Here is a 72,089-nt window from a genome sequence, read left to right as displayed (position 1 = left end):
TTAATTTTAAATAAAGTAATGTAACATCCTAAAATTTTAATTATAAATAAAGAAAGTTATGTTCAGTGATTTCACGTTGTTAATTATTTAATGTCGAGTAAGGAGGGAGTTGGGCTTAGATTGCGTAAGATGGGTTAAATGAGAATGGGCCTCGGGTCCGTGGACTTAGAGGGATATAAATATCCCATCCCAAACCCAATCTTTCATTTCCACCTTCTTTCTTCACACACTCAAAACACACACATTCTAACCGATCAAGATTCGAAGCCGAGACCCGAGATTTTGTTGATAGATCTGAGTTGGTAAGGTAAGAACAAATCCACCAAAGCTAATATTACTGAAAATGGTTAGGATTGGATGGGTTAACCGGACCCGAAACCCAAACTGCCCAAATCGGACACCTAAAAACGTCGATTTTAGGCCGATTTGATGGTTGGGATTTGTAGGCGCCGATCATACGATTCCGTGGGTACCAAAATCGAGTTATTTGGCTAAGAAACGAAGGATTTATGGGCAAACAGATCTGCAGCGCGATAACTTCGCCTGCAAGATTAAGTTCGCCTGATGAACTTCGCCTTCAAGTGTAACTTCGCCTTCAAGCGTAACTTCGCCTAAGGTTTAACTTCGCCTGAAGCCAAGTTCGCCTAAGGTTTAACTTCGCCTGAAGCCAAGTTCGCCCAAGGTTTAACTTCGCCTGAAGCCAAATTCGCCTAAGGTTTAACTTCGCCTGAAGCCAAGTTCGCCTAAGGTTTAACTTCGCCTGAAGCCAAGTTCGCCCGAGGTTTAACTTCGCCTGAAGTGAAGTTCGTTTAGAAAATAAAGCCTAAACGAAGTTCGCCCGAGCTTAACCCCAGCCAGGGGCTCTGCCCCTTGGACCCCGCTAGGGGCTGCCGCCCCTAGAACCCCGCTGCCAGGGGCGCTGCCCCCGGACCCCCGTTCGTTGTGGGTCATATATAGATAGAAATACAAAACGAGTAGTAGTAGTTAATTGATATGTGTAAATATTATACAGTTAGCCGAGCCCAGTTAAAGAAAGGAATTACGATCAACGGCGAGCGTAACAGGATCCAGGTGAGTTTCTAGCCCCATTCCTTGTTATGTTTTCGGGGCTGTGTGCATACTTGATGTGTTGTTATTACATTTATCCTAATGATAAGTGTATGCCATATGTGATATATGTGATATGTATGAATGATTGCTTGATGGTACGTGAACGATCTTCGGATATTGCACGTACTGTCAGGTTGTAACGTTATAAATATGGTAAGTATGATATGTATGTTTATGTGTATGAACGTAATAAAGTTAATAAAAGAAGGAAATGACGGTTGTATGGTTGTATGGTTACGAAAAGGGTACCGAGCCCTAATAATACTCGAGGTATGATGTATGGTTGTATGGTAACGAAGAAGGAATCGAACCCTACTAATATTCGAAAACAAGGGACCAGACCCTTATAATATCTGTGATGTTAGGGATCAGACTCTTATAATATCTGTGATGTTAGGGACCAGACCCTTACAATATCTGTGAGGATAGGGACCAGACCCTCATAATATCTGTGATGTTAGGGACCAGACCCTTATAAAATCTGTGATGTTAGGGACCAGACCCTTATAATATCTGTGAGGTTATAGGGCGAAAGGCTCTTTAAAACGTATGATTATGAATGTAAAGAAAGTATGTAAGTAAGAAAGAAAGTATGTAAGTAAGAATGAAGGTATGAGTACTTATGTGTGTATGAAAGAAAGTTATGAGGTTAAGTACGTATGTATGTAATAAGGTATTGTATGGTATTGTATGATTAACTAGAACTCACTCAGCGTAGCTGACTTTTAGTATGCACGCAGGTGAGTAGGATGAGACAGCTGGCTTGAGTGGAGGACACATGGCAGAAGACTAAAGCCTGGCATCTGAAGATCTGATATGTTTTATAAGTTATGTTTTGATTTTGAAAGACAAGAGGAATGTTTTAAGACATGATTATGAATTGATATGTAATGTTTTATGAAAGTTTTATATTCCACGTAAAGTTTTTAATTAACTCTGATATTTAGAACTGTGTTTATGAGTAAATCCAACACGAAAGTAGGGTTACCGGTGACTGGGCCTTACAAGTAATGATGTTAAATAATTTGAAACATAATTTACTGTAGTTTGCAATCACTTTAATAAAATTTTAATTAGGGAATGACTTCTATGTAATAAAATTAAAATTAACCGGTTTAATTTTAATTATCTTTATATTATTTTAATTATACTTAGTTAGTGAAATTAGTAGAATAAAACTTTATTGGTTCAATTTAACTTAATACATTTAACTAAAAGCTCTTTGAATCGAAATAAAACAAAAATTTAGTTACAAAATAATTTATAATAAAATATACCTTTATTTATTATTTATTAATGTTGAAATGAAACTCTTAATAACTTAAGAATTTAGTTGTATATTTACTCAGGTTGCTATGATTTATTTTGTTTTTTATATTGTGAAGCAAAATGACTTTGTTTTTGTGAAATGTCGAAGAAGTTAATGGTACGCTAATATGATGATAACATGTTCATGTCTTCGTTTGATTTTTAAAATTTAGGTGTATAGTATGTTTGTGTAAGTATTAACTTTTTATGTATACAATTTACATTTTTAATATTTTGGTTACAAACTTATGTTAAATATTTGTGTTGGTTTGATATGTTAGTTATGAAATTTTATGGTTGTCTATATTTATATGGTTGTTTCTATGTTTTCAACATATGTGTAACATGGGCTACTATTATAAAAATATATTGGTGGGTTAAATACTTTTACATAAATGAATTTCTGATAATCTATGTCGATTCAAGTTAGTCGATAGTCTTCATATCCAGTTGAGTAAGTCGTGTTATTGTTGTTTCCTGTGTAATATTTATAAATTTCATGTCTTTAATATCTCTGTGAACTCCACATAAAAATAACTAACAATTGTCACTAATGTCAATAGTACTTGGTTTCCCGGTTTTCTAATTTTTCTGTTTTGTCACAAAGGGCTGTCAATTCCTGACACGACCCGAAACCCGACACGAAAAAAATATAGGTTTTGGGTCGGCTGACACGACCCGTTTTCTTACATAGGTCAACCCGAACCAGACCCGTAAAAAATATGGGGTCAACCCGAACCCCACCCGTCAAAAAGTGGGTTGACCTGTTAACCCGTTTAAACTTTTATAAAAGTTAATATTTTGATTTAAGAGATAAGAAGTGTTAATTTTTAAAGTTAAATAATATGATGTATAATTTTTCATACATTATTAACTTTTAAAAATTAAACTAATTACTTATTAAATATTTTTATCCGTTCTTCACTTTCCAGTATTTATATTCTATTAGTCATAGCCGTCTATTCTTTTATTATTTCCATTAGTTTATTCTTATGTTAAGTAAAATATGTGAATCTAAGTTTGTTAAATGGAAATGAGAGACAAACACACAAAAACAATTAGATCTATCACAAAGTTATTAAAATGTTTTATATGAATAAGAGTAATTGATTGTGTAGGTTATTAATAAGCCACTAGATATTAATCATATTCGTAAATGAACGTAAAATGGGTTGACCCGAAACACAACCCGAACACGACACGAATTTAAATGGGTCGACACGACACGACACGAATAAATATATGGGTTGGGTTAGGGTTGAAGAATCTCAACACGCCAACCCGCCAACCCGGAACCTATTAACCCGATAACCCGTCAACCCAACATGATTGACACCCATAAATACATGGGTTGGGTTTGTGTATTACAATCCTTCATTAAGTCAGTAAAATTGAAGTATCATGCTCTATAAAATTCTGTTTTTATATTTATGTTGTTCATCTTTTTCATATACTAACCATATATATTCTATTATAGGTGTCTTTAAAATTAGAGAAAACATAGTTTTTGGCCAATCAACGTCTTCTAATAAGAGGGGTAATTCTAACGGTTAGTTATTTTAATATTTTTTAGTTACCCTTTACATGTTTTTTAAAAATGCATTTTTTTAAACTTGCCGCTTCAACGGCAAGAGAACTATTTACTAGCATTTTGAACGATAACATTTTATTTTAAACATGTACACTATATTGTATTAAAATATAATTTTTTATTATATAGTCAATAAAAATTAATATGTTATTAACTAAAAATTAGGCACTTGTACGATTTTTAATATATTTATTATTGTTAGAACCTGGATCAATCCTTAAACAGATGAGTATGAATACGATTAATCCTAAATACGGATCTAACTCTTAGTTACGTTTGATTGTATGTTACATGTATATATATTATCAATAGTAGGATGTGTATGTATGTATAATATTAAGATGAAGATCAAGAGAGATTTAGACAGAAGTTCGTTAATTAACTCTCAAAACTTAACATTAAACAGTGACCAGGTCACTATATATAGAACATAGACCTAGTTCGTTAACATTCCCTAATGAACTAGGGTCAACTTCGTTACATACATTAAAGATGAAATAACCTTAACGAGTCACCCCTTGATTCGTTAAACATCCTTAACGAATCTGGGGAGACTTAACTTAGATCCAGTTCGCTAAACATCCTTAGCGAACTTGACTCATACATTAACGAACTATAAGATACATTAATTGTTTATTACATTAAACAAAAACGACAAATACATTTAACGATAAATACAAAGACTCAAGACGCAAAACCGTGCACTAACAGACACCCCCTCGTCTTGAGCTCTTTGCCTTTGGTCTTCACTTGAAACGCTTGGACTGCCAGTCTCTGCAACTATGAATTCCGTTTTCATAACAAACACGCACGACGCGTTGGAATTGCATAGCCAGATCGTAGTCTTCATTACGCTCAATCAGAATCTTGTTCTTGTGAAGCACGTCATTATCTGTCTCGATAAATTAACCAACCACATCGGGTCGATAATCTTGATAAGCTCAGTCTTCAGTCCTTTACCAAGCACAATGACGGCCTCGCCAGTACGATTGTCGTAGTACCAGCGGTCAAACGTAAGATGCATGTTTCGGTGCATCGTCTTCACCGGCACCCGCTTCATCTTCTTCGGCGGCTTTACCTTAAGAACAAGCTTCCTCCAGCCAGTCCTTGGATCAATTTCGTCAATACGTTTACGTGTAGGGACTTGGGGCTTGAAGAACTTGAAACCATGATTGACCTCGAACAGTAATGTTGATGAAACCACTCAGCTGTCCGGTCGCCACCACGATTGATAAATGGACGACACGCGAGGGTACGAACATCCCAACGTAGTAGTGTAAGAACGTCCATTATCGTTTCGTAGTACTGGATCCCCTTCTCCCATTTAACTATACATACCTTAAGATCGGAATCATATAGCCAAGAGACGATATCACCATGAACCTTGGATACAGTCTTAAAAGAAGTCACTTGGTTTGCTTTGACCCAAGCTGCAGCAACATCTTTTCTCTCTTGATCAATATACCGATATGCCTTGATAATCTTACTCACCTTTTTATAGCTAAACCACTTAGCAATAACGACATCGGTTGGGTTCTCAATCGAGTTGAAACGAGTGTCCACAACCTTCTTACCCTTGGACGTCTTTTCTAAATCATCCTCAGCTGCTTTAACCGTTTGCTCATTGAAAAATGTAGCACCTTGATCAACATTTGTGTGTTGAAACAAGTCAGGATACTCCTCAGCAGTGACGTCTTCCATCTCAACTTCCTCGTCTTCATAAATAAAATCCGTATTCATTTGAATAGACAGATCATTTGTTATACCTTCCTTATTCACCACCTCAACGTCAGGCTCTGTCTTTAATATGGTCAACTGTTCATCATTCAACCCAAGCAATATGAAAATCTGCTCTCGTGTTAGAGACCTTTCAACAAACTCACCAACCTCGATCTCATCCCTATTCACCACACTCCTAACCATTCCCGATCCATCAACAAATATGACTGTATCAGCTTTAATCATCTCAATAGGTTTGGCAGCTGTATAGTCTTTATGAACAACAATCTACTTATCTGAATCACCACCACCACTAGTACCTGCACCTGCACCTGTAGATGAGTCGTGAGCTTGTTTCGTCTCACCACCAGCACCAGACTCATCAGGATCTTCATCGTCATTCCTGAGTCTTTTCAGTACATCATCCTTACAAGTCAGATGTAAAATAAGTTCATCCTGCTCTTTTAATTTCACCCCATGAGACATAACAATCTCACGTAGGGCTTTTGTTTCTTTCTGGCAGAAGGAGACATATCCCATTAGTCTCTTTTGATTCTCCATGAGACGTTCCTGATTAAGACGGTCAGCAGACATCTGATTCTCATACAAGTGTAGCAAGTTCAATAGCATGTCTGTCTGACGATTCTGTGGCATGTTGTACAAGGATGGATGGACAGGTTGGATCGGTCCCTGAGGCCTTGTAATTCTCATAAATGAGACATCACTAGGTGGAGGAGGCCTCATTGACGGTGTTGGAGGAGCACTGGAAGGTGTAGTAGAAGGCAGTGGTATTTCAGCCAGTGCCACCTGTGGAATCATACCCAGCTGCTCATGATGGACCATCGTTGTTGTTAATGTAAGTGCCGGAGTGCTAGTAGTAGGCGGCAATATCGGGCGTTGAGGCATTGTTTGACGGTGTAATTATTGCACACCAATAATTACACCAGCTCCAGCTAAAACTCGTCTCTTAGCTGGAACTTCAGAAGCTGGTGCTTTACCCTTCCGTTTTCGTTCACGTTGAGCTGCAATGGTAGCAGCTAACACAACATTTACTGCATCTTGTTGCTCTTGAAGAGCTGCATCACCAGCTCCACCACTACCACCATCTCCATCATCATTACCATCGTCATCGTTCCCACCTTCTCCTCCCTCACGCTCGGAATCTGAGTCATCATGGATCCAGCTTTCATTGGGAGGACATACATAATTAGGGTTAATGATATGACCAATCATACGTTTTTCCCGAGGCCTCTCCTTATGGTAAATCATCATTCGATGTACAGTGTCGGCCTTCATGTATTCCAAAGGAAGCACATCGTCCACCAATGTTCGATCAATAACCAGGTTTGGTATCAAATCTTGAATTATCAATTGCAGAAATCAGGGATACATTAAAAACTTCTTTGTCTGAATCGTTTGCTGGACTTGCTCTTTCAAATGATCAAAGACCATTTCTGAGAAGTTGAATGGTTTGTTGAGAAAGAGAGCCACAAATGCCGATTGCAGAATTATACGAATTGTGGAAACCTACCACGGATCTAGCCGCTATGATACATCGATTATACAATACGAACACGAATACTTTAAATACGGTTTTATTGATAAATAAGGATAATTACATAATAAGTTATGGAGAGGATAAATAATAGATCTAGGACCTCACACCCCTCATTTGTGTGAACTCATAATTAAGAGCATGGAACCACCTATTTATAGGCCACATGCTCCATTCGTTAAGTTAACTCTAATTCAATTCGTAAACATCCATGACGAATGGTAATAACTTAACGAACTAGCCCTCATTCGTTATGCTTCCATAACGAATGGACTGATACATTAACGAACTGGCCTAGATTACTAACGAATGGACCTCATTCGCTATACAAACCATAGCGAATGGGCCATTTACAATAAATAAACAATCTAGACTATGTATAACTTATTCGAATGCTACGGACAACAATTTCGTGCACTAACAATTATTAACTAAATTTTCCTTTTAATAAACAAACTTTTAATAACATTGAATGTATGTTTACACATTTCTTTTATCTAATTGTCTTTTTTAAAAATGATACGAAACATAATTTTCAGTTATCCAATACTATTTTATTTTCTTAAATCCAATTAAAATATATGTTTTAATGAAGATATGTATACGAATCATTTTTTGTTAATAAGAGGCGCAAATATATTTTTCAATGATTTTTTACTTATATTTGGCTAACTCAATTTATGTTGTTTCCATACTTTGAAATAAAATTCACAAATTTAGTTGTGGTCCATATAATTTTTGGTTTTTAAGTAAGATCATACCAATTATTTTTTTATATTTTAATTTGAACTAAAATTTTCATAAAATACATTATGCTAAATAAAATCAAAAAGACGGAAATTATTTTGACTCATAGATTGGTTCTAAATGTCGGTGTGCCAATAATGTTACTAACGAATATGGATCAGAAGAACAAATTGTGTGATGGAACTAGATTGCGAGTAATTAATTTGGGTAGGCGTTTTGTTGTAGTAAACGTTATTTTAGGTACTAATACTGGTTATCGCACTTATATAATTCGTTGTGGTCTAACACCTTCAGATAATAAACTTTTTTTTAAATTGAAGAGAAAGTAGTTTTTTCAAGTTGTATTATGATTTGCAATGACCATTAACAAAAGTGAAGGTCAATCTCTAGCAAGAGTTGACATATATCTCAGAGGCCGGTGTTTACACATAGACAACTCTATGTAGTTTTATCAAGAGCGAAGAGTGGTGTTAAAATTCTTATATTAAACAAGGAAGACAAACTTACAAATAAAGAATAAACATAGTTTATAAGGAAGTCTTTTTAGTAGCTTATAAATTTTACATTTTTAACTTTTGGTTATGTTTTCAAAGATTGTAATTTGAATGTTGTTGGGTTCATCTTTGTATTTCACAATCATCGGTTTTCATACCAATATTATTTGCAACTTAAATTATGTTGTCGTCCCAAATAACATATAACAACTTATGTTGTCCTTTCAAATGACATGTGTTTGTTAGAAAATTTAATTATTTCCACCCGTGTTGTACACGGGTTAATAACCTAGTGTGTGTGTGTGTGTGTATATATATATATATATATATATATCTAACAATACTATTAAAGCAATAGGCTTTAAGTCCATTTCTCCTCTTCCTATTGGTTTTTTATTATACTTTTCATGTATATCAATGACTTCTCTAATTTTCATCTTAATAAAATAAATCAATAATATATTTAAATAAGATTCATCAATGCCCTTAAAGTATTATCTTTCATCTTTCATTTAATATTTGATTTTATATTTTGAATATTTTATAATTATGTTTCAACTTAATAATTATAATTAATAATTAATTATAATTTCTTTATTATGTATACTATAACTATAATTATGTTTTAAAACTAATTTTATTTTATTATTTTTGGTTGATTTCATTCACAAGCTTTGTTTCTTCCCAGCAGGTTTAATGTTTTTTAGATAATATATAATATATAATTAAGATAACTATTGATATTTCATCAATAGAAGAGATTACGGATTTAATATAGAGATACTATAGATAATATATATAATATAGAGAGATTACGGTTTAACTTTTGTATAATTGGTTCTAATATTATATTTATTTAAATTTATCAAATTTACCGGTTTGTACCATTCATGTTAAATTTAGGAAAGAATGCCACTTTGATAAAGGATATTGTTTAATTACGGAATTTCTAAATTTGAATGAATTATTGTATATCATTTGATTTGATTATTTGTTATATTTGTTATGTTTTACTATAATTACGGATTTTGACCCATTGAGTTATTATTGTTTACCAGTTGAGTTACAAATCCAATGGTTAAAATTTGTATCAGTCGATCGGTTAATTAATAATTATTTTACATAAATTTAGAATTAGAACCAATAAATTTTACATAAATATAAAATTGGAACCAATTATATAAATATTAATTACAATATTTAAATCATTAATGGCTCAATTGATTAAATATTTGATTAACCATCCTTAAGATTTACTATAAATACAAATGTTGATCTATTGACTGATTCTAAATTTAGCAATTATTGATTTAAATATATGATGCTGATTTTAAATATTCTAATTGATTATATTGGATTTGATAATTAGTGTTCAATTGTATTCAAATTCTGTTAATGTTAATAAATAAAAAAAAATTAGTAACTTTTTTTTCACACCTTATATGAATTACATAATTAATTAAATGTTGATTAATTATATTATGTTGAGTATTTTTTTTAACTTTCAAGCATATGATTCAGTAGTTTATTATATCAGTATTTATTATAATTTTATATATTATAGACATTGTTATTTTATAAATTACATATAAGTGTTATAATTGATGATTAATTATATTATTGTAAATATGTAAATTAGTAACTTATATTTTTGCATTAATAAGTTTATTTTTGTATGTTTAAATATAGTTAACATTTAAATTAAATAATATTACATTTACAATAATCTAATTTTGGAACAATGCATTTTAGTAAATTCAAAATTTGAAAATCCATTAATTACGATTTCCCTACTTTTCGTTCTTACTTTAAGTTTTTGAAAATTTTTGAAATTTCCTAATTTTTTGTTTCTAATCAATTCCATGTATACCTTCCTTCTATAATTCATTCTCCCATAATTCATTTCGTATAAATACTTAACTTTCATACGGTAATTCTTACACCATCAAACCCTCTTTAGAAAATGCGATTAGCTTTGTGTCTAAGGTTTTTATTTTGTTTTATTTTTATATCGTCCATTTTTGTATTCATTTTTCGGCTTAAAAGTGTTATTGTTCCTAAATGAATTTTTTGTTTTTTTTCAATTTTTCACCACTAGCAAGATGGAGCCGACAAATATCACCATGTTGAACCAATTGGATGTTCTTAACAGTGAGTGTATCCTAAAGGTGCGTATTTTGAAACTTTGGCGGCTGAATGACAATTTAGAGCCCGGCTAAGATGGGTCGATCGAAATGATTGAGACGAAATGGTATTGTTAACACATTCATTAATTTACTATGTTATTCATTCAACTTTGTACTAATCTTAATAATAATGTGGCAGGGCAACGGAAAGCAAGCCTATATAAGGAAGCCTTGCATTCCCAAGCATGATGTTTGGCTTACCGAGAATAAATCTTTGATTGTTCGGAAGGCCTCACTCGGTGCAAATATGTCTACTTACAAATATATCGACTTCCCACACAAGCTTTGTTTCACAGCCGAGACTCATCTCTCAAATTCCTACGAATTTGAAGGTCACTTGTATGGACTGAAATTTGTTAGTTTCAATGACATAAAATCCAAAAACTTTCCACAAAATGGAACTATAGGTTATTTGTATTTCTTATTTACAACATAATTTTGATTCTTATGATATGTATAATTATTGATATATTTTATTTGTAGATGCCATCGTACATGTTACCAAGTTTTTTAATAACAAGAACTCATTCTTAAGGGAAGCTTACCATCAAAACCGAAGAACAATGGAGTTTTCTGATTTGGGGTATAATTATTATATTTATTTATTTTATTTTGTTATTATATATATATATGTGTGTGTGTGTAGTTGTGTTAATTTAATACTTTTTGATGCAGTGATAATACTATCCATCTCACTTTGTGGGATGACTATCTTAAGCAGCTTACCAAATATGTTGCCGAGAACCCGAATGAGGAATATCTCATTATTGTTCTACAATTCGCAAGAGTCAAGTACTATGGAGGTATTATTAAAAACCTTAAAGCGTGTACTTTTGTTTTAATATTTTTCTATGGTTGTTAATATAAACTAATACATATAAATGTTTAATTTCAGAGAATGTTTATGTCAACAACTCTTATGGTAACGCTGTCTCACGATTACTAATTAATGATTACTTATGAGGTGGTGGAATACAAGAGAAGGTAAATTTTTACACCTACATAACTCAATTTATATTACTACATTATTTCCTTAGCTTTTTGGATCATCTTGTCACTACCTGTTTTTAAACATAAGGTTGTTGGAAGTTTCGGTTCAAGTGGACGTGGAGGTAAAGAAACCAGTCAGTTCGTCGATGTTGTTGGCTATGAAAGATGAGTTTCTGAAGAAGGCTCTGTTCTATTCAATAAGTGATCTTTGTACAATTATTGAGGTAACTATGAGTATTTCCAAGTTTTTATCAACTTAATTATGATATCATGTTAACTTTCTTTTTTGTATGTTTTTTATGATTCTTGTGGTTGATTTGCACACCACGTATTTGTTAAAGGTAAGAATCAAGTTTAAATCTGCTTGATCTGTGTTTTGTTTTAACCGCCGATGAACAGTGCTGGGACTTTTGAACAAAATTTGACATGTAATTCGACTTAGATCATAGGGATTTTGGTCATCAAACATCGTTGATGATCATACGAACCTTTATGTCCATGATTCTTTGATTATCATTGTCTGATGTGTCCAGATTGAATTTTACCTAAGTTTGGGGTGTGAACGTGTAAGTGTTTAGACACTTATACGGCACATAATTATCATTTACTTATACATTATATAAGTTCTCATACTAATACGTCTGTGAATCTTATACGTGTAACTTACACGTTGAGATTTGTACTTTGAACTTACACGTTGTTGGACATATCAGTCAATAAACTTACACGTTCTCATGACTTATGCGTTGTTAAAACACTTATCCATTGATATGAATGAGCTTACACGTTTATGTAACTTATACATGTTGATAACCACTTACACGTTAATTTAACTTATACATGGACATACTTACACGTTTAATGAACTTACACGTTATAATAACTATTTGGACTTACACATGGTCATACTTATCTGTTCATACTTACACGTTATAATAACTGTGTGCAGATGGTGAATGATTTTGATATTAATCATAGAATTTGTGTAGCATCCTACTTTTGGTTATTATAATAAAATAAATTTCGTTATTTTATAGTGGGCCGTTATCGGTTTAGATAAATAGAATACGAGTTGGGCTAGTGTTGGGTAAATGAATATGGGTTATGGACTTGGGTTAGGAAAGAAAGAAGGAGAGACCATGGGCTTAAGCCCATGATCCATAAATATATAAACCCTTAATCACCATTTAATTTCATTTCACACATATTCCATACACCACCCAAAACACACACTTAAGATCTCTCTCTAGTTCTTCCCTTTTCTCTAGCCGAAACCAAGAAGGAAACCGAGCACCGACCCGAGGTAATGATAGTTTAATATTGTATGAGCTTAACCCGTTAGATATAGTCACGAAACAACGAGCCGATACCGTTAAACCGTTTAAGTCACGAGATCCGGGTGGAATCGGGTATAAACCGAACCTATGATGATCTTAGGGGTCACCCTAGATCAGATCTGGATCGAACGGGACGAAAAACGGTGAAAAACGAGTTAAAACCCGTTTTTCCGACTTGTTCGTGGTTTTCCGGCAGCTTTCTGGCAATGGCGGCGCCGGAAAGGCGGCGCCGGAAAAGTTAATACGAGGTTAGGGGTATCAGGGAATGTTCTGACATTCCCTGACGTAGCCCTAGTTCGCTAGGGAGTAATTGACGAATTAGAAGCAATTCGCTAGCTGATTCGTCTAAGGGAATATAACGAACTAGCTTTGATTCGTGTACTAATTCATTAAGGAAAGACTGACGAACTAGCTTCAGTTCGTTAAGTCCAATTCGTATGTTGACCAGTTTGTTATAAGGTTTAATTCGTTATGAGGACTGGTTCGCTATAAGGGTTCAATTCGCCAAGAAGACCAATTCCTTAAGCAGACCAAACGAATATGGACCAATTCGCTAAAAACGCCAATTCGTTATGAAGTAACGGATTAGCCAATTCGTTATGGAAGACAGAAGTAACGAATGAACCCCAATTCATTAAAGAGCTTATTAACGGACTAGACTTTGATAAAATGACAGAACAGTCCCTGGACTTAGAAAGAATGAATTAATTTCAATTAGGCCCTTGAACTTTTGAGTTAGCGAATTAATTAATGATTCAAAATTGTAATGGAGAATGTGTTACAACGGTTAATGGAAATAAAATTTCAATCGACCCCAGTCAGGGGCTCTGCCTCTTGGACCCTGCTAGGGGCTGCCGCCCCTAGACCCCGCTGCCAGGGGCGCTGCCCCGGACCGCTGTTCGTAGAGGGTTATAATTAGACTAGAAACGTGAGATGAGTAGTGATAGCAACTGATGCATGTAATTATTATACAGTTAGCCGTGCCCAACTGAAGAAAGGAAAAACAATTAACGGCGAACGTAACCGACTTCAGGTGAGTTTCTAGCCCCATTCCTTGTTATGTTTTTGGAGCTGTGTGCATACTCGATGTGATTAGTTAATACACTTATCCTAAGTGATAAGTGTATGCCATATATGTATTATGTGAAATGTATGAATGGTTTGTTGTCGATTCATGAATGATCTTCGGAATTGTATGTATTGCCAGGAAATGGTTGATGTTATATGTATGTTGTTAGATGAAGAATGAATGATGTATGTATGAAGCTTACGATTATGTTTATGGAAAAGTATGTTAAAAAGTATGGAAGAAAGGGTACCGGACCCTAATAATATCCGAGGATGAAGGGTACCGGACCCTAATAATATCCGATGATGAAGGGTACCAGACCCTAATAATATCCGAGGATGGAGGGCACCGGACCCTAATAATATCCGAGGATGGAGGGTACCGGACCCTAATAATATCCGAGGTATGTAGGGCGAATGCTCTTTATAACGTAAGGTTAGATATGTATGTGTATGAAAGATTGATGGACAAGTTAAGTATGTAATGTTTACCTACGGGCACGTGTATGTGTATGTAAAGTAAGTTATGTGATTAACTAGAACTCACTCAGTGTAGCTGACTTTTAGTATGCACGCAGGCAAATAGATTGAGGCAGCTCGCATGATTGAAGACACATGGCATGGAATCGAAGATACTGGAATCTCGAAGAAATGTTGTGATGTTTTAAAGACTATGTTTTATGTTTAAATAAATTTGAATGTTTGTTAAGACAAGATTTGACAGTTTTGTAAGATATTATGGTTGAAGTTTTATATTCCGCGTAAAGTTTTAATTAACTCTGATATTTAGAACTGTGTTTATGAGTAAATCCAACACCAAAGTAGGGCTACCGGTAACGGGGCCTTAGAATTTGTGCATTTTTGGACGGAATAAGAGACAAGATGGAGTCTTTTAGACCGACATTACCGCCATTTTTCCAACGTTCAAGAATTCTGAAGGCGATTATAGCTAATACAGTGATTATTAAGGAAATAGTTGAGGAGTTCTGGAAGAATGCCAAGATTGAGGAAGAATGTATCAACTTCGTTGTACAGAAGAAGAAGAAGATCATTGTTTATGAGCAAGTGTTACGGGATGTGTTGGAGATAGGTGATGGATCGACTGATCCTACAGCTCTAGATGAGAGGACGGTAAAGGGATGCTTACAGAGGATGGGCTACCAGAACGACGTGAACATGGTTGCTTACCTAAATACTGGTTTATCAAGGTGTTCAAGTTTCTGGTGCATGTGATGGTCACTGTTTGGGACATCAGAAAGAAGGGTACGAGGAGATACTGGACTACCAAATGTGCAAGATGACCGCTTTGTGCTTAAACTTGAAATATAACTTTTCTAAAGTTATATTCAAGCATATGAAGATGTACTTGAGAGCAAATGGTTTATGGCTAACAAACCGGCCAAATTTAACCAAGGCATGAAGACCCTGATAAACGATCTTTGATCCTTTCCTGGACTCCTTCATCAACCCTGTAAGGCCCCGAACCCGGTAGCCCTACTTTAGCGTCGGATTTACTCATAAACACAGTCCTTCAAATCAGAGTTTATTAAAACTTTTCGCGGAATATAAAACATCAATCATTTGTTACAAAACATTAAATCTTTCTTTGATACCATAACACAAAACTTTATATTTAAAACATCTTTACTTCTTTCTTCAGATGCCAGCCGTTCAATCCATGCCGTGTGTCATCCTCATGCTAACTCTATAATCAGCTCACCTGCGTGCATACTAAAAGTCAGCTACGCTGAGTGAGTTCTAGTTAATCAGGCAACATACAATTTTATTCTCATATATTTCTTAACGTATCCGAAGACACATATTTCTACCTTAACCTCGTATAAATATCCATAGGAGGATCATCACGTAATATCTATTAAAAGAACCTTTACCATTACCATACTATATAGAATTTCCATAGGAGGATCATCACGTAATATCTATTAAAAGAACCTTTACCATTACCATACTATATAGAATTTCCATAGGAGGAACACTCTGTATACTTTCCATAGAAGGAACACTTTACTATCCATAGAAGGAACCCTATACTTTCCATAGAAGGAACACTATACTTTCCATGGAAGGAACATTATACTTTCCATAGAAGGAACACTATACTTTCCATAGAAGGAACATTATACTTTCCATAGAAGGAACACTATACTTTCCATAGAAGGAACACTATACTTTCCATAGAAGGAACAATATACTTTCCATAAAAGGAACATTATACTTTCCATAGAAGGAACACTATACTTTCCATAGAAGGAACATTATACTTTCCATAGAAGGAACACTATACTTTCCATAGAAGGAACACTATACTTTCCATAGAAGGAACAATATACTTTCCATAGAAGGAACATTATACTTTCCATAGAAGGAACTCTCTATATATCCATATAAGGAACACTATCTATAAGTTACTATTTAATATCCATGTAAGGAGCTAATCACTTCCCTTGACGATACGTGCAATATCCGAAGATCGTTCACGTACCGACAAGCTTCCATTCATAATGTTTATACATCATCCTCACATTACATACAATATTAATATCTTTATTTACATCATGACAGTACGTGCAATATCCGAAGATCGTTCACGTACCGTCATGCAATCAATCATATCTATCACATATATCATACACGGCATACACTTACCATTTAAGGTAAGTGTATTAACTATCACATTGAGTATGCACACAGCCCCGAAAACATAACACATAAATGGGGCTAGAAACTCACCTGAACACGGTTACGTTCTCCGTTGATCGTAATCCCTTTCTTCAGTTGTGCACGGCTGACTGTATAACAAGTATACATATCAATTTAACTATCACTACTTATAACATCTTTCTAGTCTTAATTACTACCCACAACGAACGGGGGTCCGGGGGCAGCGCCCCTGGCAGCGGGGTCTAGGGGCGGCAGCCCCTAGCGGGGTCCAAGGGGCAGAGCCCCTGGCTGGGGTCGAGCTGCCAGGTCAGCTTGGAAAAATTTTATTTCCATTAACTGTCTTAACACATTTTCCATTAGGTTTTTAATTTATTTTCTAAACGAACTTCACTTCAGGCGAAGTTAAACCTCGGGCGAACTTGGCTTCAGGCGAAGTTAAACCTTAGGCGAACTTGGCTTCAGGCGAAGTTATCCTTAGGTGAACTTGGCTTCAGGCGAAGTTATCCTTAGGCGAACTTGGCTTCAGGCGAAGTTATCCTTAGGCGAACTTGGCTTCAGGCGAAGTTATCCTTAGGCGAACTTGGCTTCAGGCGAAGTTATCCTTAGGCGAACTTGGCTTCAGGCGAAGTTATCCTTAGGCGAACTTGGCCGTAGGCGAAGTTATCCTTAGGCGAAGTTACGCTTGAAGGCGAAGTTACGCTTGAAGGCGAAGTTCATCAGGCGAACTTAATCTTGCAGGCGAAGTTATCGCGCTGCAGATCTGTTTGCCCATAAATCCTTCGTTTCTTAGCCAAATAACTCGATTTTGGTACCCACGGAATCGTATGATCGGCGCCTACAAATCCCAACCATCAAATCGGCCTAAAATCGACGTTTTAGGGGTCCGATTTGGGCAGTTTGGGTTTCGGGTCCGGTTAACCCATCCAATCCTAACCATTTTCAGTAATATTAGCTTTGTTGGATTTGTTCTTACCTTACCAACTCAGATCTATCAACAAAATCTCGGGTCTCGGCTTCGAATCTTGATCGGTTAGAATGTGTGTGTTTTGAGTGTGTGAAGAAATAGATGTAAATGAAAGATATTTTGGGATTTTGGGGGTATTTATATCTCTGAAATCCCATTCTCATTTAACCCATCTCAATTAATCCAAATCCATAACCAACGTCCATTACCCGACACTAGCCCGACCCATACCAACTCCTACTCTTTTATTTATTTCCTGATAACCCGAGTAAACTTTCCCTCTATTATTAAGTAATATAATTAATATTATCTTGAAATTTCAGGATGTTACAAGTCCAAAAGTGTTGGGTTCCATTGACTTCATATCTAATGTTTCAACAGGTTTGACAAGATCAGTGTAATATGAGACAAAAATCATCTGTAAAAAATCGTGGATACATTAGAAACATCTCCTTCTTCTTCCCTTTCAAGTTGCTCATCATCTCATCAAAAACGAACTTGGAATAGTTGAAATTCCAATTCATGATCGCAACTATAGCCGACATCTGCATGTGGCTAATCTCATCGGAACCTCACTTTCGTCCCGACACACATGTAAAGAAAGTGTGTATCGGAAATCTCCAGTACGGATGAAAAAGCTTCTTTATCGCTGGAGGATAGGATCCCTCGTATCCCGTTCTGGTAAGAACCTCGGAGACAGCACAGTCGGGTATTTCGTTTGGTAATCAGGTTGATCCCCAAATAAAAGAATCTCCCGTATGATGGCCTCCATGATGACGACCAGCTTCTTTTTCATTTTGGAGTCAATTGACACAACTCCACCTGGTCCTCGCTGGTTAATCGAGGCGTTGTTCCAAAAATCTATTATCATTTACTTGCAGATGACAGAATTTTCTTGTAAAGCGTGAGAAATTCTGCTGGTGTTGAGGCCAACTATCATAGACTTGAACTCCTTGTATGCTGGAGGGGGATCAAACAAGTGTCCAACTATATTATGAGTGTCAACAAACATTAAGGAAGCCTAATAAGCCATTACTGCACCAAACGAGTCAAGTTAGTAAATACGTAGTTGACTATAAAGCCAGTTAGTAAAGTTTTAAAACATAAGGGGCCAATGATGACAAAATCACATTAGGTGGACCATAAGAGAAGAATAATAATAATATTATAACAGATTTTGGTCCATCAATGAGTTCTCTGTCCAAAAGGTGATATTTCGGCCAAACACAATGGTTTTCTGTCAAGGGCTAACGATCTCTGTCAAGATTAACCTAGAACGTGAGTTCTCGGTCAAAGCCATCGATTTCGGTCAACGAAAGTCAACCGAGAAAGTGAGTTCTCGATCAGATCCATGAGATCTCGGTCAACGAAAGTCAACCGAGAACCCTTTGATTGGTTGACAGCTGGAGATAGAGAACCCTTTCTATTCCCTCTTGGAATATGTGCCGTCTTCTCCGAGAACGCCGAATACCCCATTAAACCTGCAACAACACCCTTGAATCCCTTGTAATTTACCCTAACACTCTCCAATCGAAATCTCAAACAATAATTTAACAACTCATGATTCCACATTCATCTATCAAACAATCCATTAATCCATGTGAACACTAAACAATCATCTGTAAGTCCTTGGGGCTCACAATAAAAATTAGTTTAAAGACCCTGTTCATTACCTGTGAATTAATCAAACGAGCACCAAAAAATAATTAGTGTGGTTAGTTTAGTTTTCGGCTAGATGGCTTAAGAGAGAGAGATAAGATAAAATCAACAGATTTTTTAAATAATAACAATAATTGTGTTTAGTAAACCTTTTATATCTAACCTCTAGCGGGCCGAGAACCCTCATGTCCTAGAATGAACCAACCAACCTAGGCCCAACAAGAGAACCCTCTTACGTTCTCAACAGATGGGCCGAGAACCCCTATTAGACTAGTCTGATGAGCCCAGGTTGCTATTTTGGTCCAAAACGAATTTTAATGTATCCGGTAGACAAAAAATCAGCCTAATAACAATATCCAATCAATCCATTAGATAAATTTTGAGCCCAAAACATAGTTTAATCACATTGAAAAACAGCCCAGTTAAATCACGAGTTTCGAGGAGAGAAGTTTCGAGATAAAACAAAAGAACAAAAATATTTTAAAAAATGAAAATTAGAAAATAATAAAAATTAACACGAAATACCAATCCTTTTGAATTTTTTGCAAATTTGGGATCAAATTTCAGTTTTGATAAAAACGCCGCCTCAACATGAGCAGCATATATATAGGCCATATGCTTTCATTCGTTAAGTTAAGCCTCATTCGTTATGCCTCCATAACGAATGAGACACTATTTGTTAAGTTAGCCTCATTCGTTATGCTTCCATAAAAAATGAGACACCATTCGTTATGATTACATAACGAATGGTAATACCTTAACGAATGAGACACCATTCGTTATGCCTCCATAACGAATGGGTAATAACTTAACTAACACTCTAGTCTATAACGAATTGACCCATTCTCTATACAATCCATAGCGAATGGCCATTTTACATTAAATATACATTAAACATAAAGACTATACAACCTATAACTTATTCGATTGTTACGGACACCAAAACCGTGCACTAACACTTTTACTTCACGTGACGAGGAAGAGAGCGCGTGTTTGAATATTCGGTTATGTTATAGTTTAGAAATTTTTATCCAAAATTTCTAATTCACTCTAACCATTGGCTCTGATACCAACTTATATCACACCCCGAAAACCTTAACTTATACAGTGGAAGACTTTTGAACAAGTTGTTAGGGTTGCGACAGTTGTCGTTAGCCAATCATAATAAAATATAGTATAATAATAATTAGAGTTTGACTTTTCAAACAAACTTTATTATTATTAAAATAAAAGTCTACACGTGTATAGAAACACGGTTATTACATGTCCCAGATTATTTCCCAGATTCAAACACCGCCCGCCTCTTTCCCTTTATCAACGCAAAGCCATCACTTACCTGAAAAGCATATTAAAAATCGTTTGTCAACACATTGTGTTGGTGAGTTTCCCTTTATAATCAACATAGTCCATATATATATATGTATATATATATACATATATAATTTAACCTTTATACTGAAAGAATCAATTTATCATGAAAACATAGAAAACAAACAAACGAACCTTCAATCAATTTATTATGAAAATATAGCAAAAGAACCTTCAATCAATTTATCATGAAAATATAGCAATAAACATTTGTTTACATAAATCTCATAGTATAACGGTTTAGCAACCATTAAACGATCAATTAGTTACCATAAACAACGGAAGTATTTCAAATCCATAATACATACATACATACATACATATATATATATATATATATATAACAAAAACAACATCCGTGTGTGATTTCTCATCATTATGTACCAATATCATTCCGTGTGTAATCGTCACTACACCCTGAATCATATTAAAAACAACCCGTGTACAATGGTCTATTGCCATTATATCACAATTCCGTGTGTAATGATCTACCGTCATTACATTACAAAAACAATAGGCATTTTAGTTCTTAAACAAATCGTGCAGATGTAAATGAGCAAAGAATACAGCATTACATATGACTATCATAGTTGATAACCTGATACATACCCATATTTCTAACCTGATACATACCAGACTCAAAATACGCCCACTTCTAACCCAACAAGATGGAAGTAGGGTGCGTCACCCCGATTGATCTACCCATATTTCTATGCCCCTTTCTATGGTTAATCGTTATCTAGCCAACTAGACTCATCCCGCGTTTGACACAGTTTTAAAATAAATTGTCTTTAAAAATATCAATAAAATTAATATGTAATAAAGAATATGCTTTTTCCCCAACACAATTAGAAAAACATGTAAAAACAATTCCAGTTAAAAACGAGTGGGAGTTCTTAGAGAAATCACGGTTTAAAGTCCTTTCCTCCAAAATATGTGTGTCCTATATTAGTACACATTTTTTTAATAAAAACCTTGTTTGAGTCTTAGTTTATAAAGATCCTTTATTTATTATTCCTATACTAATGTTCACACAAGCATACAAGCAAATAGAGTCCTAACAATTTAACACACATATGGTCGGCTTTGTCGGTTTCGGGTTTAAAAATGAACCGTTCGTAAAAAAATATAATTTTTATGACTTTGAAAACAATCACATATACATTAGTTAAGTTTAAGGAGTTATTTTATAAAAATATGTCATTTCTCATTTTTGTTAATATTTTCTTAAATTAGCAACTTTTGACGTTTTCGTGTCGGTTTTTCCGACACGAACCGTCTAGGACTAAGTCTAATTATTTTGTCCTCTTCTCATATATCAACCTATGTTATATATGAGAGTTATACAACTTTAGGGGCTGTTCTAAAACAGTCCCTAACCGTTGTGTCGGTTCACGTTAAAATTCGGTTTTTCGACCGTTAAAGTTGCCGACAAGCGAACTAGACTTGGAAATTTCAAACCAATCATCCTATGCATTATATATACACATTATAACCTATTATTTATCCTTAATTTCTAGATTTTGACATATAATCTCAAATAGCATGTTTAAGTCGGATTTTAAGTTCCTAATTTGCAATCTATGTTTATTAATAATATGAACAAAAGTTTATCATTTTTCATATGAACACTTATCAAAATATATCTTAACTTTTCAGATTTCAAAAATTTATTCGAATCATCAAGTTCATGAATTTCATAATTTCCTAAATGTTTATTTGACAAAGTTTCTTATTATGGTAACTTTCAACTCTTGTTAACCTTTTTTAACACAATCTTTACAAGTATTATCAAGTAGCAAACTTGTTTATCTCATTCAACTAGTTTGATCTAGATTTCATGAATCTTATTATTCTAATCAAGTTTTAATCTCTTATCATTCACTTTTCTAAAGTTTCCATAATTAGAATTAATCCATATCATTAGCTAGTTTGATTATTTTTCTAGGGTGCTGCTAAACGTACCCCCCTACACCCTTTTTACTAAATATACACCTCCTCCTTAAATTATTAGATAAATTATTATTACCTCTTAACATTATTTATATACATATTAGTCCCTACAACATTTTTTCACTTAATAATCTCTACTATCTATATCAAATTAAAAAACTATCAAGTATTACTATTAATTTATTTTTTTAGTATTAATATTGTATATATTTATCATTTTTTTTAATTTTAATAGTATATATATTTATAATATCCTTATTTTACCTCTTTATCTTTTACAAAATAAACCCAAAACGCGAAAACTGAAAACCCTAAACCCGAAACCCTAAACTCTAAACTCGAAATCATAAACCCTAAAACCTAAACCCGAAACTCGAAAACCTAAGACCCTAAACCCGAACCCTAAACCCTAAACCCGAAACCTTAAACCCTAAACCCGAAACCCATGGTCCCAATAGCCCCTAAACCACTTTAGTTTAAGGTGGGTAGGATTATAAATGAAGCCATTCCAACGCCATAATGGATGCCCAATCAATCTCTTGGGGCATGTCCTTCAAAATCGATTCGTTCGGGTCAGAGACCAAATCCGGTTAATGTTGCTAAGCCGTCAAGTAATGAACAACACGGAATTAATGAAGGGGCTTCAAAGAAGAATTAAAAATTAAAGGTTAGTAATCGGTTTTCGGCTCTTGATGATATTGAATGCACAAATGATAATTATGATGATGAGTATGGGGTTTGGGAATGTGAAAAAAAACCCAAAAATAACTTTGACGCAAAAAAACGGCCTCCTCCAGACGTTTGGAAAAAGTGGTCCAAAGGGGAAAAATATTATTGGAACATTCTACGTTCTATCGTGGGTGATCGGGATAGTGACTATAAAGGGTACGTCAAAGAAGATTCCGAATCAGATGAGGAAGATTATGAAACTTATGATGAAAATTTAAAAGAGAATGAAAGAGAGGCGGACTCTGAAGAGGATGAGCGAGATGTTGAGTCCGAGACAGATGGAATGGCACGCTTCATGAAACCGGGTAGCCTGAAAATTTGATCTCATTAGTTTTGCCTTAGAATGATGTTTGGTTCTAGTTTGGTTCATGTAAACGTTTTATTATTTTGTGGTCTATCCCCTCCATGTGAAATGTCTAGGAGGGGGGAGGCGCACTCGTATGTAATCACATTTGTCTTTTAATTTTATTTACCAAGGGCAATGCCCTTTTACCAGAAAAAAAACCCGAAACCCGAAAACCTAAACCCTAAACTCGAAATCATAAACAAAACGCAACTTGTAAAACAAATAATATGAAATCCTTATTTTTGCGCTAATTTGGTAATTATATGATTTCAAGGAGTAATATGAAAGTTGGTTTTTCCAAGGGGGGTATGACAAGCAACCAGGGGGTACGTTTAGCCCGACCCTTTTTCTAACTTATTAATTCATGAATCTCTAACATCCATCCTATCAATCAATCATTCATTTCAAATATTCAAATCCAAGTTTCATATCACAAAGGATCATTCATCATTATTTTTGCAATTTAACAATTAAAGTTTCCATAATTAGTAACTTTAAAATTTCTAAGTTTTATCTTTCAAATTCATAATTTTGATTGTTTAATCTAGCATGTATCCTATTCAATTTTATCTTAGTGTCACCAATTTCATCAATTCATCCATTATATTTAAAAAAAATCCGAAATTTACAATTATGAACAACTTCTTATTACATTCATGTCTAACATCTAACAATCATTCATGCAAATCATCAAACTCATATTAATCTCAAATCCAAACATCTTTTTATTCAAAGTTCCACCCAAATATCAAATAATCTAACAAAGCTCTTAATCAAATTAATCATTTCAAGACATGAACTTAGAGATGAATATATGTATATACATGTGGGTTTAATGCTTCCACTTACACACACACATACACTTACGAAACACACATGCATACACACACAAATGCACGGTTCACACACACACATTTCCAAACCCATATTTATCAATCCTTTAATCCCAATTCCAACCCAAGATCACCTATTATCATAAAAACTCAAATCATACTTACTTAGATTTTGATTAGAAATTAAGATGAATGTGGGTTGGATTCTACTTGTTTTTCCTTCTCTTTAATCTTTCTTGATCTTTTCCTAGTTCAACCTTCTTGGATTTTCTTATTGTAACTAGTGTGTGTGTGTGTGTATGTAATGTTTTGAATTGTGATGGTGAAGGGGAGTGTGTGTGTGGGCATATATATAGGGATATGAGGACATGGTTTTACAATTAAAACCATGGGTTGGAGACATGATTTAAGTAAAACAATGGATGGGAAGGTGAAGATATTTTATGAGAAAGTGTGGGTATTTAAACAATGTCTTAAGTTTCCAGTTTAACGTCTAACGAATTTTAGCTAATCAAACGAATCCCATTTTTAATAATTTTTCCAGGCTTGAACCGATATTGAATTCTAGATAATACAAGCCTAAGAAACTAATTTTTGGAAATAGTTGACGTTGGGTCCTTACCGGGTCGTCCACCGACACTCGGTTACTTATTTTGCAATTTTTGTGATTCGAGACTTCTAAAATTAAGTTTATACATTGTATCGAATACTTTATTATGTATTTTAATTTTTTGGATCATTTAGCCCCTTTAAGGATCGATTTACTTTTTGGCTCGTTACCCGAGGTTATTCCATGTCAGGTCCGTTACGTGGCGATTTTTGCACTTTTTGTTAACTTTGAAACGTCTAGATCACTAATAAAGAAAATTTTTCTCATAATGGCAAAATTTTATTGCCAATCGAGATTATATTAGTGAAAATTTTTAGCAAATGTTACATGAAGCAGTCTGATACATTAAAGATCCAATTTTTGCTCTGTACTCATGTTCATCAGCAGGCTCCCCCTTTTCATCTGCAATCATCTTTTCATTGGTGTCCATTGGAGTTGAAGCAGTCTTGAGATCTTGACATTTGAACTTATTTAAAATATCTTGCACATACTTAGATTGGAAAATGAATATCTCATCTTTCTTTTGTTGAACTTACAGACCCAGAAAGAAATTCATTTCACCCATTGAGCTCATGCAGTATTTTGATTTCATGACTTTTTCAAATTCCAAGAACATTTGTTCATTGGTAGACCCAAAGATGATATCATCTACATACACTAGTAGAAGGAGTAAATCTCTTCCTCTTCTATTGTAGAAGAGTGTTTTGTCAATTCCTCCCCTTTGAAAGCCAATAACAATAAGGTGGTTTGATAACTCATCATACCAAGCCCTTGGAGCTTTATGTAATCCATTTAGAGCTTTGTTTAATTAATAGACTCTATTTGGGAAATCAGGGTCCTCAAAACCTGGAGGTTGATCCACATACACCTCCTCTTCAATTTTTCCATTTAAGATAGCAGATTTAACATTCATGACACACTTTTATATTCTTTAAAGCAGAATAAGCTAAGAAGATTCTGATTGCTTCTAGCCTTGCTACTGGTGCAAACACTTCCTCAAAGTCAACACCTTCCTCTTGTAAGCATCCTGGTGCAACTAGTCCTGCTTTGTTCTTTATAACTATCCCTCTCTCATCCCTTTTGTTTCTGAAAACCCATTTGGTTCCAATGGCATACATGTTTCTTGGCTTATCTACTAGTTCCCACACTTGCAGATCTCTGAATTGAGCCAACTCCTCTTGCATTTCTTCTTCCCAACTATTATCTTTTAAATCTTGACCAATGTTCTTGGGTTCAACTTGGGATACAATGCAGGAGTGCAAACAAATGTTTTCATATTCAGATGCACTTCTTGTAACTCTTTCATTAATGTCCCCAATGATGTTTTCAGGTGGATGTTCTTTTAACATAAGAAATTTGCATAATTAGATCAGTAGACACATTTGAATCAAGATTTGTATCATTGAGATCAGGTTCATCAATGATCAAATATGTAGTTGCATCATGGAATTCAGGAGCCTCCTTAGTAATCTGTTGTGAAGAAGATGCAACATTATTTCCAATGTTCAAGTTCTGAAACAAAGTTTCAAATCTTGCTTCTCTGTTTGCTTGTTCTTGACTCTGTTCATGTTGGTTGCTAGGATCTACCTCATTTTTCATACTCATCTTGAACCTCTTGATTGTCTTGGATAACATGTTAGTGCACGGTTTTACGTCTTGAGTCTTTGTAATTATCGTTAACGTTTTTGTTTTAAATTTAATGTAATAATTAGTTTAGTTATTGTCTAGTTCGTTATGTGTAAGGTCTAGTTCGCTAAGGGATGTTAGCGAACTAAGACTTAAGCTTATTCCCTCATGATTCGTTAGGGAATGTTAACGAATCAGGGGGTGTTTCGTCTTATTTATGTATGTAACGAAGTAGCGTCTGGTTCGCTAGGGGATGTTAGCGAACCAGACCTATCTTCTATATATAGTGAACACTGTTCACGTTTAATGTTAAGTTTTGAGTTAATTAACGAACCCCTGTCTAGATTCTCTCTCAATTCTTCATTCTAACATTATAACATTACCAATACAAATATACTGATAATACATAAACATATATAACACTGAATCTAAGGTAAGTATGAGCTAGATCTATAGTTAAGTTATTGATCGATTATTCACAGATCTGAGATCTGTTATTGTTATTAGATTGATACTATCCGGGTTCCAACATAACATGTTCTTGATCTTGATCATGGTCTTGAACTTGTTCAGTTTAAGCATTTGAGGCATCCTTAATGAATGAATATTCTGTCCTTTCACCAGCAACCTTGGACCATAACTTGTCCAAATCAATTTTCTTTTCAGAATTTTCTACATGGACACTTGTCTTGTAAAAGGTTTCATCAAAGTCTTCTTGGTAAATCTTGAAAGACATGATTAATTTATCAAGGCCAAACAGCCATGATGCTCCATCCACAGTATTAAACTGATTCTCATTGAATACCACATCAAAAGACTCAATCACACTCAAATGATCTTTAACATAGACTCTATATGATTTTGAGTGTGTTGAATACCCAACAAAGAAACAATCCAAGGATTTTGATTGAAACTTGTTGAAATAGTCCTTGGTATTCAATAGTGAGCACTTTCAACCAAAAGGTTTGAGAAACTTGATGTAGGGCTTTCTTTTGAACAAAATCTCATAAGAAGTTTTGTAATGACTTTTGTTGAGAAGAACCATGTTCTGAACATAGCAGGCTAGCAGAGTGCTAGCATGGATCAAAGAGACGGGGCTTTCTTTCAAGTTTGTTTTGTTGAGAAGTTTTGTAGGGCTTTATTTTGGACCTTAGTTAAATATTGATATGGATCAGTTAACAGTTAGTAGTGGATCAAACAATAACACTTCACTCCATCAAGAACTTGACTCCATCATGGGTACTGCCACTCGTATACCACGTCTCTTGTCTCATGCGGGGTTCAGTGAATGGAAATTTCGTTTTGAACATTACGCCAAGATGAAAGATTCCAAAAATTCAGAAAAGTATTGTTAGGGGACCTCAAAGAATCACCTATCAAAAGGATAACTCTACTGAAGTCCTTGTGAAACTAGTTGCACAGTATGAAGATGATGATTTTGCTAATGTTGAGAAAGATGAGAAAGATCTCTCCACTCTAACCATGGCACTCTCACACGAAATTGCTCTTCAATTTAGAGAACTTCAGTCTGCTAAAGAGTTATGGGAGGCACTGATCGAAGTATATGAGGGGAATGAAGATATGAAGAGAAGTCGCCAAGATCTGTTGTGACAAAAGTTCAATATGTTTAATGTTTTGGGAGAAACGTTGGAAACACAACTTCAAAGATTCATATCACTTTTGACTGACATGAGATCAGCAGGTATTTATATGCAAACTTCAGAAATAAACAAGCTAGTGAACTCATTGCCAAAGAGTTGGGACATGAATGTTGCGGTTATCAAAAAGACTAAAGATCTCAACAGAATGGGTATGAGTGAAATGATAGCCACTATTAAAGCATGTGATATGGATGGCAAGCAACATGTAATAAATCATGCAAGCTCTTACAGTGCGGCTGGATACAACGTTGCCTCCAACAATGCTCTTATTTCTCAAGACAGTTTCTCACTGTTCAAGGCTAATCAACAACCATCTTAGGGTAAATTCCAGATTTTCTCATCCACTCGAGGTCAATCATCATCTATCCTACCCCAACCAGCTCCAGTATTCTTCACTAAGTCTTGACAGTCTTCAAGTGATACTGGAAAAACTACTCACTCAGGGGCCACTCCCGGTTAGAACTTCAGTCAGATCCCTACCGTACCAAAAGAGACTCAAGATAATATAGCTCTAATGGTGGGATTCATGAATTGTTATAATGAATTTTTGGCTAGAGACTTGGTTCAACCTGTGGTTGCTGCTGAACTAGATTAGATCCATCCTGATGATGTTGAAGAAATGGACATCTCGTGGCAAATCGCCATGACAGTATTTCGGGCGAAGAAGTTCACTAAGAGGACGGGTAGAAATAATTAGGACATGCCTAATAATCAAAGGGTAGGTTTTAACAAAGACACTTTAGGTGCTACAACTGTCACGAGCCGGGTCATTTTGCTCGTGAATGTACTAACCCAGCAAAGGATGGAAATACGCAAAGGGCATTGGTTCCAGTTGGGAATTCCAGAGGTGAGGCTGGAGGTAGTTCAGGTAATGGTGAAAGAGGTATGGTCTCAACAGTTCTTTTGGGAAGGTCAGATAGTTGCGCTCAACATTGGAAATCAGACTGCAAACTTAGCCAATGTTGAAGACACTGAAGAAGAAAATGCTACTGAGAAGAAGGTCAAGGAGCTTCAATTTGCATATATGGCGTTCACTTCTCCAAATTCATCTGAGGTAAGTTTCCAACCATGTTCTTTAAATTGTGTTGAAAAAATGAATTGTATAAGCTTCATAACGATAACCTAACTAGAGATATGGAGAGAATAAAATCAGAAAATTTCAAACTTAAGAAAAATAAAAAAGGTTTTCTAGACAAAATAGAGGCACGGAAGAAGGACATTTCCAAGCTTAAGTCTGATTTTTGTATAAAAAGTTGTCAACACCTAGATTCCAAACAAGAAATTGCTGAGTTAACTGCTAAACCGGAAGCCTTCAAGTTAGAGATCTTGAATCTAACGAGTAAGTTTGAAAAGGCTGAACTTGATTTTAAAAATTTCGATGGTTCCAGTAATGTAGTTAACTCAATGATTGAAAACCAATTGTGGTGGAAGAAGAATGAAGGTGAGGGAATAGGATATAGTCAAGTTCCCCCACCTTACAACCAAAATTATGTCCCTACTCCTGTTACCAAAAAACAGGAAGAAAAGATAAAGGACATGAAGTATGGTAAACAAGACAAAGGTGATGGGTCCAGTACTGTGAATGCTGGTCCGTCCACTTCAAATATGAACGATTCTAATGTATCTACTTCATGTGCAGAAAAAGTAATTGTGAAGGAGTGGACTGATGAGGATGACGACCCATGTTTTGAATTTAATAATGACGTTTCTGATGTTTCTTTAAAACTTCCTGTTTTGAATTATGTTATTCCGACTGTGAGTGTGGGCTCTGTTTTAAAGAGAAAGGATTTTTGTGTGGTTGATTCGGTTGAAACATTGAATTTTAATAATGTAGTTCCTAATGAAAATAAAAATAAAAATCCAAAAATCACTAAAAAAGACGTAGCACCTAAATTTGTCAAAGAGGGATTCTCTAATGACAAACAAGGTGATATGTTCAAAGATGCAAAAAGGGGTTCTCGCAGTTTTAGGCAAACTGGTCCACATAACCAGTCCAGACGAGGAGTTGCCCAAAATGATTTTTACATAAAACTTCAAACTTGTTTTAATTCTGGCACTCCCGGTCTTATTGCCAGAAATTTTCCATATGTTCCTTATTATGGATTTTATCACAGGAATATGCCTTATATGCCCCATAACTCGTACAGGCAAAGATTCATGCACCATCAGGCTAGTTCCTTTGACAATGATTGGAACCGGAACAAATCTGGCAGGTTTAGTCCTCATCAGACCAAACCTAACATGTTTCAAAAAGGGATTAGGAAAGTTGTTCCAAATTCAAATTCAAATATGAACACTAAATTTAAACCAAAACAGAAGGAAAAGAGTGATTCGTCTCCTTCCAAATCCAAAACACCGGAGATTACGACAACCATTCGTACTTATAAGCCAAATCATACAGACATAGATGGTTGCCTAAATATCCGGTGAAAGCTTCTACAAAATCTATGTTTGATGATCAGAAGGACATGTCATGGCAACCGTGACAACTGTAGATCAGTCAGGGTCTCCCAGTGTAAGTATGGACTGCTACCGAAAACTAACTAATCCCGCGCTTGGGCTGTTACAGGAACATGACAGGGGACATTACCCAACTACACGACATTCAGACATTCAATGGTGGGTATGTGTCCTTTGCGGGAGGAGAAAAGGGAAAGATCACTCAAAAGGGTACTGTAAGTAACAGTGTTCTAAAATTTGAAAATGTTAATTTTGTTCAAGAATTGAAGCATAGTTTATTGAGTGTGTCACAAATCTTTGACAAAGAATTTTCAACTCATTTTACTAAGAAAGAGTGTCTGATTTTGAAACCTGGTATAATTATACCAGAAGACTGGATTCTTGTTCGATCACAAAGAAAAGATAATGCTTATGTGATCGACATGAACAAAAATGTTCCTGAAGAAATAACTTGTTTGCTTTCAAATTTGTCAGAACATAACGCCATGCTATGGCATCGTCGTCTTGGTCATGCTATACTAAAAACCTGAATCATCTTGCAAAAAATAATTTGGTACGTGGTTTACCAATTAAGGATTTTGTGTCTATAGAAAAGTGTGTGGCTTGTGCTTTGGGTAAACATCATCGAAAAACTCACAAGACAAAGTTGATTAATACCATCTCTTCAGTCTTTCAATTGGTTCATATGGACCTTTTTGGACCAGTTCATGTTTTGAGTCTTTCTTGTAGCTCTTATTGTCTTGTTATTACTGATGATTACTCATATTTTACATGGGTATTTTTCTTGTCAAAGAAGAGTGAAACTGCAGATTTAATAAAGAAGTTTGTAGTACTCATGGAGAACCAACTTAACTTGAAGCTGAAGGGAATTCGCTGTGATAATGGAAGGGAATTCAAGAATGCATCATTCAATCATTTCTGTTCAGAAAAGAGAGTACTACGTCAGTACAGCGCCGTAAGAACACCACAACAAAATGGTGTAGCTGAAAGAAGAAACAGAACTCTTATCGAGGCAGCAAGAACTATGTTGTCTGATTCTAAATTGCCATTGTTCTTCTGGGCAAAAGCCATCAATACGGCATGCTATGTTCAGAATCGGGTGATAATTAACAAGTCCAAGATGAAGACTCCATATGTGATTGTTTATGGTCACAAACCCACTGTTGCATATTTCAGAGCGTTTGGTTGTCCATGCACACTACTGAATCTTGAGTCTACTCCAAAGTTTGTGGCAACAGCATATTAGTGTTATTTTGTTGGTTACGTTCGTTGGTTAGAAGAAAATGAGACTGATGCTCGCGTTGGTCCAGACTGGTTATTTGATTACAATGAACTCTTCAAACCATTCAACATGTTTCCAGTCATAAACACAGAACCTTCAGGTGGTCCCATAGTGGAAGCTGTAAAAGATGATTCACATGCAATGTCTCACATCTCTCCATTACTGGATGATGATGTTGTTGAGTTGAGTAATGATTCACCTGCAACCGACACTCAGCCAAATAAATCTTCAAAAACCGAATGTTCGTCGAACACGTCTGAAGATGCTGCTGCAGTTGAGGGGGAGAGTTCCATCCATCAGATCTTCGGGAGCATATTGTTTCCCGATGCCATTCGAAATGAATATGCTGCCGGTACTTCGTACTCTCACAGTACGGCGCCATCTGGCTGAAAGAATCCCCTTGCTGATTTTAGTGAGAACTTGTCAAATCTGCAACCTAATAGTGATGTTTTCGATCATTTAATTCCATCGAGAATCCAGAAGAATCATCCGATTGAGAATGTCATAGATCCCATTGAAGCGGGAGTGTCCACCAGAAGTCAGACCAGACACAAAAACAGTTGTATGTTTTCCCGCTTCATTTCTCAAATTGAACCAAAGACACTAGAAATGGCTCTTCAAGAACCTAGTTAGGTTGATGCTATGCACGAAGAATTGAATCAGTTTGATATGTTGAAGGTTTGGAGATTGGTTAAGTTACCGGAAGGAAAGAAAGCTCTTGATGCAAGATGGGTTTTCCGAAACAAGCAAGACGACACAGGGGTTATTGTTCGAAATAAGGCACGATTGGTAGTTCGTGGGTTTCTTCAGGTTGAGGGATTAAATTACACTGAAGTCTATGCCCCAGTGGCTAGACTTGAGGCCATTACAATGTTTCTGGCCTATGCATCATATATGGGGTTCACAGTATATTAGATAGATGTTAAGACTGCCTTTCTGTATGGTGAAGTCAAGGAAGAGATTTATGTTGATCAGCTACTGGGTTTTGTTGACTCTAAGAAATAAAATTATGTTTACAGGCTAGACAAGGCATTATATGGGTTACATCAGGCTCCTCGAGCGTGGTATGCTACATTGACCGCACATCTTGTTGATCACGGCTACAAGCGTGGAACCATCGGCCAAACTTTGTTCAGGAAAACTGTCAGAAAATATTTGATTCTCGTTCAGATCTATGTAGATGATATTATTTTTGGATCCACCAGCGCTAAGTTGTGCACGGAATTTAAAGGTGTAATGAAGAAGAGATTTGAGATGAGTTCGTTGGGTGAAATGACAACGTTTCTTGGGCTACATGTTCGCCAAAGCTCGACAGGAATTTTACTGCATCAAGGGAAGTATGTTGAAGATATGCTGGCAAAGTTTGAACCTCAAGATTCCAAGTGTGCCAACACTCCCACGGCAGAAAGGCCACTACTGTCATCTGATCCTGAAGGGAGTCCCGTAGATCAAACGTACTATCGATCGATGATCGGGTCTCTGATGTATCTCACAGCCAGTCGTCCTGACATCATGTTTACAGTCTGCCAATGTGATCGCTTCCAGGCTAATCCTAAACTCTCTCATTTAATTGCTGTTAAACGTATTTTTAGATATCTGAAGGGACAACCAAAGTTAGGTCTTTGGTATCCCAAACAATCAGAATTTGATCTTTATGCTTTTATTGATAGCAATTATGGTGGAGATGTCATTAACAGGAAATCCACGTCTGTTGGTTGCCAGTTCTTAGGAGACCGTCTCATTTCATGGAAGTGTAAGAAACAACAGACGGTGTCTACCTCGACGACCGAAGTAGAATATGTTGACGCATCTGCTTGCTGCTCTCAGGTTATCTAGATGCAAAGCAACTACTGGATTACGGTTTGGAATTTCTTGATACCCCTATTTTTTGTGATAATGATGCGGCCATTGCAATTGTGAAAAATACAGTTCAACACTCTAAAACCAAGCACATCGATATTAATATTCATTTTATTCGTGACTGTTTCGATCGAAAATTGATTCATTTTGAACAAGTCCACACTGACAACAATGTGGCGGACTTATTTACAAAACCGGGCGGGACATCAAAATTTAATGTGCTTGTGGGTTTTCTAAAAATGCTTCGTTTCGAGGATTGATTTTTTTTTGGAATAAATTTGTACATATTCTTCTAATTTGCGCAAATTTAGGGGGACAAAAATCAAAAAGTCAAAAATAGTGTGTGTGCGTTGCTTTCATTATTATAAAAATCAAAAAGTCAAAAATAGCATGTGTGCGTTGGTTTTATGTTTATTAAAAAAAATCTTTTAAGATTCATTTTCGCTTAAATTATGTCAGTTGCTCAAGTTAGAAGGACATATACTTGTATATGGTTGGTCGGTGTTCTACTCATAGATTCACAGGATAGCCATTTAGCTGAAGGCTGAAAGTACCCGAGGCGATAATGATGTGTTTTGTGTTTTGTATTCTTTCACTTAAAATTATGTCGGTAACTCTGAGTTCAAAGGACATGTATCATCATACATGTTTGGTCCGGTTAACCACATGTGGTCATACAGGATAGCCATTTACCTGAAAGCTTAAAGTGACCGGGGTGACTGAATTCTTAACACGTGTGTCTTATGCAACTCCCTGGGAAATGATATTAATATTCAGTTTACAGTTTTTTGAAGCTTCAGAATATTTTCAAATGAAAATTGATCCAACCTTTGGAAAATGATAGGTAAATTGTTTTTGTGTGCCTAACGGGTGAAGTTATTAAGCTTAAAAGGCTCCAGAACAGTCATTGATTTATATGGTAGTTTTCCATGATGCGTAAAAGTTGAAGTGATATAAACTAAATATGCTAAACTTACTGTGGAGAGTCATTTTGAAGAAATGTGCATGTCTTCATATATATCTCTCTGAAGGATAGGAAGAAAAGCAATTACCCAGTCATACACGAGCCCGTTAGTGTCTTGATCACCAAAAATATTATATTATATTATTCGTTAAAAAAATATATATTCTTCAAAAGAGCTCACTTTATCCTATCAAATTCTAAGTTTTTGAAAGCTTAGAGGGTCAAACTAGAACTACAGATATGGGGGCATAAAAGTAAGTCATGTCATGTCTCGAATGAAAGACCTGTAAGTCTAGATGACTTGTAAGTCCAACGTACAACCTTAAAGCTTAAACTATGTTTACTATCTATAAAATCTTTTGATCAAGCACTAGGGGATTGGAGTCAAATTGGGGTGATCTGGGGAAAGCCAAATACGCTTTGAGAAGTGATAGGAGACATCACAGATTCATGAGTGATGTCCATCTAAGCTTTATGTCGAACTGAACCCTAATCATATCACTGATACAATGAAAATCATGCTAAGTATGTTACACCTGCTATCAACCTGTCACTTTATGTCCTAATAACGCTGTACATGAATCCTAGTGACAGCCTCTTAAACGATATGATTCCATGTTTGGATCTTTTCATAAAAAGGGGCGACGTTTTTATAGAAATTGAAATTTGATCCCAATCTTATAATACTTAAGGGATTCCTTTGTATGTTAATGTTTTTTTTTATTTTGTCTAATTTTTTTTATTATTCTATTTTATTTTTATCTCGAATGTACTCTCCTCGGAACGTTTGAATTAACGGAGTTTGTTCTTAATATGGGTTTTTAGAAGGGTGTTGGGCTGCCTATTAATTGTTTTTGGTCATCTTGAATCTGGGCTGACTGATTGTTTTTGAGCCCATTGTGGGTTCTCGGCCCATGTTGGGTGGGGTATAAGTAAAACCCCAAACCTTGTATCTTATACATTTCACTTTTACTACTCCTTCATCTCTCTCAATTTTCTCTGACAACCGAAAGCTTTCTTGCATAAGATTGATTAACCCTATTGACTTGTTGGTACTCATTGATTATTTCATTGGTAAATGGGTAAAAAGGACTCGATCTAATCTTTATGAGGCTTGTGTTCTTCTAGGATTTGACACATGAATAGCCGAATGCTATGGACTACTAGATGAATTAATAGATTAATCGGAATCATGGGTTATTAGGATCTGTGATTAGTTTGTCGGTTGATTTCTTAGGGTTAATAGAGGTTCTCGGTTACAAGTTTAATGGATTTTTGTAGGTTTAATGGAGATCTCGGCCACTTGAAGAATATATCACTCTTTCCAAGAAGGAAACTAATGGGTTTTCTGTCAAAAGCTGTCAAGGTGTTCTCGGTTGACTTTCGTTGACCGAGATCACCTAGACTTGACCAAGAACTCCAGTTCTCGGTTAAATATTGACCGAGAACTCCTGTTCTTGGTTGACTTTCATTGACTATTGACCGAGAACACACTTCGTTGACCGAGATCTTCCCATCTGGGCTTAAAACTGACACTTGGGCTTAACTAGTATTGTTGTTATGTTCTCTTGGGCCATCAAATGAATTTTTGGGCCTGCTTTCAACTTTATGCCCCAAATCCACTTATAAATCTAGGTCTGCTTTTGAACATTAACAAATGAGTTTATATATCCACTAACTTGATAGATTTGGTGCAGGAATGGCTGATCAGGCTTTGTTAAAATTTGTGGATACTCATAATATTGCTGGACATTTATTTGATCCACCCATGGCTCACAAAGAATTCAAATCTATGATTTTCGCCCTCAACACCTGCAGGATTTCTCACGCACTATGAGAAAATCTTGTTATATGCAAGACGATGATCACCGATTTCTGGAAGAATGCAAAAATCAATCAACAAGGACTAGGTGGAGACGTGTCAATAGACTCCAAAGTACAAGAGAAGCCAGTGACCGTCACGGAAGCTATTATCAGAGAAGTTATGCTGTTTGGTGATCAATCAGATTACCCAACTGAATATTCTCATGCAGTTGTTTCTGAGATCCTCACCAGGATGGGCTACGAGGGTACTTATCCTCCGGCGATCAAGAAATTATTTCACCCATACTGGAGATTCTTAATACACACGTTCTTTACTTGTGTGTCTGGGAGAAAGGGAGGATCAGACGAGATTAGCCATACTCAGATGTTTTCTATAGTTGCTCTGATCATGGATTGGAGTTACAACTATTCCAAGTTCGTTTTCAATGAAATGATGAGCAATCTGAAAGGGAAGAAGAAAGAGATGTTCCTCATGTATCCAAGATTCTTATAGATGATCTTCAATTTTCACCACACCGATCTCGTCAAAACCGTTGACACCTTGGATATGAAGTCAATGGGACCCAGCAACTTCGGGTTAATGAAACAGTCCAGAAAAGGATCCAAGATTGTATATCAGGGCCTAAATTCTCTGGTGAAATTTGGACGATTTGCTGAAACATAAGCTGAGCCAGTTATAGCTCAGGTTGTTGATGAGCATGTGGCACCAGTTCAACCACGTGCTGCAGCTTTTGAGAATCCTGATGATGAAGAAGATGAGCCAGAACACCGTCAGACATACACTTCTCCAAGTGCTAAGAAGTTAAGTGCTCTTGAAGCTGCCAAAGCTTTATTACAGTCAACTGCTCTTAAACCTCCTCAGACAGTTGCTAAAAACATTGAAGAAGATTTGAGTGAAGAACCAACCGCTGATCTCATCCCTCGTAAACGAAAAAGGATTGATCCGAGATCTAGCGAGTTGGACAAAGAAGCTGAAGCAACAACCACATATCAACACAAACAACAACCACCAGCCTACAACAAAAAACTCATCAACTTGAGTCACATGCTCCAGAAACACTAGCTGAACAAGATGCATCTACTAAAGAGCCTGTATTTCAAGATCAGATGTTTGATGACTCTGATTTCAAGACAGATATTCCCTCAGTTTCATCTGGCCCAGCTGTTCAGGGTCAGTCAAGTTCTGGCACGTCAGACAAGATTGCCCAAATTCTTGTCATGCAAGAAACTTATCTTCAGAAAAAGGGTTAGGGAGTTGTTCTTGAAGATACTTCGGTTGACATTCACTCGTTAAAACGTCGAGTCTTTGAACTCGAGCAAGATTCAGTAGTCAAGGATGTCCGCATTCAAGAACTGGAAGCGAGCAACTCTGATAAAGATTCCAATATTAAAGAGTTGTAGTCTGGTATGGGAGGTTTAACGGCCATGATCTTGACCTCCAACAAAAACTATTTCAAAAGTTTAGAGATGAATTTAAAATCAATGATGATGTGACCTTTCAAACACCGAAATTTGATCAACGTAAGAGCTCTCCTATTCGCCCAGCGAAAACATTTATGAGTCTGATACCTTAAAACAGTATATGTCTGCACCACCAATCACCAAGGAAAAGTCAGATCGAGTTCAGAGAAAGCTGCTGGTGATGAAAACCTCAAACCAGAATGTTGAATCATCAGACCATCCAGACAGGTTCATCATAACCATCCAGAAAAACTTCTCAGATAAATATGGTGATCATTCGGGGACCGTGTCATGGGGATTTAATGCTGATAAAAGTATGTGGTGGGTTAAAAGAAAGTCTAGGAACACATAGTATTATAAAAAGATGAAGGATTTTGGTTCTTGGACAACAGTGGATCTTAGTGATTTAATCAATTCTCCCGTCCACAACCCAACAAATGACAAACAGGGCGGGAATTTCTGGAACTTCCTAAAGAATCAAGTTGATCGAGGCTTTCCATCGATACAAACTGCGGAGCAATTTTTAAAGAAAGCAAAGGGGGTGATAGATCCAAAAACAGGAAAAACAATGGTCAGTGTCATGTGGCTTGCTACAACAAAATCCACCCACATTCCTGTACCTGATGCAATTCCAGATGGCACTTTGGATAATATGAGATTCCGGATCTATGACAGTGCAACTGCCACCGCTATTGTCAAACTACGAAAGGGCAAAGGGCAGTATTGATTTGTTGATCCAAGGGATCTGCTCAAGTTTGGATAGAATGACATTCACACTCTAAGCACATTCCAGATTATTGCTAAACCGATCTTTGAAACGGCCGCCAAAGAATACACAAGCATGGTTGTATCCATTATCAGGTGCAAGTTCTGGGCAGGTGCGTAAGGATGCGGATGTTGACTACATGGAGCATGACTGAAGACAAAGCTACAAACCAAGGGGGAGATTGTTGGGTCTAGTTTTGTATGGTTTGTACTTAGTCTATATTATGTGGGCTTGGGCTACGGGAAATAATGTAAACTGAGATCCCTTGGGATCTCGGTAGGGATCTCGGTGGGCTTTCGCTTGGTTGTTTGGGCCAGCTTGTTGGTTCCCTATATATAGAATATCTTGTATAGGGTTTTAGGTTGTTCATTAACTTGTAAGTTTTCCGTCTACGTGTTTACTAGAAAAGGTTGTAATAGTGCTTAAGCACCCAATGTATATCAATAATACGTGTGTTTTGAAGCAATCCCCGTGTTACGTACTTGTGCTTATTTGTGTTCTTGAGTCACCAAGTGTTGGTATTCCGCACCAATACTTGTTTGTTGATATCATAATTGTAGTGATCCAGATTCGGGACTTACATTTCTTAAATGTGGTTAGGTGACCTTTATCCCACATCAAGTCTCCAAGTGACTCGAGTGTCGTATAAAAGGATGGTGTTCAACTTGTTATAAAAGGGATTTAAGTTTTCAAAATTCTAGATTGGAAAACTATTTAATGTACCTTCCATTTGCCTGCATTCAAATGTATGGTAATCTTTGAATACCAATTTTCAAATTCCTTTTAATAAAACTTATTTTATTATGAAATCATTAATAGTTAATAAAGCCAATTTTATAACTCAATAATTTCAAAGGAATCACTTTTATGCTAGTTGTCGATTTTAATTGTTAACATCCAAACATGATAAAACAATAAACATAAATCAACCATAGAAGCATAAAATACAATCACATGTCCATAACCTTAGCCACCTAAAATTTGACAACACTTGTTGACCGAAACAAGTGTGTCATAAGGTCTCTCCTAAGGGACGAGCATGACACAAGGTATGAGATGTTGAACTCCCACTTGACTCTGCATCCATATGCTTCAAGTGTTCACTTCTAGTTGTGATCCTTCTTCTTTTTCCGGGCTTCCACTTGGGCTCCAACCAAAATGGTGTTGTAGTTGCATCTTCTTTTACAAAATATATCTTAATACATTTTTGTCTAATAAAAGAAATACAACTATTCTACTTATTATTACAAACCATTTGAAAGAATAAATAGATTACAAACCCGAATAAAGAATATTGCATCCAAATGAATAAATCACAACAAGTCTCTTCAATATACACAAGGTCATGGCTAGGTTATGAACATCCAACACAAGCAGGTCAACCCTTGGCCAAACAGGTCAACCTTTGACCAGAATGGTTCCCCTTTAGACACTTAGTTCTCGGCCTAAAACAGAGAACACATAGTTCTCAGCCAAGACCAAAGCTTCAGAGTTTTTGGCCCGAAAGCTTTGGTTCACCGAGAACCTATTGTTCTCGATCAACACCGAGAACTAGTTTTCGGTCAACCGAGAACTATGGTTCTCAACCATTAGTTCCCGGTCAAACCGACAACATGTTTTCGGTCAACCGAAATCTCATGGTTCCAAACCATGAGTTCTCGGCCAACCGAGAACAGGGTTTCGGATGTCTTCGGCCAGACCGAGAACCATGGTTTCCAACCATTGTGTTCTCGGCTAGAGCTGCAGAACACAGATTCAGTCCAAACAAAATTTGGCAACCAAAAAACCAATTTTTCCAGTTTTACCACATGCATGTATGGTACAAACTTGAAAAACCAAAGGGGCAACCAAAAGACCTAAAGTTCTCGGCCAAAATGGTAAAGAATACCATCAAACCCGAGCACTTTAGAACCCATTGTGAATCATGTAATCGTATACACGGCTCTTAATGCCATTGTTGGGTTTTAACAAGATTATTAAAGTCCAAATAAACCCTTTTATGAGGAAAACGTTGCGGAAATTAAGTTTTAAATATTGTTAACCATTACACATAAAACTCGATTTATGTTAAACCCAATCCAGGATCCATATACGATTCACACGCTATCAAAAAGCAACCATAGGGTGTTAACATGCATACCTTCTAGTCCGAAAATGAAAGAGATGAATGAGTTGAATGGCTAGCTTACAAATGAGGAAACCTCAAGCTTGTATACCCAACGAGCTTCAACAATCGCCTTAGGTTGCTAGGGTCCTTTTCACTATTGCAAGAACAAAACCCCTTTTTTTCTTCCTCTTCTTGTTCTCGGCTGGTTAGAGAGAAAAAGAGAGGATTTGTGTGTGTAAGAGAAGGTGTAATTTTGGTTGTCTCTAGAAAAGTGATCTACCAACCACACACTATGCATGTACTTGGAAGAAACAAAAAGAGAAGAGAGAGAAGAGGGGTCGGCCCCCCATGGGGTTCCCCACCCCCCCCCCCCCCCTCCCAAAAAAAAAACTCTAAACTTCTTTTGTTTATTTTCTTTTAAACATACTTGTTATTTATCCATATAAATAACGTCTCTTATATATAAATTATCCACATAATTTATTTGACACACAAATGCAAATATTAAAAAAATTATTTTCCAAATAATATAAGTGTTGATAATCATTACTTAGATCATATCTAATAATAATTATCATGGCCTTTGTCTAACTTGTTATTGGGTATGACCCCCACTTGGATCATAGCGTACTAGCAACATCAACTCAAATATGTGTCTTGGGCAGATCGATTCCTACAATGAGGGCTTCGCAAATCCTCGGTTAGCTATTAGTCTATTCAATATGTCATAAACTCATTCTAATACCATGGTTTTGCTAGTTGCTATGTTTATTGTCATATTTTTAATCGTCGTATAAAAAAACGCGTTTACATTATTTAGTGTGTTAAGACTTAAGGGGCGTGTTTTTTCGGTTTGGCTAAGGCACGTAAATTCGCAGGGCCAACCAAGATTATTACAATATATTGTATTTATCCGGTATCATAGTTTAGAGAAATCTAGCATTGTTCCCTCTTTATTTTGTTGTTTATTATTATTTCATAGTTTCATCGGTATCAATTATTTGCAATCTCTAGTTACAAAAAGATTGGTATTATCACTTAACATATATGTAAAAACCTATTCATTAACATTTTTTGATTCCATGTTTTAGTCCTATCATCTGCCATCCAACATTGTAATGCTTATTTCGTTGTTAGAACTTATTCCATATGAGCTTGAAGATTGCACAGTATCTTGCATATATTCTCCAGCATAAAAACCGGGTTCTTTGGGTGAAGGCAATGGACCCTCACTCCCCAACATCAGGATCACAGATGTCATGGTAGGTCTGTCTTCTGGGTGACGTTGAACACACAACAAACCGACATGGATAGATCGTAGAACCTGAGCCACATTGATTGACTCACCTAGGCATTTTGCGACCAATTGAAAGGATCTGCCTTCTTTATGAAGCCCCCATGCCTATTAAGATAAACAAAGACAAAGTCTTATCTTTTGGTGTTTCACAAGGGCAAATTGTATTAAAAGAAGCTAATTTTGGGTCATTTTAGATAATTAAATATATTTTCTCAAACGATCGTAAGTTCTCATTTTGGATTTTCTTTGAAGCTATACACTAGTATGGAAAAAGTTAACATGTTCGAAGATGAACTTTTAAAAAAGGTCTGGTAAATTTGATAATTAGTTTTATATATGTATATTTTTTTTTTCTTTTTAAATATTTCTATTCAGATCTCTCCATTTGCGAAATTAATATATAATGTTTCTTTACGATGATAATGTAGTTTTTTTTTCTAGTAATTTATAATATTAAACAAAACCCTAAAAGTTTATTTCATCTTTTTATTCACATTCAAATATAACTTTTATTTAAAATTGAGTCATAAATAAAGTATTTGTTGATATACTATAGCGGAAAATACTTTATTCCGTATACACGTCACTTTTCAAAAAAAAATATTTGAAATGACAAAAATGTATATTAATACTAATATCTTTTTTATATATAAGTGAAAGCAAAGATAATTATATAAAAATATCAATGCCTTCTACCCTTTTATAATATTTGCACTTCTTAAATTACAATGACCTGAACTTACATGTCCAATAAGGTTATTAGAGTGTCTTTTGTAGGCGAATCCTTTGTTTTTCACCCCGCACACAATTTCCAGCACCACTATGCCGAAGCTATATACGTCTGATTTTACCGAAAAGAAACCATCTCCTGCATACTCTGGCGCCATGTAGCCACTATAAGGAATTAAAACTTTATGTAAGTTATTCACAAAATAAAATTGAACTGAAGTTAGGGTAAATAAATCTCACTATGTTCCAACGACTCTGCTTGTGTTAGCTTCAAGCTGCCTTACTCCAAAAATTCTAGCCGTGCCAAAATCTGAAATCTTAGGGTTCATATCCGTATCAAGCAAAATATTGCTAGGTTTGAGATCTCTATGTATGATTCTAAGCCGAGAATCTTGATGAAGATAAAGAAGTCCCCGAGCAATTCCATTAATAATAAGGTAACGTGCAGACCAATCAAGGAGTTCACTTTGAGCTTTATCTGTGAATAGTTTGAATTTTAGTTTTTAATTTGACACTTTCATAAACCTTTTATCATTATTTCATTTACCAAATATGACGGAATCAAGGCCTTTGTTTGGCATGTATTCATAAACTAGCATCTTTTCGAACCCCTCTATGCAACACCCCAAAAGCTTAACAAGATTGCGATGTTGTAATTTAGATATCAAGAGAACTTCATTCTTGAACTCGTGAAGTCCTTGTGTGGATGTCTTTGATAGTCGCTTCACTGCTATTTCCTGTCTATCTTCAAGTACACCCTGAAACATAACGTTAATTAAAATGCGTACATTTTCGAAGATTGCATGTTACATGACTTGTGTCATTTTTCCAATTTCTACTATTAGTGTTTGGGAAAATCGTAGTACCCACTTTTGATCACAAACACGACAATGGTGTTCATATTAAACATGATTTAGCTGACAAATGTAACCGATCTAGTCGACAAACCACCATGTAGCAACACTCATGGGTCATCATGACGAGTTATTGTCAATGTTCATCTTTTTTTCTTCTTTTCAAAATAAAACAAGCTTTACGGAAGAAATGTTATTTACTAATTGAAAGATTGATTTGGTATGTAATAAGGGTGCCATTATATATATTCTTTAATCTCCTTCAATGTCCAACTTATTGCGGAGATATCATGTGTATGTTATTCTTCATATCACTCATACTTATATATGAGAACAGTAGTTTATGTACACTAACCTCTTTACATAAACCAAGAATCATCAACTAATTTTTAACAATAGCCCAAACATATCTTTAAGTTGTGGTTGATTCCTTTCATATTTAGTATATATTTGTGATATTAACTAAATCTTTTAACCGGATAATTCAGACTTAACACAAGAACAAGTATCCTATATAGTATTAAAGCGAGTACCCAAATTCCTATCAAAGAAATTTATAAAACATACCAAATACCTTGTACAAGAAGGGAGCCATCAGAAGGTGTTGTGGAAACATCACAGCGATTCGTGAATAGCATATCTGTTAGAGGTCAACCACAACTTAAATATATGTTTGGGCCCTTGTACCACTGAATTTGTTAATGTGATTAGCAACTTGGGTGTTCTCATTAACTAACTATGAAAGGAATCAACCACAACTTAAAGATATGTTTGGGCTATAGTTCAAAATTATTTGATGATTCTTGGTTTGTGTAAAAAGGTTAATGTACATAGTTACAATTGAAGATGCTAGAAATCACTTGGAAACCCTGATCATCAGAGGTTTTGGGCTCTTGTACCACTGAATTTGTTAATGCTAGAAATCAATTTAGTTTCTAGCAAGTGTATACTCCACACCTAACATGTTTCGATATTTACAGCGATTCCACGATGGCCTTAACGTTGTGTTCCAGAGTTGTAGTTAAAGATAGAAGAGAAATGATTTTCAGTGAAAACAAAAAAACTGGTGTTCCAAAGATTTTTTTTATGGAGAGAAAGGAAGAGAGGAGAAGAGAAAAACATGTATTTTTAGTGTTTATATCTTTCCTCACAAATTGGAATGATTTGAAGAGAAAGGAAAGCCATATACACATTGAAAATTCAATTCTAAGTTTTCCCTTGTCAACATGATTGCAGGATTATCTCCCACTACCTGACATGTCTTCAACAGCCACCTTCCGTCATCTCTCCCAATTTGATTTCACCGTTCTTCCGGTGGTTATGTGCAATTCTGCTTAGCAGAAAAGACAATCACAGGTAACTCATGCTGTTTTTTCCTTACAAAAATTATGAAACTTCAAACAATTGCTACATATTTACCCATTTATCATAATTCTTAAATTAGGATACACAATTTTGCTAGCTAATTCTGAACCATTTGTAATTATATCCATCAGTACCGTGTGTTAATTTGACCTAATTCATCTCAATTAAAACCCTAAATAATCATAATTGTCAACAACAATAAAAGCAAATTTGGTTACTATTTGATTGTTACAAAAGTATGATCAGATTCAATAATTAATACGATTATCATAACTTCAAACATAAAAGACACAATCAAACACTAGTAGGCACCGAGTGTGTAAGGAAGTCGAGCCAAGCCCGAGCCCGAGCTCAGGTTTTCAATTGTTTTTTTCAATCTCCTCGACTCGTTTATTATTCATTAATTAATTCATATACCATTTTAATTATTTTTATATATTTTGATAAAAACATTAAATGAGCCTAACATCTTTTTCTAGCTTTTCTAGTACCTTAAACGAGCCATGCTCGCTCAAGTTTGACTGTTTAGTGTAAAATTAATTTAGGTAATTGGTTCTGTTTTTGCATTTGTTTTACAGAATTGTAGTTTGATTTCTCTTAGGAACTTGGTAGGTTCTCTATTTGTTTTATTTGTTTATTAAGTAAGTGGTAGAAAATCTTGATTGTTTATCTTTGTTTTCCATATGATCAAAAACGATCTTGATTGTATGATAAACAAGAATTTGTTAATGCGTTGATATTCATGGTTATAATCACGTATGAATTTAAATATCTTGGAATATCTCATAGAATAGTAACCAAGTTTCAAAAGTGTTTTAATTAGGTCATTCATGCATATTTTTTCCAAATCGGGTAACTAAACCTTCAATTAAAGTCTCACCGATTTTTTTGTGCGTCAAGAAAGAAATGAAGGATAAGATGTGGAGGTCGTAATTTGCAATATATGTAGTTAAAGTTAGAAAATTTTAAAAAACGTTAATTATATTAAAATTCAAAAAAAAAAAAACAAATTCACTTCGCCACTCAACGTCAACATAAAAAAAAAGATAAAAAAATTTCCTATATGAAACAAAAAAGAGAAAGGCTAAAAAAACATGTTAAAACTTTTAATTTAATAAAATATAAAATTTGAGTAACTTAATTGAAACATTTTTTAAAGTTGAGTGACCTAATTGGACCACATTTGAAACTTGGTTACTATTCTATGAAATTACCCCTTAAATATCTACTTAAATATCTAGATCATTAGTGAATAAAGTCTATACGTGATAATATTTGAGTTTCAATTATTGTTTTGAAGCTTCCTTTCTTTGAGTCACAGATTTTAGAATGTAAGTTGTAGTTAAATCACCTACTTCAACATTAAGATAATACTTTTTTGATATTGGTTAGCTTAGTACATAAAAATGTCAAATTAATGAGCTTCTTGAAGATGATATATGTTTTTTTCTAGTGTGCTCTAATTTGCTACCGTTGGTTTTAGACCAATAAATTACACACATGACAAAACATTCGTATGCATTATGTGTTTATTTTTAAACTATAATTTAATATGCTATTAACAACACTTTTGAGAAAAAAGAAAAATGTTCGTTTCCTAATAATGCATTATTTTAAAGTAGAATTTAATATGCTAGTAACAACACTAAAACTTAATATGCTAGTAACAACACTTGGTGTTAGACAATCTTGTAACTTAATAAATTTGACTATTAGACCATATCTATATTGTGTTTTGTGTGATTAACCGCAGGTCTTATTTGGCCCGTTTATGGTACTAAAAGAGCTTGAGTCGAGCTTAGGCCACTTTAAGGTTTTTCTCAAATTATTTAAAACAATTAATATATATATATATATATATATATATTAAAGAAACACAGATTTAATCCCCAAGGGGTTAGATCAATAAGTCCACATGATACGGGTCAAACAACTACCTAATTAACTATATAGGCTCAATCTCCCAAGTCTAGTGACAAAAACTGGTAAAACAACCACCGTGAGCTCGTTACAGGAAGGACAAGAGGGGGGTCTTCCCGTAACCACCATCCGGGGTGAGAATAAGTATCATTTTAAAGGAGAGAAAAGTACTTAAGTATTTAGGGTTGATCGTTGTGAGTGAATAAATACCTTGTGACGATGGCGAAGGTATTTATAGCCGAATGGATTAGAGAATATTATTGGTCCAGCTGTCCCTCTTCTAGAAGACGTTGTTGTAATAACCTGTACATGTGTCTTCATACGATAGGACGAGCTAAATAGCCATGTGCACGGTTATAACAACCTGGCCAGCTGTCCTCATTTTATTGGTTGTTGCATCACGTGCTTTCCAAGAAAGAATCTTTGCAAATCATCTAGAAGGAAGTTAGTTACCTACATCTATCCCTCTGACGTCACTCTCTGGTCTCCTTTGCGTGTGGGAATAGTACCATGCGGATGACTTCTGAGGCTTCTAGGTTACTCCGCAAACAGTCTTTCTACTTTATTCTTATTCTTCCTCTGACTTAGGATATGCGGGTGATTAATGTGTTCCGCGGGTGACTTCAGAGGGAGTCCTCTTTCACCCACGGATGGTCTTCATGGTATTTGGTTCGTTTTGCTACCCTACCTCTATAAGTTCCCCCAGTCCATTGCTTCTTCCGCGTGAAGTTTTATGCAGGTGAAATTTGGACTTAAGGTCTTTCATGGGGATTTTTTGAATTTCTATGTTTGGTGGAGATATTTTGTGTTGTGACGATAACCATGAAAAAGGATGATGTGACAGCTTGCAGGGGTTGCACAGTCGACGCCTTTTCGCTTTTTCGGTTTCCCCGCGTGACGTGGCGCGAGCCTATTGGACCTTCTATTTCTCTCTCCACTGTCGAAACTCCTATTGCATTAACATCGATGGGTATAAGTAGGGCGGTTATATCCCCTTTGAATCTTTTATCTCCTTCGATTATTCATTTTCTTCTTAGCTTTTCTCTCAATTGGTCGATTCAACCTTTTCCACTTTTCACGATTGCTTAATGTTTTCCATTCTCCACTAATATAATGGCCGGATATAAGAAAGCTTCGTCTTCACCATCTATAGAGACGGTTGAGATAAATTGGAAGCAGTCGGAGTTTGAAAAAACTCATCGCCATAAACGGGAAAGCACCGGAATGGGAACCGGATTTTCCCGTTGCCAGTTCTACCACCGACAAGTCGACGTCCGGTAAGAGGGCCGTATATTCGGAATTCTTCTGTTCTGGGAATCTTCGGTTTCCGATAACCAAGTTCCTGGGCAACGCCTTGACCGGTCATGGGATTAACCTATCCCAGGTGCACCCCTTCGGCCTACTGCGAATTCGCCATTTCAAGTTCGTCTGTAAGGAGAATGATATTGTGCCCACCGTTGAGAAATTTTGCGTCTTCTACAAGATGCGCGGCCACGGTAAGTGGTTTAATTGTGCCACCATGTCCAAGAGGGTAATAGGCACCGAGCCACCACGCAGTGATTATGATTGGAGGACAAAATTTTCTTGGATGCGGGAGGACGTGATTTTGCTCACAACGGTTCATCGACCTGCCAACGAGAAGATTCTGGATATGAACGTCGCGCGTTTTAAGGACCAGGAGTGGTTCAAGACATTGATTTGGAAGCCCACGCCAATGCGAGCAATACCTGAGGAAGCCCACGCCAATGCGAGCAATACCCGAGGAAGCCCTCGTTTGGGCTGGTATGAGCCGTTTGTGGCCATATCCGGATCTCGAACCGTTCTTCCAGAATGCGGACGAAAGTAAGTTATTCATGTTTTCTTCGTTGGCTTTATATTTTTTAATATTTTTTTTTTGTGTTTCTCAAGGAGAGGGGGCGATGCTTGATGTTTTGTCAGAAAAAACTGTTGGATGCCAGCAAAAGCACATCTGTGATGCAAAAGCATTGACCATCCTGGACAAGTCGTGTGATCATTTCCACTTCCCTACTAAAGTATGCGCCGAGACAGTAGTTTCTGAGGCGATATTCCAATTAGGTGTGTTTTCTTTGAACCCGCGACCGTTAAATGTTTTGACTTCAGACGGAGTGATTTTACTTCTATCCTCAAGTGACGAATCATCACCCTGTGAAGAATACTATTCTGATGACACGCCTGAAACTTCGGTTGTTCTGCGTGCATTGGCAGATTTGGAGAAGAAGAGGAAACAACGGGATTCCAAAGCAAGTGATGCGGAAACCAGCCACGCAGATGCTGAGGAAGAGCCTACCAAGAAGAAGAAGAGGGCATCCGGGCTGAAAAGGTCCGCCTTGCGGATTGTGTGAAGGAGCTGATGCAGGCCTCCGCTCGTAAGTTATTTGAAATTACAGAATAACCGTCTTCTTTCTTTGTGTTTTTTTATTCTAACATTGGCGTTCATTATTTTTCAGAAGCGACTGATACACCTGATTCCTACTCCCGCTATCATCATATCCGATGATGCGTCCGTTGGAAAGGGATGGAGCCAGTTAAGGATGCTGAGGACCCGAAGACGCATGATTCTCCTCGTCCCACTCCACTTTCTCCGCCGCAGTCTCCTCCCCACTTATCTTTTTCGTCACCATGGCGTCAAGCAGGTGGTGGGGAGGCAACTCACTCCCAACACTCAAATGCAAATTATTATGGGGTGGCGAACCCCAGGGAGGATGACCATCTGTACATCCCACATTGGACCTTGGTGCAGGAATCCTGTCTTACGTATCAGAATGTATGCGTTGAGTTTGTGAGCCGAAACATCCCACCTGCTGAACGTTTTTTCCAGCATAGACGCCCCCGCCACGATCTCGCTCGTAGCTTTAACCTTGTCTTAGCTAACACTGTAGCCAATGGTCAAGAAATTGTGCGAGAGTGGCAATCTATGAGTGAAATGTCTCGGGCGACCGAGGAAGCCAAGAAGATGGCTGAGGAGCAAAGTTTTAAGGCTAATACTGCTGAGTGGAAGCTAAAAGACGCAGAAATTTCCCTCCAAGCAGAGAAAGATAGACAAGCAGCCGCTGCCCGCCAATGGGAGGATGCGCGCAAAAAACATAATGCTTTACTTATGGCCGCCCGGGAAGAGACGAGACGCAAGGAGGCAGACCTGGCCAAAGCCCTTGAAGCTAACTATGCGCTGGAAACTCAAGTTACCAACCAAGGTAACTTGATTCAAACATATGGGTAAGAGGTTATAAGGCTGCGGAAGGAGCAGACCGAGGAGATGGACAAACGGGCGGAGGATCTAAAAGTCGCATATGTCGCGCTGTGGAGGGTTATGGTAAGCTAGAGGAGCGAGCCAAGACCTTTCATGATGATAATTTGCGGCTAGTGGATGGGTATAAGGAGGTGGAGGAGCGAGCCAAGAAGGCAGAAGAAGTGGCTGATGTCTGACGGCCTTGCACTGGTACATGTTCCTTCCTTATCGTCCCCTCTTTTCTCGTATTCTTATAATTTGTTAACATCTATATATTCCTTATATCTGGTAGGTTAACAAGCATATCAAGGAAGAGCCTGAGCTAACAGATAGTCTCGCTATTTTGGTTGACACCTTGTCTCAAGCCGGTAGCAAGGTTGGCTTTGAGGAAGGTGTGGAGTACACAATGGCACAACGCTCTATTAAGAAGCATCCGCTTCACGGTCTTAATGTCGGGCAAGAGTATAACAGACGCATGAGGGAATATGACGAACTGTGTTCTCCTCTTCATGTTATGCTTCCTGAATTTGCTTCCGCAGAAGATTGCTTCCAGCGCCTAAAAGAATATTTGCAAGAGTCATCAGAAGACGCGCCTTCTACTCCCCCAGCTGCTCCCAAGCCGGACACTCTTTCCTCCCAGATCCGAGGCCCCGAAGATGAGGCTATTCAAGATCCTTAAGATAAATATAGCTATGCTTAGTAATCCCTCTCTTTTTTTTGTAATCCCATTTGACTGAATATGAGAAGCTTTTATCCTTTACACTTTGTCTAATGAATAATATAAGTGTTAGATTTAGGATCTTCTTAGATGTCAATAAAGGATTTCTTAAGGTTTTAATAACATGCGGATCATTTTTGGCACGCGGGCCAGGAATAAAATTTTAATGATACGCCAATCATCTCTCGCGCGCAGGCCAGGAAAAAAGGTTTAAGACACGCGGGTCATCTCTGACACGCGGGCCAGGAATAAAGTTTAATGACATGCGGGTTATCTCCGGCACGCAGGCCAAGAATAAAATTTAATGTGAAAAATAGTACGTTGCGGTTTAGACGATTACTTTAATAAACGTGGCACGCAATCCTAATTACATTATAATCGATGACATAAGACTACGTCTCACTAACTATTAAGGCAAGCAGGCCGAAAATAAAAGAAACGGTAATACAATTCACATATAGCATTTCTTTAGATGATCAATATTCCAAGTTCTTGGAATTACTGTCCCATCCAATTTATCCAACTTGTAAGCGCATTTCGATAATACTTCTTTCACTCAGTAATGCCCTTCCCGAGTTGGGGCAAGTTTGCCTGCTGGTTCTTTCCCTGACACCTCGTTATTACAGAAGACAAAATATCGTGCATCGAAGTTGTATTTCTGGACTCGTGAATTATAATACTTCTGTAGTTGCTGCTTGAAGCTATGTTCACGTATCAGTGCCAATTCGTGCCTTTCTTCAAGGAGATCGAGGTTCAACCGCAGTTCATTCTTGTTGTCTTTATTAGCTAAAATTCTTGCGGATGGAATCCCAATCTCAGCCGGGATCAAAGCCTCGGTACCATACGTCAAACTAAATGGTATTTCCGAATTGCTTGTCTTCTTCATGGTACAGAAAGCCCAAAGCACATGGGGCAATTCGTCCACCCATCCGTCCGTTTGGTACCTAGTCTCGACTTGATTACATCCTTGATGGTTCTGTTGGCTCTTTCGACCTGGCCATTGGCCTGTGGGTTGGCTACTGATGTGAACACTTGAGTGATAGAAGTTCTTTTAACCACGCTTGAAGCCCATCATCTGCAAACTGGGTTCTATTAGCGCTAATCAATTCTTGCGGGAGGCCGAAACGACAGATGATGAACTCCCATAAGAATTTCTTGATGTTGGCTGCAGTAATGGAGGCTACTGGCGTAGCCTCCACTCATTTAGTGAAGTAGTCAATTGCCATAATCAAGAACTTGCATCTCGGGGCTTCTGGGAATGGACCCATGATATCAATGGCCCATTTTTAGAACGGCCATGCGGACGTTACCGGCACTAATTTATTTTTTGTCATAGGGTATTGGGAGCATGGAGTTTACATGAGTCACACTTTCTGACCTCTTTTACTGCGTCCATATGCATTCCCGGCCAATAATACCCTGCATTCATGAGTTTGGGCACTACCATCCTTGGACCCGCATGAAGACCACAAATGTCTTCATGGATTTCTCTAATCAGATAATTTGCATCATCAGCATCCACACATCTCAAGAGTGGACCATGAAATGACATGCGGTACAAAATTGCTTCTTGTACTTGATAATTCAAGGCTTTATGTTTGAGTTTGCGGGCCACTGCTTTTTCGTCCAGGAGGACACAAGAAGTTAAGTACGCCAGGATCGGCGTCATCCAAGATTCAACTCGTGTTTGTATGACCAAAACTTGATGTTGCGGAACTTAAGGTTGTTCAAGGACTTCCACGCAGATGTCTTTGGCAAAATGTTCAAAATTCGTTGAAGCCAATTACTCAGAGCATCTGCGGACTTGTTCTCACTTCTCTTGATGTGAATAACTTTACAAGATAAGAATTGGAGAATAAGATCATTTGCTTGTGAAAGATATGAAGCCATCACAACATTTTTCGCTTCGTAAGCCCCATTAATCTGCCCTGCTATTAGCATAAAGTCTACTCGTTCCTCTAAGTGTTGCGCACCCAGTCCTGCCAAGAAAGTTTCGTATTCCGCCTCATTATTTGTACTCTTGAAGTCCGAGTTTATGGCATAAGTGAGCTCGTGCCCCTCAGGATTAACCAGTCTAAGCCATGCGCCTAACCCTTCACCGCTTAAAGCTCCATCCATAAACAATGACCAAATTTGGTCTCTTTCGGGAGGTATTGGATTATGTTTTTCAATCAGGCACTCTTGTTCTTTGCTCCGCGGAACTTCTGTGACGAAGTCTGCTAGCACTTGAACTTTGATTTTTGGTCGAGGTATGTACTCAATTGAATGTTCCCCCAACTCAATAGCCCATTTAGCCAATCTTCCAGACAATTCTGGTTTACTTAATACACTTTTTAACTTGTATCCAGTCAACACATTATTTGTATGCCCTTGAAAGTAACTTCGGAGGCGTCTGGCCGCATAAACCAATGCTAACACTAACTTCTCAACCATCGAATATCTTGTTTTTGTGTCTATCAATGTTCTACTCACGTAGTAGATCGGAGTCTGGAGATTTTTTCTGTCTGTCAATAGTACAGCTCCAATGGCGACGTCAGATGCTGAAAGATACAGCGTCAATGGTTCTCCGACCTGCGGCGCAGTCATGGTAGGCAAATCCATTAAACACTTCTTAACTTCCAAAAACGCTTGTTCCGCTTCCGCGGTCCATTTAAAATGTGCACTTTTTAAACAATTTCTCATTGTTGATACAATAGGGAACGATTTAGCCGCACGATTGGCTAGGAATCTATTCAAAGCCACCAGCCTGCCATTCAGTGTTTGTACCTCCTTAAGGGACGAAGGTGAAGGCATGCAGGCAACTGCCTATACCTTGTTTAGCTTAGCTTTGAAGCCTGCACCCATGACAATTACACCCAAAAACTTTCCCTCTTCTATTCCGAAAGAACACTTGCTAGGATTAAGTTTCATGTTAATCTTCCTTAGGGTGTTGAATGTTTCTTCTATATCCCTCAACATCTAATTTTCCTCAGTACTTTTTATCACCAAATCATCCATGTACACTTCTAGATTACGTCAAATCTTATTTTTGAAAGCTTCATCCATCAAACGCTGGTAAGAGGCACCCGCATTCTTTAATCCAAAGGGCATCATTCTGTAACAAAATGTGCCTTGATCAGTGTGAAATGAATTTTTATCCTCATCACCTGCCGCCATTTGGATCTGGTGATAGCCCATGTAAGCATCAAGGAAACATTTTAATTTGAAAGGAGCTATTGAGTCAACTTTTAAATCAATCTCTAGAAGTGGATAACAATCTTTCCGGCAGGGTTTATTCAAATATTTAAAATCAATGCGCATCCGTCATGTCCCGTTACTTTTGGGAAAGATGACCGGATTTGCAATTCACGTCTGATATTGAATTTTTCGAATGATACCATAGTTTAATAAGTCTTGAACTTGCTCATTTATAGCCTTAGTTTGCTCCGGACCCATCTTTCATTTTTTCTGCATGACTGGTGTGAATGTTGGATTCACCCGCAGCTTGTGTTCCGCAATCTTTCTTGGAACGCTTGTCATGTCTGCGGGTTGCCAAGCAAATATGTCCACATTTCTTGTTAAAAACTGTTTCAAAACAGTCCTTACTATCTCAGAAATAGCAGGTCCAATCGTAACTGTTTGATCTGAAAATTTCTTATTCAACACCCACTTTTTTGGCTCAGTTTGCTCAGCTTGATTTGGTACTTTACTCGGTTTCGAACTTTCTATCGTGAAACAATGTCTGTTTATGCGTATGATTACTACTCCGGTGTGCATTGGAACTCCTACCATGCCATGAGCTATGGATGAATGAGCATTAAAATCACCTATTGCTTCGCGTCCCAGAATAACGTCGTGTTTTGACTTGGCTGGTAAAACCAGAAATTCTACATCCTAGGTTCTTGAGTGAACTCCATCACTAAGTGTAACGGGAAATGAAATCACCCCACGCGGATGCATTACCTCATAACAGAAGCCAGTCACCGGCGCATGAATTGGCTTCAGCCTCGCATTGTCTTCCTCATCAAGTTGCTCAAAACATTGTTCATACATTATATCCGACGTATTTCCAGTGTCAAATAAAAAATAATGTGATCGGTAGTAACCGATCAGGGCATCAGCGAATTCTTGTTACATGGACCCTCTTTAACCCGCGGGAATATTACGGGTTCACTTTTCCATTCTTCCTCATCAATTTCTTGCCTTTTACTCCCACTGATTCGTCCTCCTTGGATCATGTGAACATTTAAATCTTTGACCTGCTTTTTAGGCAGGCCGGGATTAACTTGTGTGGGAGCTTTGCTAGCACCCTGCCTAACATTCTTCACCAGGTTTTCCAACTTTCCAAATTTAACAGCAGCTTCGATCTCATTTTTCAAGGTAACACAATCATCTGTGTTGTGATTGATGTCATCATGAAACGTAAAATGCTTCTTAGGATCGTGAAATGCTCTCTTCATGATCGGCTGAGGTTTCCTAAAGTTCTTGTTTTCAATGGTCAAAATTTCTGAGGGAGTTTTTATCAGCGGAATCCAATTGATGGTATTCTTCATGAGAGTACTTGCTTTATTTTTGTTGCCAATCAGTGTTCTTGCATCTGGTTGCTTCGAAGTTTCCGCAAGAGGTTGAAGTCTTGACCAAATTGACCCTTTGGCTAACCTGTTCATCTGCGAATTTTGAAGTTCCACCTTTGGTATCTGTTTAGGGCTCTCAGAACCTAAAGTCTTTTCAGTTCTTGCAAACAATTTTGCGGCGGACATTATTTCATTCTATGCTTTTGGCATTCCATCCTTGTCAGTTAGTTAAACAATGGATGAGGGCGTTACTCTGCACATTCTTGTGGAAAGCTCCCCTCAACATATCCTCGCTGATTCCTCCGATGTTTAAACTTTCGTCATTAAACCGAGAAATGAAGTCTTCAATAGACTCATTATCACGCCTAACGACGTCTAATATTTCAGAAGGATCTCGAGTGTGCTTCTTTTGTTGACTAAAATGTTGAGAAAACTTAGCCACTAGATCGTCCCAACTCTTAATTTGTCCATCCGGTAATTTTTTAAACCATTCCTGAGCTGCCCCCGTTAATGTTAACGCGAGCATGTGACACTAGTAAGGTAGAGTCCACCCACTGACCCCACCTACTGCCACAAAGTTAAGTAGGTGATCGCTTGGATCAGACATTCCGTTGTACTTCCCTAAGGTGGTAGGAATTTTCACGTTGACTGGGAACGGAGCCATGGAAATACGCGGGACAAATTTTGATTTCTCGACGAATGCTGCGGGTCGGTATGGTTTTATGAAGTCTTTTTCCGCATCATTGTGATACTCTGTATGACGGACTACTGGTCGCAGACGATTAATTTCTTCTCTTCCATGGATCTGACTATCACAGCACGGATGACGCCAATGAAGAAACACATATCTAATCCCCAAGGGGTTAGATCAATGAGTCCACAGGATACGGGTCAAACAACTTGTAAATTAACGATATAGGATCAATCTCCTAAGTCTAGTGATAGAAACCTGCAAAATAACCATCGTGAGCTCGTTACGGGGAGGACAAGCGGGGGTGTCTTCCTGTAACCACTATCCGGCGTGAGAATAAGTACCATTCTAAAGGAGAGAAAAGTACTTAAGTATTTAGAGTAGATCGTGGTGAGTGAATGAATACCTTATGACGATGGCGAAGGTATTTATAGCCGAAGGGATTAGGGAATATTATTGGTCCAGCTGTCCCTCTTTTAGAAGACGTTGTTGTAACAACTTGGACACGTGTTCGCATACGATAGGTCGAGCTAAATAGCCATGTGCACGGTTAGAACAACCTGGCCACCTGACCTCCTTTTATTGGCTGTTGCATCACGTGCTTTCCAAGAAATAATCTTTGCAAATCATCTAGAAGGAAGTGACTTAACTACAGTTGTCTCTCTGGTCTCCTTTGCGGGTGGGAATAGCACCCTGCGGATGAATTCTGAGGACGTCTAGGTTACTCCACAAATAGTCGTTGGACTTTATTCTTATTCTTCCTCAGACTAAAGTTATGCGGGTAATTAATGTGTTCCGCGGGTGACTTCTGTGGAAGTCCTCTTTCACCCACGGATGGTCTTCATGGGTATGTGGGTCCTTTTGCTACCCTACCTTTCTCTCTCTCTCTATATATATATATATATATAAGGATCTTAAGAAAACTTTTTAAAATTGAGAACTTTAAGAACTATTTTGAGACACAAAAAAACCTTTTAAAAATATATATAAAAAAAATTATAAAACGAAAAAAATGAAAATTTTTAAAATGTGAAAAAAACCAAAAATTTTTATTTTTCATCCCGTTTTAATTAAAAAAATAAAAAATAATAATAAAACTTAGGTATACACATATGTATATCTGTTTTTAAGCTCGATTTACATAATGTACACATATGCACATCATCATATATCATAATTGTACATATGTGTATAAAGAATAACATGTATATTATAAAAAGAATAAGTATTATACACATGTGTATAATTTTGCTAAACCGATAATTTTTTTTTAGTTTTTTTTTATTTTTTTATAAAACCGGGATGAAAAATAAATTTTTTTGGTTTTTACACTTTTTTTATTTTCGGATTTTTTTGTTTTATAACTTTTTTTATTTTTTTAAAAGAATTTATTTTTGTTATAAAATGATTCTTAAAGTTCTTATTTCAAAATGGTTCTCACATGATTATAATCATATATATATAGGATGAGTATCATTACAGAACTACTAAATTATTTAAGAATTTGAAGGAACTCATGAAAACTAAAGTTTTTTATAAAAATTTTTGTATGTAAATGTTATTTGAGTGTAGTTTATTATTTTTTATATCTGTACTTACGATTATAATTTTAAAAATTAGTTTTTATACATATCTATGTTTTGTTTTACACCTATATAAATTTGCAAGTACATAAATTTTACACATATGCAAACTTGTGATTAATATATGTAATCAAAATTTTTTATATAAAATATGATAAAACTACTCTTAAATAATGTTAATATATAAAAACAATTTAAAAAATATTTGGTTGTTTAGAGTTCCTAAGAGTTCTTAACTATTTTAGAGTTCTAAAACTCTAAAATAGTTAATAACTCTTAGGAACTCTAAACAACCAAATATTTTTTAAATTGTTTTTATATATTAACATTATTTAAAAGTAGTTTTATCATATTTTATATAAAAAAATTATATATATGTAATTAGCTAACAAGTCGAGCCCGATCTTCAGAAAACAACTCTCTATTCGAGCTCGAGTTTAGAAAAAGTGCTTGAAACGAGCCGATCTCGAGCTCGAGCCCTTGTAAGGCAAAACATGTTCAGCTCATTTATCACGTTTATTATTTGTTTTAGTTTTACTTAAAGAGTATAATTTTAGAAATGTTAACCGTTACAAATGAAAAGATTTTTGTTGGTACGTATGAATAGTAATTGGATTAATCAGAATGAAGATAGAAGATGAAATAGAAGGCTGTCTTCGTATTGTGTTTGAGTAAAACAAGAGCAATACAAAGATAAGGAGAATTTAGTTGTTAATTAATAATAATATCTTTGGTCGGTTGGTTTTGTTTGAGTATCATCTCAACGATGTGACCATTTGAGATATTTTCTTCTTGTTAGAATCAAGTTAAAGAACATGGATCTCTATATAGAAATTTAAAATGAATATGAGCTCAAACTGATGGTAAAATTGACTCTCTTGATATGTTTGACTTTCTCTAGGTGTAAATTGTTCTTTTTATATATATTAGTAATATCATGATTTTCTTTTCTTTTTGTTCGATTCAGGAACATGTAAATTGTTCAATTTTTTTTTCCATTTTTTTCATTTTCATTGAACTCTAGGACACCAAATAAAATCACCTCTTTTAATTTAATTTTGTTTCTTCTATCTCATAATTTCATTTCTTTTCTTTTTTTTTCTTTTCTCTTCTTAAACAAATTAAAGAGGTAATGAACTCATAGAATACCTTGTAAACCGGGCCAAAACCACCCTCTCCGAGTTTGTTGTTTGTTGAAAAGTTGTTTGTAGCTTTAAGTAATGTAGACAAGTCAAAGAGTGGTAGCTCTAAATCGTCGTCACCACTTCTATCTTCATGATCATTTTCAAACTCGTTATTGGATGTCCCTGTTAATATACATTCTGGGAAATATTAGCTCTATTACAAATTGGTCTGTGGACTTCATTCAATTCAGTGTACATTACATTCTGGGAAATAATTAACCGTTTTTGTTCTAAATTGATGATAAAACAAACATGAGCCTGACATGTTTATAAGTACGTTTGTGTTTGAACTTCATACCTTGTTGATGTTTCTGCTTCTTATTCAAACGATAAACTAAGCATATTGAAAGTAGGATCACCAAAACCACAAATGCTATGAGCCCCATAACTCGTACTATTTTCCATGCACTTAAGCTCTCCCTGTTTCCTATCGACTCTGTGCAAAAACATAATGTTCATGTGATATGAAGACAGTAATTAATAATAATAAAATACTTTTCCTCATCCTTGTACATGTTTTCTTATGAAAATTAAAATGTAGTTTTTGTTTTGATTTACCTAACTGTGAGAGCGGCATCCGTATATAAAGAGTGTCCCCGTTTTCTCCAAACGTTCGGATATCAATTAAGTCACCAAACCATAACAAGCAACCACTACCACCCTCCGAGATATTCAAGTTTGTGTAAGCATTACATGAACAATTGCTTTTACACATCTTCTCACATTCCACAAGGCTCATGGTCAGGTTATACCTTGACCACTGAGTGTCGGGTAATTTCAAGTTAGAATACTTGTTGAACCCTTCCCCCGGTCCACAATCCAAAGGGATGGCGCGTCGACACCCTTGTGACGGATCTGCAGCGCTCCACCGATCAGGAGATTTGGGTTCAAACCCCTTCAAACATTCACATACCGGGGATTTGTCAACGTTGCATCTCCCATTTGGCCCGCACACAGCATACTGATTACATTGATCGCTTTCTGGGGCTAAAAAAAGGTTCCAATCTTGTTTGCTATCATCCCATAACAAGCGCGCTATACTAGCGTTTGGGTGTACCACCACCCGCATCAAAACCGAAGTATCTATAAGATCGAACTGGAAGTAAATTTCTTTTTGATTAAGAACAAAGGTGTAATTGAAAACCGGGTTCGGTCTCAAATTTGGGAACCCAGTATACCTGAGTCCATTCCATGGACCTCCCCGGAACTTTATTTTCGGGCCGTCCATTAGGATCACCTGAGGATAACCGCTGATATTAATCCCGAATGAATAGTTACCCGAAGCTGGATCATTGTCGGATTTCCATGGCCTGAAGCGCCTTTCAAACCCGGTGACCAAATTCATACCATACCTCATTCCGGGAAGTAAAGTGTCTGTTATATAGTCAAAACTTTGCCATATGGGATTTTCTTGATTGATGTTGTCGCCTTCTTTATAAATTATGAAGTTCCCTGTATCTAGAAGCTGGCCGATAGGATTGCTGACTGATGTCTTGCTGGTTGAGTTCCATAGGACAGTGCCCGTGGTGGCGTCCCGAAGAACTAAAACTCCTTGAAGGGTGGGAGTTAGCTCGCCGGAGGTATGCGTGAGTGGTGTGTTACGGTTGGCTACCCATACAACTGTTCCGTTCGCTCTTTTCTTGTACCAAATCCCGACATAATGGTTCGTGGAGTTTTCGAGGCTAAAGAAACGAAGTTCGAAGGTTTCTTGTGGCGAAACAATGGTATCATTATATCTAATGATTTGGTTTGCAGATATCGTGTCTGCACCAAAGGTAAAAGTTATTGATGCATAAAGTACAACAAAGAAACCGAAGATCAACTTGCTCTTAGTCACTCTTGTTTCCGGCATCAACGTATCAGTAACCATAGTTCTACAATTAAGATATAAGAACACTTTGATTCAGTTCTGAAAACTAGATATAAATAAAACTCCATTTTAATGGTCCCGTGGACTTTGGACTATACAATCACGCATGACCAACACCTCTTGTGAAAATAGAGCTTATTTTTCATTTACCAATTTTTTTTCCCATTGGATGACTAAGCAAAAAGTGTAACTCCCCACCATCTAAATATAAGGGGCTCTTACTAAATTTTAACTAAAAAAAGTGTAATCTGCTATTATAATAAACAAAAATGATGGTTGAACCACATTACTCCTAAGTGATCTAATATTTTGTCAAGTGGTATCCTATCTTTGAAACTTTATGTCATAACTATTTATAATTAAATTAAAATAAAAAAATTAAAACCTTTTATATACACAACTAAATGTATTTCTTGATTTTTGAATTCTTTCTTCTATAAAAACAAAATTTCATTATCAATTAATGTTATTTTATACTTCTTCTACCATTCATATGATTCCTTTTTATAAACGTTTTTATTTTGTCAAATAATAAGGCAATGTTTAAACGATCAAATGCTCATCTTATAAATTCGGAAAACGATATTTTTAACAGGAGTTATACGACAAAGTATCATTCGTTTACATGTTTATAATTAAATTTTGAGGGATATGTATTTATTTTATATTACAACTACCATATAATAGTGTACCTATTTGTTTTAATGTTTTAGTTGATGCATCTACATGTCCGTTGTCATACAATTCAAATGGTATTCCATTATTATTTAATTTAACTCGAAAAATAAAAATAAAAATTTAAATTTATTAAACACATTTGTTTTAATTCCATCTAAATAGTTATCTTTCTTACAGTGTTAAATTCGAACAATGTCTATTCTGGTGCCGCTGAAAAAAGAAAACAATAAAAACTCATCCTTAATATAATAAACAAAAATATAGTTATGTCATTTGACATTTAATTGAACCATCTTTGTGTCACTTATTACATCAAGGTTCTAGATAAATACTATGTCTCATCTCATATTGCTCAAATGAGAATACAAGAAAAAAAAACAACATTTATAAAAGACAAGGTAGTACATCCTTCATCCGACTTATTATTATCACTAGGCGGTGCATGAACTATTGTGTACATCTATTTAATTTTAAAAATATTTATTGTTATCTTGGTTGTTGTTTTCGGTATGAAAGCTGGTTTGCGAACAACCAACTATTTTTTTATTTTTGTTTATTTATTTGTTGGTTGGACGGCCAATATGGTTCGGTTTCTAAACACTGCTTTTATAAAATGGGTTAAAAAATTACATAAGTTGAATTTTATTTTTAACAAAAATCAAAAAGAAATATTTGGATATTTATGAATTTCCGACATGTATATATATTTTCATATATTGTTTAATATGTAATTTAATAGATTGTATAATATATATTTATATAAACAATTTAACACATTTTTTGTATTTCCTATAATGTTGTCGTTTGAATAAATTTATTTATTTCAACCCATGTTACACACGGGTATGTAACCTAGTTATATATATGTTTAAAAGGTAGCGTCGATGCTACTCATAAAATCTACTGTTCATCATTTTTAGAATTTATATTGCATATTGTACAATGACTTTATACATTCTTATTTCCACGTTTCAGCTTGGGATTAACCCACATTCCTCATCGCTAATACTTTTACCGTTCCCTCTTGCTTCACCAGACAAGATGGAGGGAGCCATTCCATTACTGTGTCTCAAAGATATTGATAGAAACTGAGAAAGGCAAGAGTACTGCAACGACTCCGGCGTTAGACGACTAGGTGGCGGTTACGGTTCAGTCGAGCTTCCGGCTAGTTATGGAACCATCTTTCCTAACATTTTTTACTTGAATCGAATAGGGTTTATATTGTATGGAAATCATATTTATTTTATGGAAAATCTATGTGTTTGGTATAACATCCTGATTTTGATATTTATCATCATTATTGCTATGGTCTCTATACCTAGCCCTTTTTTCTTCTTAATTTCTTGATTTTAGTTTTGTGAAATTTCCAGTTTCGCAAACCAAATATCTGAATACGTGTAGAAGTGACAACTATATATGTATTATATATGGATATGTGCACCACAAGGTGTGTTCTGGCTCCTATGGAAAGCCTCTTGCTTTAGGTAATGATCTCCAATTTACATGAATCATATTTGGTAACATATGTGTGTTTAATTGACATGAACAGATGGCCCTTTCGAAGTTTGTTGACCAACTGGAAAGGACTATAAAGTGTAAACAGTTGGATCAAATAGCTTGGGGGGGAGGGGGGGGAGGGGGGGGTTGGGGGGAGGGGTTGGAGAAGGTTGGTTTTGATTTATGCTTAGGCTTATTTTATTATTTTTAATTAATAATAATAATAACAATAAGGAGATAATGATTAGCATGAGCTCCATCCACTACACACATTTTAGCTACAAATATGATGTCTTAAAATTATAGACAACTTTTTCATTTTTTATATTTATTATAAGAATATTGTGATAGTTAAACAACAGTGTGTATATAAGGACACCATGAAAGCTGTTTAAAAAGGACAATTTGGTGTCTTTTTTGTTTATGGTCGGGTATGGAATCTATAACATTTTTGTGAAAGACTTTAGTTACATCTTTTTATCGAAAGATATTATTGTTTTAAATGTTGCTTCCGGTGGCATTGCTTCATTATTGTATACCGATGGTAACACAACCCATTCTCGATTTAAAATTCAAATATATTTGATGATATAAAACGATTAAATTTGTAATATATTTTTTACAAAATATATAAAGAGACTCAATTATCTTTTTTTTATTTGTATTAAATTATTTATTATAATTTTGACATTAATTTATCTTGTGTAATACACGGGTTTGTAAAGCTAGTTATATTATATATTCATTTCAAATATTTAGAATTTTATGAGAAATGTTACTTGATAAAATATAAAATATAGAAATATGTGTATAGAATAATGTAGAGTGTGGAAAGCCATCTCTTCATAAAAACTAGTGTTGTCCCGACGCGCTTTGCGCTGGAAACTCGGCAATGGATCCGAATATTAAAACGCAAATATGCATACAAATCGTAACGAATAACACTTCGACACAACAAAATAAAAGTTTATATAACTATCAAAAGAACTTGGTTGGTATTGGTTCGGCTCATTACGTGATTGATGTGGTACCGACACTTGGTATATGGTTTACAATAAATAAATATATATTGCGAATAAAAATCAGTTGTCATCGCTACTTTTATAACTTAGTGTGAGTACAACTTTGTTTTAACAGCATGACATAGATAAAAATATGAGCATATCTTAATGGTATACTAAAAAGTTTTAAAAATATTGTATGTTAAACGTTACAAAAGAATCAATAACTTAAATGTATAAGTAATAACAAAACAACTATGTGGAAAGAAAAACACATGTTAAGACGCATACTAAAACCATGAAAACTTTGTGATGTTAATGAAAAGTTAAAAAAGTTTAGCAAAAAAAGAAATGTCATGTGTAACAACTCGGATTTTTCAAATTAATATATATTAGTCGTAACCCGACCCGCTTTTATATTCGGGAATCTTTACCAAGAAAACAATATCGTGTTATTCGTATTTTATATTATTTTATTACTATTTGTTTATTTGGTAAATAAAACTTTATTTTATTAGACCGACATCGTTTAGTTGGCGTTTTCGGTATTTTCATAAAAATATATATGTATTTATAATTATATGTAAATGTATGTGTATAAGCTTTAATAAAGATTTGACAAATATCAATTATATAAATACCTTAAATGTATTTTTAGCTTAAAATAATTATTTAAAACAACTATCTTTATATAATTTTCCTAAAGTCTTATAAATATTTACTCAAGTATTTTCAGGTAATTTTGTAACTAAAATAATATTATTTATGAGAAACCGTTGTTAAATAAAAGTAATAAAATTAGTTATAAATCTAAGAAATATTTAACTTTCGTAAGAATACCCTAGATCATCGAATCCCGAACCTTTATCTAGTGTTAGCTTCGTTATTCTATCCATATTTATTTCCTCAATTATTGTAAATAGAATTCTTGTCGGTAAATCCCGAAGAGCTTGACTTACCGGTTTCTGATTTAATCATTATCTCTTGCTTAATCGCTAAGGTGAGTAATCACTCCCCTTTTTACTTATTTTTAAACCTTTTTGGGACATGTGCTTATCTTATATATTTATCTATTATCTAGTATTCAAAACCGCAACTGTTAATCCTTGTGTGTATATCGGTTTATGCTTAACTTACTATTTGCTTACTTGCTTTATTTGAACGCTATTTGCTTACTTCGGTAATCGATGTCCATTTTTATGGCAACGATTTAGTCCTTGCCTGGTAACCAATGTCCATTTATATGGATTGGTTGAGCCCTTTCTTTATGGTTTGATTGATTATTTATGTGATATGGCTTAGCTGTTTATTCTCACAGAAACAATTTGCACCTTTCTTTATTTAGTATATATTATTATGTTTGTGTCTTAAACTGGTGTTTTACTCACTCAGCATGTGTTGTTGACAAAATTCTGTTTTATACGCATATGCATGTTATAATAGAAATTTAATGCTGGTTGGTGAAGACTTAGTGAAGAATTTAGTTAGAATAATATATTTATATAAAGAAATATAAAATTTGTATTGGTGTATGAATTATGTACTTTGTTGTATCTGATTTATTTGATACTTGAATTTAATTCAAAGATATTGTCATTTAAATATAGCATGATAGTACCTTGAGAGTTGTGGGCAATCAGCTCACGCCCCGACATTTCCGTCTTAGGTTGGGGTGTGACAGATTGGTATTAGAGTCGAAGGTTTAAGATAGGTCGTTGGCGGTGCCTTAGTAACATGCTTATGAGCCACATACTTGCTTATTTGATTGCCTGATGTGTTCTATTTGATTGTTTACAGCTTATGTAATTTCTTGCTAGATTAAGTATTTATTTAACTGTTTAAATAATGATTATTCTTTTTATTATATTGTTATGCACACACACACACACAACTCTAAGGCTATGCCTCAACATTCAACGAAATTTTTTTATAAATATTTTAAATTAAATTAGATTGCATTTGTAACATCCCGAAATTTTCCAAAATAATATTAATTATATTATTTAATAATAGAGGGAAAGTTTACTCGGGTTATCGAAAAATAATTAAATAGAGTAGGAGTTGGTATGGGTCGGGCTAGTGTTGGTTAATGGATATGGGTTATGGACTTGGGTTATGAAAGAAGGAAGGAGAGTCCATGGGCTTGAGCCCATGATCCATAAATATATAAACCCTTAATATCCATTTAATTCTCATTCACACATATTCCATACACCACCCAAAACACACACTTAAGATTTCTCTCTAGTTCTTCCTTATCTCTAGCTGAAATCAAGAAGGAAACCGAGCACCGACCCGAGGTAATGATAGTTTAATATTGTACGAGCCTAAAACGTTAGTTATAGTCGCGTAACGATGAGCCGACACCGTTAAACCGTTTAAATCACAAGATCCGGGTGGAATCGGGTATAAACCGGACCTAAGATGAGTTTAGGGATCATCCTAGCTAAAATCTGGATCAAACAGGACGAAAAACGATGAAAACGGTGGAAGAACGAGTGAGATCTCGTTTTTCCGGCGAAAACGCGGTTTTCCGGCGATGACGGCGCCGGAAAGGCGGCGCCGGAAAAGATAAAGATGTCAGGGAATGTTCTCTGACCTAACCCTAGTTCGCTAAGGAAACTTAGAGAACTAGAGGGTGATTCTTTAGCTAGTTCGCTAAGGAAACTTAGAGAACTAGAGGGTGATTCTTTAGCTAGTTCGTTATGGGAGCTTAGCGAATCAGAGGGTGATTCGTTAGCTAGTTCATTATGGGAGTTTAGCGAATCAGAGGGTGATTCGTTAGCTAGTTCGTTATGGGAGCTTAGCGAATCAGAGGGTGATTCGTTAGCTAGTTCGTTATGGGAGCTTAGCGAATCAGAGGGTGATTCGTTAGCTAGTTCGTTATGGGAGCTTAGCGAATCAGAGGGTGATTCGTTAGCTAGTTCGTTATGGGAGCTTAGCGAATCAGAGGGTGATTCGTTAGCTAGTTCGTTATGGGAGCTTAGCGAATCAGAGGATGATTCTTTACCCAATTCGTTAAGGGCAAAGTAACGAACTAGGAGTTTAATATAAAGACAGAATGGTCCCTGGACTTAGAAAAGAATTATATAATTACATAACAGCCCTTGGCGTTTGGCAATTTATGAAAGATGCCCTTAAAGGATTAACGAGTAACGATTAACTAACCAGGTAATGATTTAATGAAGTAAAACATCTTAGACGTGTAAGACTAATTAAGTAGCAATGAGATGACTAGAGCGGTACTTAATACTGTAATTATTAAACAGTTAGACGCGCACAGCTCAAGAAGGAGTAACCGTTAGCAGAAGAAGTAACCGAGTTCAGGTGAGTTTCTAGCCCCATTTCCTTGTTATGTTTTCGGGGCTGTGTGCATACTTGATGTGAAGTGTGAATACACTTACCTTAAGTGGTAAGTGTATGCTATAGATGTTATACGAGGTAGCTAATATATAATACTTGTCGGTGCGTGAACGATCTTCGGATATTGCACGCATCGCCAAGGATATTGATTGCCAAGTGGTTATTAGTGTGTATGAATGCTATGATGTGACTTGCTTATTATGTAAATGATATGAAGCGTGTTGTAGACAAGTAGAGGTAGAGTGTGTTAGAAGTGGCAAGAGTCTAGTAAGAGTGTTAGTGGCATGACGATAGTACGTGGTAGGGTAAGCCTATACGTGACTACGTCATTAAAGTGGCAAAGTGGCATAACGTTATACGTTATTAAAGTGGCAAAGTGGCAAAGTGGCAAAGTGGTAGGTGTAAATAAGAGGCTAAGTGGTAAGGTGAGCAGGTTAGATAGTGGACTACGTGTCTTCGGATACGTATATGATGCATGTAGTGGTTGTATGATAAGTTCTTGATTAACTAGAACTCACTCAGCGTAGCTGACTTTTAGTATGCACGCAGGTGATCAGACCAAAGAACTAGCATGAGGATGGCACATGACATGGATTGAACGACTGGCATCTTAAGATGGAAGAAAAGATGTTTTAAATATAATGTTTTGTGTTATAGTATCAAAGAAAAGGTTTAATGTTTTGTAATGAATTATTTAAGTTGACGTTTCCGCGAAAGTTTTATTAACTCTGATTGTAAGAACTGTGTATATGAGTAAATCCGACGCTAAAGTAGGGCTACCGGGTACGGGGCCTTACAGCATTTAATTTTTGGGAAATTCCTTAAGAATTCTCTACCTTCGTATTTACTCCTTCATCTTAAAGCTTGGTAGCATGACGAGTTCCTCTCGGCCAAAGTCGAACACAACTGTTATACGTCCGACACCTTAGGATAATTTTAAACCGAATTCACAGTGGTTCGTGGCTAAATTTGGTAAATTCCGATTATTGTGTTTTGTTATTTAAATGGTTAGTTAGGTGAAAAATCCATGGTATCCATGGGCACTTCTAATATCTATTCCTAATCTTGTTTTGAATGTTATTTTGTTAGAGTTCATCAAACGTGGTGGTTCATGGGATGCTCTAACTACTCATATTTTTCTATTGTCTATTCATTATTTAGTTTGGTCGGTTAAACGCCATGTAACGCTCATGGGCCGACAAACTCTATTGTATTGTTAATTCGTTAATGAGTTGGGAAATTAAACGCCATTTAACGCTCATGGGTTGTCCAACTCAGTTACTTTTATTCGTTAGTTTCGTTGGGCCATTCAAAATGTCATGGAAATCTCATGGGAGGCCAACACACCATTTATGTTTCGTTAGTTTATTGTGAAGTTAACTTAATAAAAAAAAATCTAATGTTTAAACTGACCTCATCTCCTCATCTAATTATCACGCATTGATCATTTTGACTACATCAACTTATAAGTATTTACGCTATGTACCCCTTACTTTATAAACTGTTATCTTATTTCCTCGTGATACGAAACAAATCCCTCATTTATGAAAAGCAAAGTTATTATAAAACAGTTAAAACTTTAATTATTTAAATTATTTCCTCAACTTATCATTCATATTTTAAATCTTTACTTTTGATCCTCATAGAATGTCTTCTCTAAGGAAATCACCGTCGTCCTCGACATCAATCGTCTGGTTCTCATGGCCACCGTGTGGCCGCCTATCGCCAAGGAGTTAGCTGCTGCAACCTCAAAAATATAAACTCAAATTCAAAACATTAATACAACCAATTCAAATTTGTTCATTAACTTCCTTGATGGAAATTTTAATTCATTTGCCCCTACTCACTCTCGCAACAACAACAAGCGCAAGTCTATACATAAAAAACTATGTTGTTAATCAAATCAATCATCAACCTCGACAAAAATCAAAGTATCCCGAGCAAGAAACTCTCCATCAGTGTTCACTCGTTATGCCCAACTAGTAACTTTCATCATTCGACTCACTCCTTAAGTCGTTCTGCATCCCAATGTGATCGCTTCGATCATCCTTGAATATACTTGCCCTACACCGCTTAATGCACAAGTTGTCCCGCAAAAGCCTAACCCTCATGCTAAACCTGATGTCCCTACTACCCGTGCTTGCTACCATATAGGAGACCCAAATCCTCTCAGCGATATGTACCCTTAGATTATCCATGCCAATCAAGTTCAAACTATAGTTACACCTTACTACATTACCCATCAAGTCCAAACTTATCAACCTCACGTCCTTCAATCTCCTCTCGTAAGATCAATCATATGTAAGCCAAACTTATCAGATTCCACACCCGCAAGCTCAAGTTTACCAAGCCTACTCTAACCAATCAACCCTCTTGCAAACCGTTCGAGCTCTAGTTACCCAAGCAATGTCGAATCAATCTACCTCGACCGCTCAAGCTCTCATGGATCAAATTACTCAAGATGCTCAAGTTTCAGGGTTCCAAGACATGTGCAACTGAAGATTTAAGCTACTAAGAAGACTTTGCTGCTCGTCGTATTCTATCCTACTTGAATTTGACCTTTCTGCCTTGTATCGACTATTTAATAAACCATGAATTAACGTTTTTACGAATTATTGAAGTACTAATAAGATTTTCTATTATTATGTCCCTTGAGTAAAGTTTAAAATTATCGAAGGATGGCTTTATAGAATTTCTCATTTTAAATAACCAAACTATAAACTTTTGTTTATTTAAAGACGTCTCACTTAAAACTCTTTTCCCTAAAGGATATATATTCTTAAAATTTTATTTTCAAACGTTTAGTAAATCCACATGATGGGACGAATCATGTGGACCATCCGACGATAACAATAATTATGGTCCGTAACATAATTATTGAAGTCCTCGCATGGAAATCATGTTACGTAAGATTGTGTGTCATAATATAGAAATGAAAGTGGTTGAGATAACGGTACAAATGTAAAAATGATAAGGACAAGGTGGATACGCCGCTGGTACTTCCTATATATAAGTGCCCTTATCGGATTTGCATTTTGAGCGTTATTTTAACTATTCCAAATTCTATGCTATGATAAATTTTTAAAATTTAATTTAAAATTTTCTTTTCTACAAAGTTTAATGGTTTTGTTATAGCATCCTTTAATTTCGGGACGAAATTCCCTAAAGTATGGGAGACTGTAACAACTCGGATTTAATATATCTTTACCAAGAAAACAATATCGCGTTACTCGAATTCTATATTATTTTATTAATATTTGTTTATTCATACTCAAATCTAACCCAAAAATATACTTTCATCCCTTTCCATTTCCATCTTCATAGTTCAGGGGCCTGTTTGCAAGACCTGATATTATAACACATTTACCCATCATCCAAACCATACCCGTGACCCATATAGCGAACCCGTGACCCGATTAACATTCTTGCACATTAATCTTCGTCGAAAATTAAAAATCAGATCGCGCATATTATTTACCATTCTATAATCGGCCTAACCGACACTCAGAATTAGGAAACAAGATCATGCTTTATACGTATTAATTGATTATCAAAACGTCCATATATCATTTTTAGGAATACAATCTAGAGACAATAGAAGGCAATTAAGCTCGTCCTCATAACCCTTTACCCTTCGCCTATCGAACCCCCTTAATCAATTAATATATCGCTGCTGTTTGATGTGCATTATGGATCATTTATGGCTGGCTGCTTATCGGGTTCTTAATCCAGTAATTTAACATCGTTGCAGCTAATTAAATGTTTAGTTATAATCGTTTTCCTTCATACTACATTAACCTTAAGGTTAATTGAATCAAAAGTTAACTGAATGATCGATCATAAATTCTAGGCTTCTTCTTATGAACAGGGTTAGACTCATGTCTGGTTATTAACTTTCTATTCAAGCCATTAAACAACTAAACCCCCTAGCCCAGTGGCTTGGGGTGTGCGTGTTAAAGCTATTGTGGCTGGGAGGCAAGGGTTCAGATTCCTCCCAGCCCGTTTTTGGCTTCTTTTTTTGTAATAAACTCAATAAAACATGTGTTTTATTATATTTAATAGTTTATTATTTTGTAAATATTATAACTTATAACTAATGGATATTTTCACAAAAACCGTCATATTAACTTGTCACTTTTCCGAATCTTGGATAAAACCATATATATATATAAATTAGTTATTAAAATTGATAAAGGTTTTTATTTAAAAAGGTTAGTTTTGTTTAATAAATTATTAATTATTATTGTTATAAATGGTAAATAAAACTTAATTTTATTAG

At 35.9% G+C, this 72,089-nt stretch overlaps 1 protein-coding gene across 1 annotated transcript; it reads right to left on the bottom strand.

Annotated features, from left to right (window-relative positions):
* Positions 1-42,155: 42,155 nt before the first annotated feature.
* LOC143585136 (G-type lectin S-receptor-like serine/threonine-protein kinase At4g27290) lies at positions 42,156-61,365 on the bottom strand. The gene is made up of 7 exons (XM_077066990.1): positions 59,960-61,365; positions 59,700-59,837; positions 59,367-59,524; positions 43,834-44,044; positions 43,527-43,764; positions 43,301-43,451; positions 42,156-42,662 (listed from the first exon to the last, which is right to left on the bottom strand). Exons 1-7 carry the CDS (start codon positions 61,269-61,271, stop codon positions 42,357-42,359), a joined length of 2,514 nt encoding a protein of 837 aa, XP_076923105.1. The 5' UTR covers positions 61,272-61,365; the 3' UTR covers positions 42,156-42,356.
* Positions 61,366-72,089: the final 10,724 nt, after the last annotated feature.

This window comes from Bidens hawaiensis, unplaced genomic scaffold (assembly GCF_021521415.1).
Source record: "Bidens hawaiensis isolate Kalapana, Puna unplaced genomic scaffold, B.hawaiensis_p1.1 tig00033581_1, whole genome shotgun sequence".
Classification (NCBI taxonomy): Eukaryota; Viridiplantae; Streptophyta; class Magnoliopsida; order Asterales; family Asteraceae; genus Bidens; species Bidens hawaiensis.
Note: the sequence above shows the minus strand (reverse complement) of the source record. Positions and strands in the feature narration are given on the sequence as shown.

Bases quoted from the DNA above. Each gene is read 5' to 3' on its own strand.
- LOC143585136 (XM_077066990.1), bottom strand. From the start codon at position 61,271: ATGGTTACTGATACGTTGATGCCGGAAACAAGAGTGACTAAGAGCAAG. The intron at 59,838-59,959 runs GTAAATCAAAAC...GTTTTTGCACAG, and splicing joins GATGCCGCTCTCACAGTTAG to AGTCGATAGGAAACAGGGAG. The intron at 42,663-43,300 runs GTAAGTTCAGGT...TTATCTTAATAG, and splicing joins CTAATAACCTTATTGGACAT to GCATGGGGGCTTCATAAAGA.